This window comes from Phoenix dactylifera, unplaced genomic scaffold, assembly GCF_009389715.1.
Source record: "Phoenix dactylifera cultivar Barhee BC4 unplaced genomic scaffold, palm_55x_up_171113_PBpolish2nd_filt_p 000441F, whole genome shotgun sequence".
NCBI lineage: Eukaryota > Viridiplantae > Streptophyta > Magnoliopsida > Arecales > Arecaceae > Phoenix > Phoenix dactylifera.
The window spans coordinates 318,771-390,859 of record NW_024067875.1 but is presented as its reverse complement, the minus strand read 5'-3'; the positions used below and the strand labels follow the sequence as shown (position 1 = coordinate 390,859).

General features: G+C 41.9%; 1 protein-coding gene across 2 annotated transcripts; it reads right to left on the bottom strand.

The window, feature by feature from the left end:
• Positions 1–18,653: 18,653 nt before the first annotated feature.
• On the bottom strand, positions 18,654–53,108 carry LOC103697425 (probable protein phosphatase 2C 33). Of its 2 annotated transcripts, none has more exons than XM_039118905.1 (5): positions 51,807–53,108; positions 27,895–28,284; positions 27,559–27,676; positions 19,645–19,868; positions 18,654–19,488 (listed from the first exon to the last, which is right to left on the bottom strand). In XM_039118905.1, the coding sequence occupies exons 1-5, from the start codon at positions 52,068–52,070 to the stop codon at positions 19,006–19,008; spliced, it is 1,479 nt and encodes a 492-aa protein (XP_038974833.1). In that variant the 5' UTR covers positions 52,071–53,108; the 3' UTR covers positions 18,654–19,005. The 2 variants fall into 2 exon arrangements, with proteins under 2 accessions (XP_038974833.1, XP_038974834.1); XM_039118906.1 differs by lacking the exon at positions 51,807–53,108 and adding an exon at positions 44,939–45,173.
• Positions 53,109–72,089: the final 18,981 nt, after the last annotated feature.

The following is a 72,089-nucleotide window of genomic DNA, read 5'->3' as shown; positions in this document are numbered from 1 at the left end:
AGTTTTAGATAGTAGAATCAAGAGATTTCAAAGTTACTTGGACAAGTCGTCGAATTAATAGGCAAACCATACAGAATGTATTTACAGTCTAGAATGTCAAGGGATTTTCTAATATTGATACTAAAATTAGGAGCTCGTATAATTTAAAATTTTACTGTTATAGCAAGTTAGATATTAGTACTATGATTAATTACAAGTTTCTGTGACAGAAAACACGATATAGGCTGCTTTTGGTTGCACTGTATAATAGAAAATTTAGTATATGTTTCTAACAAAAGCCAAAGCATATAATTAAGACATCAGATCAGCTGGATCTCCCAAGCTGGTCTTTCTTAACATCAAAGGCAAAGCATGGTCCAAGGGTCCCCCTACCCCCCACCTCCCCCAAAGGATGATTCCATGAGCTAGGTGGCATGGCCAGGACATGGGAAGCCTGTCATTCCATTTAACTTGGTCCCATTCACTACATTCCATCACAAAGAGCATCAAGGTACACTCTTACAGCAGAAGTAGGTGAAGTTTGTCATTGCCAGCAATTGGTAGTCTTTGTCTAGGTTTGGCTGAAAAGCTATGCTACCACGAATCTTATTGTTAACTTGTGCAACAAGCTCATCAAAAACTATAGGGGGTCATATGGTTTCTTCATCAAAGAATATGTAGCATTCTTGATTGATCAAAGTTATGTATCAAATGTTTTGGTTTACTTTGAATTCATATAACTAATTCAATCATTTCACTTTGTTTCAGATAATCAAGGTTTGATTTTAGGTCAAAGCAAGAGAAGACACTAGTGAACTATTGGTATTCTCTAAAACCAATACATCACTTTCTCTATGTTATGATTTTACAACATAAGGCATACATTGCTGAAAGTCCTGAAATGTTGCGTCTTTAAGATTTATATGGACATTGATACAAGAAGTAGCATTCCCAGTTAGATATATAAATTTGCAAGGCAAAATATCTTTTGAAATTTATATGTAGGCCATCCTTCTAATTTTGTTTATCTTTTTTTTAAAAAACTGCAGTTCAATCGGTATTCTAATAGAATGGACAAAAGTTGGATAAATAAGTTAAGATCTAGTGCTGCATATTTGGATGGAGTTCAGAATTCATTAAGTTTGCTTTTGAGAAATCTAATATGAACGAAAAGATTTTATGTCCATGTCAAAAATGTGTAAACGGTTCTGCTCTTGATCCCAAAATTTGTTGAAGAACATTTGGTATGGAATGGTTTTCTAAAGGGTTATACTGAATGGGTACTCCATGGAGAGTTCATACCTTCATGTAACCAACCCCTCCGATCTAGAAGACACCTTCACTTTTGGATGTAGTGACACGGAACAAAATTCTGTAGAATAAGATGATATAAGGGGCCTACTTAGAGATGCTCTTGGACATAGTATCAGAACTGTAGGAGAAGATCAGCGTGCAGTTATTGATCAGTCCATGCATGTTGAGGAATCTATACATTCTGATGACACAGCCCATTATGATAACTTGGTGAAAGATTGTGATCAAGAACTGTATCAGGATTGTAAGAATTTTACGAAGATTTCTTTTCTTCTGCATTTATTACATTTGAAATATTTGAATGGGTGGTCCAGCAAGTCTTTTATCATGCTTCTTCAATTATTAAAGGATGCATTTCCGGAAGGTGTTACTTTGCCATCATCTTCATATGAAGCCAAAAAACTGATAAAAGAGTTGGACCTTGGATATGAGAAGATACACAGTTGTCCGAATGACTGCATTTTATATCGTGGTGAAAATAGAAACCAAGAGTCGTGCCGAATATGTGGAACTTCACGATGGGAAAAACATAAAGATGACGAGAATGATTCGTTGACTGAAGTGGATGCTGCACCGACTAAGAAAAAATCGGCTAAATTTTGAGGTATTTTCCTCTTATACCAAGATTGAAAAGGATGTTTGCATCACCGAAGACGGCTTTCTCGATGAGATGGCATGACGAAGGCCGTACAAAGGATGGAATGTTACGACATCCAGCGGATAGTCCCGCATGGAAAGCATTTGATGATAGGCATCCCGAATTTGCTTCTGATGTTCGCAGTGTTAGGCTAGGTTTAGCTACTGATGGGTTTAATCCATTCCGAACGATGAGCTCAAACATACAGCACTTGGCCGGTTGTTTTGATTCCATATAATTTGCCACCATGGATGTGTATGAAACAGTCTTCAGTAATTCTATCAATGGTTATTCCAGGTGACAAGGCCCAGGTAATGATATTGATATTTTTCTACAGCCTCTAATAGAGGAATTGAAACAAATATGGAAGGGTATTGATGCATTTGATGCTTTTGCTGGACAAAATTTCAAATTGCGTGCAGCTCTTATTGGACTATCAATGATTTTCCTGCATATGCTAATTTATCTGGTTGGAGCACTAAGGGGCGTATTGCATGTCCTTCTTGTGGAGATTCAACCCTTCGTATTGGTTAAAACATGGAGGAAAGTTCTGTTATATGGGCCATCGTCGGTGGTTAGAAGCAAACCATCCATTTCGATTTCAGAAAGACTTGTTTGATTGTACCATAGAGTTGCGATCTGCCCCTGTTCCACCAACTGGAACTGAAGTCTTCAGACAAATGCATGACACCAATTATATACCGGGTAAGGTCGCCAAATGTTCAAAGAAGAGGGGAGGGAGCATGTTGGCAGCACAATGAATGAAGGATTAATAGCAGAGGTTGCTGAGGATGTTGACAACTTTTTTGAGAATGAAGACAACATATATGGTCAGGGAAATGATGATGACTCAATGGCAGCATCTACACAGAAACAACTATGGAAAAAAAAGAGCATTTTCTTTGATTTACCTTATTGGGAGTATAATCTTCTTCGACATAACCTTGATGTGATGCATATAGAGAAGAACGTTTATGATAACCTGATTGGAACATTGTTAAATCTTGATGGGAAGACCAAAGATAACTTGAAAGCGCGTCTTGATTGAAAGAATATAGGCATAAGACAAGAGCTTCATCCGACAGAGGCTTGCCAATGATAAATTTTATACACCTCCTGCATGTTATACAATGTCTACTCAAGAGAAAGATCTTTTTCTAACAGTTCTGAAAAATTTGAAAGTTCCTGATGGGTACTCATCGAATATTTCATGATGCGTAAATCTCAAAGAGCGAAAACTTTCAAATCTTAAAAGTCACGATTGTCACATTTTGATGCAAGATATCTTTCCATTGGCTTTAAGATCGTCAACACCGAAACAAGTTTTTGCAATTGTTTCTCAATTGTCATCATTCTTTAAGGCATTATGTTCCAAAGTTCTTGATCCTAAGGAGCTTGATCAATTGGAGTCTAATATTGCACTTACACTATGCAATATGGAAAAGATCTTTCCTCCTGGATTTTTTACTATTATGGTTCATCTACTCATTCACTTAGCGGCAAAAGCTAAACTTGGTGGCCCGGTTCACTACCGATGGATGTATCCTATTGAGAGGTAATTTTTCTAAATTCTAATATAATTATTTAATAATCAGTTTGATTTTGATATTTATTTTAAAAATTTATTGTTGAAGGTTTCTTATGCGTTTAAAAGATTATGTACGCAATCGAGCCTATCCCGAGGGCTCGATTGCTGACGGATATATTGCTGAGAGTGTTTGACATTTTGTTCGAGATATCTTGAAGGTGTTGAAATGGTTTTCAATCGACCTCAAAGGAATTGTGATATCATAGAGAATGCAGATGTTTACAAGTTCTCATCTGGTGGAAGAGTTTTGGGAAAAGTTGAAAGTGTTGTTCTTGACCAGAAATCGTTGGCACAGGCACATCGCTATGTCTTACTTCATAGTGATATAATATCCGAATCTCGCAGGTTAGTACGGTTAATTGAAATCTAAATTTACTGTCATGTCAGGAGAATGTAATATTGGTATTTAATTAAAGATAACCTTGATCGTGCAGAGAATTTTTAATAGCTCAGCGAAGTCTCAACCATAACATTCGTCCTACACCAAGGATTGAGCAACGATGGTTGGTTGAATTATTTCCAGAATTGCTTTCCAAACAGGTTAGATGTGTAATATATTAAGCTTTTTTTTTAATTTTATAGAGAGAAATTAATCATTACTTCCATAATTTTTTTTAGATACCAGTGATGATGGAGAAGCATTGTTCTGATGAGTTAATAGTCATTGCTCGAGGTCCGAATAATATTATCAACAGATATGTTGGGTTCATTATAAATGGTTTTAAATTTCATACTAAAGAGCGTGAGAAATTTAGAAAAACACAAAATAGTAGAGTTATAGTTGAGGCGGACGGAAAAAATTATTATGATGCTCTAACAGATATTTATGAGCTGAATTATTATGAAATTTTAAGGTAGTATTATTTCGATGTGATTGGGTGGATATAAACTCACCTAGAGGTTTGAGGCAAGACATAAATGGTTTCACACTTGTAAATTTTTCAAGGTTGATACATACTGGTGTGTTATTGAAAGATGATCCATTTGTTTTTTCATCTCAAGCTCGACAAGTATTTTTTGTGCAAGACTCAAAAGATAAAAATTGGTCTCTTGTTATTAAAACGAAACCTAGGACTTGTATGATATGGGAAAAAAATTGGAAGAGGAGGACGATGATACTTATACTCAGTGTATGCCCTTATAATGTTGTGCCAACTGATGAAGTAAATGCGCCAACGAGTTTGATGCAATGAAGGAATCCCGTGTACAAGATCTTCTGATCTCAGTATGTGTTTGATTGTTAGAAGTTTTTGTTTTTTCCTTTATATTGCTCAGCTTACTATTTTTGTTTGATGAGTTCTGTGCGGCTACATTAAGTGTCCATCAGCTTGAAGGTCTGGATAGATGGGAGCAACATGCTCGATGCGCTTATGAGCTTTTTGAGAAGGATGGAAACCGACTTTAAGCTCGATGCTCGATGCTCGATGCGCTTATGAGCAACTTGAAAGGACAAGTTGGCTCCATTCCTGAATCCGTCCTTGCAGTTGGAGTTTCAAATGTTGCTGGTACTTTAAGAACATTCTATTGTCTTGTCTCTTAAAACTTCTAATTTCTGATTTAGTAGTCTTTGAAAGATGTAATCTCTACCTTCTTCCAGTCCTCAGTCGATGGTGCTTCATTATAGTTATCGTCGCATGTTTCCAATACAGTAAATGCTTGTTTATATTCCAAGGCGGCCGCCCAGCATCAAGAGACAATGTCTTTGTGCTAGGAATTTCAAGTTGCAAGGCAATCTCAGCAAAATTTTCTTCACGGGCTGGAGAAGCTTTGATAAATTTCACCACTTTCACGGATGTTGTATATAATACCATGGATTGAAGCAATCACATCTTGAGCAACTACATTCAAAATATGGCATAACAACGGACAACAAACAGCTGACCCTTGAGCATGAGCGTGTTCTTGTTGGACAGGTGGTCTCTGAGATTTGCACTGTAGATGTCATGAGATGAGCAATTATTGTCTAAAGTGATGGTGAATAACTTGGACTTCATGCTCCAATCTGAAAGGCTAACCCGATAGCTTCACTATGAGCATTTTCTGAATGAGGAGATGATACCATCATGAAGTTAAGCATTCTTCTGTGCAGCCTCCAGTCGCTGTCGATGAATTGCCCAGTAAGGCAAACATAGTTCCAAAGACTTGCATGAGGCTTTGCTTTTCTTTCTGATAAATGGATATACGCAGCTGACGTCCTGGTCAAATGCAGCGCCATTTGCAAAGCCAGACATTCTGTAGCGTCTTTTTGCGAGGGGGTTCACCGCAAGTTTCATCGGCTTTTGAACTGAAGTAAGCGCAAGCATTTTCTTTTCCTGAAGCAATATGCCTCTTGAGGTGGCTAGTGCCTGCAATCTTCGACCACTACTGTAAGCAAATGTTTGCTTGCACAACTTGCAACAAGCCCGTGTACATCCTCCAGCCACAGCTTCAATAGTGAAGTGTTCCATCTTTTTCAAATTTGCACCACTTTTTCAAATTGAATTTAGTATTACATCTTTCAAAGACTTCAGGTCAAGAAAACTTTGAAGTTTGAACATATAGACTGATATGAATATACTTTGAAGTTTGAACATGTAGACTGATATGCATATACTTTGAAGTTTGAACATGTAGACTATATGCATATGAAGTTTGAAGATGATATAGTTGTATGATGATCCATGTTCTAAATGCCTTAAAAATCAGAATGATTGTGATGATCAGCTTGATATGGCTGGTTGGTGTCATATTGTCCTAAGAAAGATATCTCTGGTGATCTTCTAGAGTAAAATTTGATCTTCTCTTTTATTAGCCCTTTATTTAGTATAAATTTATCATTTAACCAAATATTGATTCTTTTTTGTGCATACCAGGTAAAATATGCCCCGAGAAAGACGATTTAGAGATGTGGAGTTCCAGCATTCTCAGGTGGGATCTACTTCTGAGCAGTCCCTGCAGTCCCAGCAGCCATGTGATCACCAGCAGCACGAGTCAGGATCTCAGCGCGAGCCTCCTGCTGATTGTCCGGAGGATGAGCTCCGGATCCAGGGTAATTCGATTTAAAGTTCATATTTTATGTTCATATTTGTCTTCAACTTTTTAAGACATTTTATTTAATTTGAATAGATGGACAAGGACAGCGAGGACGAGACGGGGACCCACTCAAGCAAAGGATGTGTGGAAGCTTCCTCCGGTGAGAAGAACATCATCCGATGCAACGAATTGAGGCAGCCCATCAATAGAGCTGGAAGTCTACTATCAAGCTTTTTAGGATCGGTTGCACGCAGGGTCAGCTGTGTCCACTCAACTATACGAAGTGGAATGACATGCTTCTTTCGGTATAAGGTTGAGCTTCTTAGACTTATACAGATAATGAATTGAATTTATTCTTTTTAATTCGACACCTCCTGTATGTTAATTTGCTTAGTATCATAATTTTATTTTAGATGTTTAATATTATTATAACATTCTGTATCTTGTTGTAGGGTAAGTTTGTACTCCCTCCAGAGAGCCATGATTGGGTGCTAAAGTCCCTCAATCGCAAATGGAAAGAATATAAAGCAAAATTGAAGACGGACTTCAAGCGCGAGGGTATGACAGAGGAGGAGGTTGCTCGTGTGACTCCTCCTGATGTATACCCTCAACAGTGGAGGGAGCTTGTTCACTACTGGTTTTCTAAAGAGGACAGGTCACGTATATTGTTTCATATCTCTATTATCTTTATTATTAATATAGATTGCAAATATATACTTTGAATCATATTATACTGTGTGCTTTTATTTTGGCAGACATATTCTAATATTGGTAGAGCTGCACGAGCATCTCAAGCATTCCTCATACTTCAGGCTCGAAGAGTTATGCGAGACGTAGAAATGGAATTCGTAAGTTTTTTGAAACTATTTGAAACTCTACTAACATATAGCACATATCATGATATATAGTTGCCCATATACTTTCCGTATGTGTAAATAGTAGAGCATGGAAGGGAGCCTAGTAAGGTAGAGTTTTATAAGATGACCCACACTCACCGAGATGGCAGCTTTGTCTGGGACGAGTCGAGAGATATAGTTGTATGTATTCATTTTTATTTGATCATAATTTTTTAATTAGTTTTACTTCTTTTAAATTATTAATGTGACTGTTTATTTTTTTGAGAGAGATATAGGAAAGAGCTACAAATCTTATTCAGAGCGCGTCGGGGAGTCATCATCATCCAACGCGGCAAGTCGCGTCGAGGCTCAGGTCTATGCCGAATGATGGGCCCAGAACGTTATGGTCGCGTAAGGGGTTACGGTATTGGAGTTACCCCCACTCAGCTGTCTGCAGTGAGCCGATATACCCAAGATGCCAAACAAGGTACTAGCACTGCAGAGGTTTATCGTTTGAAGACAGAGATGGCACAGATAAAGCAGTCATATGAGACAAGGATAGAGGAGATGAGGCAGAGTCATATGACTGATATGGCGGAGTTGAAGCAGAGCCAAGAGTTGAAGATACAATCTTTGCAAGATCAGCTTGACCATATTTCATCTTTTTTGCAGAGATTTGCTCCTCCGGTACATAACTAAATATATTTGAATATTTTATATAATTATAATGTATTCTTGTATTAGCGTGATGACTTTCGTATTTTTAGTTTCTAAAGTATTTTTTTTCTTGTAGGTTGCTGATACTTCATCTATTCGTAGAGATGATGCCGTCGACTCTTGATACATCGTAGATTGTATACTTAGAAATTTGAGATGGATGTTTTTAGAATGTTTTTGAAGTACAATGTAATCAAATATGATAATATTGAGATTTTGAATGAAAAGTTCTTGTCTGTGTGTGTATTTTCTTATCTATGTGATTTAGTGTATGTGTTTTGTTAGAAATTAATGTATACAGAGTATTAAAAATTGCATATACAATTTTTTTTAAAAAAAAATGTCCATTTGCCGACGCTATTTAGCGTCGGAAATACCAAGCCGGCACGACATTTTTTAAAAAATGTGAAATGCCTTTCACGATGATTTATTGCGTCGGTAAAGTCGCATAGGCCGACGCTTTTAAGCGTCGGCATAGTCCAACGGAGACTACGGTGGGGAAGCGTCGGTTGAGGTACGCCGACGCCTTTAAGCGTCGGCTTGCTATAACAGGAACGATGCTTAAAAGCGTCGGCATAGACCGACGACGCTTTTTTGACGCGTCGGGTTAAACCCGACCCCACGCCCACCTGCCCGACGTCTGACCCACGCTTTGCGATGCGTGGGCTGGAAATTCGCCGACGCTTAAAAGCATCGGTAGAGATAAAAAAAACCGCCGGGGGATATTCTTTCTTTTGTAGTGTAAGTTCACATACTCGTCAAACTACAACAATCTCATAGTGAATAGCTGAGGCATCGCAGGTCAAAGGACCAGTCATACAACTACATCATAAGTAGTCATTGACGAGTGGATAGACATCCATGTGACTATTATCTTTGGTCACGCTCAGTACCTTGTTCTCTAATAAGTACTCGCATAATCACTCCAGTGTCTCTACACCATGGACTGAGACTCGTCCATCTGACTAAGTGATATGTGCACTAATCTCATTGGATCGATCACCGTCCTCGTGATGGATCCATCGATCAGGAGCATTTAGAAATTAATCCCTAATGACACATGCCTCAAATTCTCAACTCCTTGAGAATATGTGTCATCATCTATTAATTTCTTGGACGATTCATGGACACATACAAACATGAATGAAAAATAAATTCCAATCTTATTTATTAATAAGTCAAATTACAAATTTATGCCCCAGATTACAAATATGCGTCACCACGTTGGCTTCTAGGGCATACTTCTAACAATCTCCCACTTGCACTAAAGCCAATCAGACATGTATTTAAGTCCCATTTTTTCAAGATGGACTTCTAATTTCTTCTGACTCAGCTGCTTAGTGAATGGGTCCGCCACGTTATCAGTGGAGTCTACTCTCTGCACCTCTACATATTTCTTTTCGAGGTAGTCGCGAATTAGATGAAATCGCCGCTCTATGTGCTTGGACTTCTGGTGAGACCTCGGCTCCTTAGCCAGTGCTATGGGCCATTGTTGTCGCAGAAAAGGATTATGGCATCTGAACATGACTCCTAGCTCTTCGACAAACTTCTTGTACCAGAATACTTCCTTCGCAGCATCCGATGCAGCAATATACTCTGCTTCCATGGTAGAATCTGCAATAATCGGTTGCTTGAACTCTTCCAATTTACCGATCCTCCATTGCATAAGAATACATATCCTGATGTAGACTTTCTATCATCAGGGTCAGTCATGAAGTCTGAATCAGTATATCCTTCTACCTTTAACTCTGTGCCTCCCCAAAGACCAAAAACATATCCTTAGTCCTTCTCAAGTACTTAAGGATATTTTTCACAGCTATCCAGTGCTCCTCGCCTGGATTTGACTGATATCTGCTCGTGACACTCACAGCATGTGCTATATCAGGTCGAGTACATAGCATGGCATACATGAGGCTCCCTATTGCCGATGCATAAGGGATCCTACTCATGCGCTGAATCTCTTCAGATGTTTTGGGCACATCTTTTTGGAGAGATTTATCCATGCCTTAGGGGTAACAATCCCCTCTTAGAGTTTTCCATGCTGAACCTCTTCAGCACTTCCTCTATGTACATTTTCTGTGATAGGCCAAGCATCCTCTTAGATCTATCTCTATAGACCTTAATCCCAAAATATAAGATGCTTCACCTAGTCTTTCATGGAGAACTTCTTAGACAACCATAACTTGACCGATGTGAGCATGGAATATCATTCCCAATCAGGAGTATATCATCCACGTACAATACGAGGAATTATAGCCCTCCACTGACCTTTTTGTACACACATGGTTCCTCTTTTCTTGATGAAATCAAACGATTTGATCACATCATCGAAACGAGTGTTCCAACTCCGAGATGCTTGCTTTAGTCCATAAATGGATCTTTGCAGCTTGCAGACCTTGTGATCACCATCACTGAAAGTGAAACCCTGAGGCTGTTTCATATAGATATCTTCCTCAAGATATCCATTAAGAAGCAGTTTTCACATCCATCTGCCATATCTCATAATCATGATAAGCTGCAATGGCAAGCAACGTTCGAATGGACTTCAGCATGGCTACCGGTGAAAAGGTATCTGATAGTCAATGCCTTCGCGCTGACTATAACCTTTTGCCACCAACCTTGCCTTATAGGTCTCTACCTTGCCATCCGAACCCATTTTTCTTTTGTAGATCCATTTACACCCAATAGGTACTATACCTTCAGGCGGATCTACTAAGGTCCATACTTGGTTGGAATGCATGGAGTCTATTTCTGACTTCATCGCATCCATCCATTTTTCGGAGTCGATGTCTAACATCGCTTCGTTGTAGGTCTTGGGATCATTACTATGATCTCTTTCTCCATGAGGAACTCTTCCTCTATTCCTCTGTAAGCATACCTAAGTATCTTTCAGGAGGATGGGAGATCCTACTGGATCTACGAAGTGGACGAGGTTCTTCATGTATTGGCTCCACGTGAATAGGTTCACTAGGCCTTAATTGCTCGTTGCTCTTGAGAGACTTTTTCTTCGAGCTCAATTTTCCTCCCACTGCCTCTATCAAGGATAAACTATTTTTCCAAGAAGATGGCATGTCAGCTCACAAACACATTGTGGTCTTCTAGGATGTAAAAATTATATCCTAATGATTCTTTAGGATATCCAATGAAGCGCGCACCAATTGTCCTAGCCTCTAACTTGTCTGCCTGTTATCGTTTGACTTGGGCCGGACATTCCGAAATCTTGAGATAACCAAGACTTGGTTTCTTACCATGCCATATCTCATACGGGTGTGGTAGGAACGGACTTAGAGGGGAACTCTATTCAATATGTAGATAGCTGTAAGTAGGGGCATCTCCCCACAAGAATAAGGGTAAGTCAGTGAACCTCATCATGGACCTGACATATCCAATAGGGTCTGATTCCTCCTTTCTGACACTTCTGTGAGTTGAGGTGTTCCAGGAGGTGTCCATTGTGAAACTATACTATTTTGTTTGAGATAATCGCGAAACTCTCCACTAAGGTATTCTCCTCCTCGATCTAATCGAAGAACCTTAATGAGTTTTTCTTGTCTGTTTTTATACTTCAAATCTGAATTCTTTGAAACTTTCAAATGCTTCAATTTATGTCTCATAAGATAGACATAACCATACCATGAGAAATCATCGATAAAAGTAATAAAGTAGAAAAATTGACCCCTAGCCATGTACATTGAATGGGCCACACACATCAGTGTGTACTTAGGGCAAGTATTTCAACGGACCTCTCCCCATGTCCTACAAGGGTAATTTGGCCATATTTTCTTGAAGGCAGAATTCAACAAGATCGGATATGATACAGAAGTCAATTAACTCAAAGCCCATGTTTCTCCAATTTATTAATTTTGTCTTCTCCTATATGACCAAGTCTGAGGTGCCCACAAATACTTTTGATTTATCTCATCTCTAGATCTTTTAGATCCTATGGTACTCACTGTATGCTCAATACGTTCACAGATACATCCATATGTAAGTGATAGAGACCGTCAATCATAAAACTACGTACCAAACAGTTTATTTCGCAAATAAATGGAAACGTAGTCTTTATTGAAATTGAATTCATAATGTTCCTGTGCTAGACAAGATACAGAAATCAGATTTCTGCTATCACTAGGTACAAAATAACAATCTCTAAGTATTAAACTAAATTCCTGACGGTAAATGCAAAGGGAATGTGCCCACAGCAACAGCAGCAACTCTTGCTCTATTGCCAACCCGTAGGGTTATCGCACCTTCCGTGAGCCTTCTACTTTTCTTTAGACCCTGCATGCATGGTAGTGCACAAGTGGAACTCTAGACCAGAGTCTATAACCCAACTGGAAATAGAAGAAACCGTTAGATTAGTTTCAATAATGAGCATATTAAATATACCTTCAGAAGGCGTGTCACCCTTTTGCTCTTTATGTTTCCCATGTAGGATCGGACAGTTCCTCTTCCAATGGCCGTCTCATTGCAATGGAAACATTTTCCTTTGGATTCGGCCTTCTTCTTAGGAACTTCCTTCTTCGGCTTTTTCTCGATCTTCTGCTTCTTCACAGGCTTCTTCTTCTTCCCAGTAAACTTTATCTTGGAAGTAGAAGCTAGCCTCAGCAGTGAGAACTGTGCCCCTTGAACCTTTCAAGGCTCCTTCAGTTGTTACCAACATATTCAACAATTCAAGCTTGGTGCATTCAATTTGATTCATATGGTAGTTTTACAATAAACTGCCCATATGAACATGGCAACGATTGTAGGATCAAATCCGTTTTCAGATTCTTGTGCATGGGTCATGCCAAGCTTCTCAAGCTCCTCAAGGATCCTTGATCATGGTTAAACCATGTTCATGGACGGGACTGTCTATCGTGCATCTTGGCTTTGAAGAGCCGCTTGGACACTTCAATACCTCGCTGCACGACTCTGGTTCACCATACAACTCTTGTAGGTGATCAAGTATGTCGCTTAGCAGTTTTCATGCTCTCATGCTGGCATTGCAATTCGTTGGACATGGATGCCAAAATGTAGCACCTAACTTTATTATCGTCATCCAACCATTTTGCATGCATCTCACGCTGCTCATTGGTTGCACAGGTTGGTAACACCGGGAGTTCATGGTTAAGAACGTAAGCTATCTTTTCGCAACTCAAGACAATCTTCAAGTTGCGGAGCCCAATCTTTATAGTTTGGTCCGGTTCAACCTATTGTTATCTAAGAATTCGAACTATCGGGTTGGAAGCCATTGACATCTGCAGAGAGTAAAGATTCTAATTAGAAATTTGTATTTGACATAATTTGTTTTAGGGACTTTTAAAACAAAATTGGATCAAATCCTTCCACTATTTTTCGGATCTCTCACACTCCCCTAGTAAAGATACAGAAACCTGCGACTTAGGATTTCGAGTGGGTGCTGCGGTCCTACCAATCTACATGTCACCTCACCTAACAGTTATTGGAGGACACATAGACGATGAGTGTACAACTCTTGTACAATGCTTCGTAAGCATATTAAGCTAACCTAGTCTCCAAGTCATAAGGGACCTCACCTAACAGTTATTGGGACCCGTTCCTTGGTTAAGTCAGACCCATCGTATATCCTACAAAAATAAAGCTGTGATTGGGTCCTCACCTAACAGTTATTGGAGCCCAACCCCACCTTTACCCCACAACATCTCATATTAATAGAGACGTCTAATCCTCCGATGCAACTAGCCCACTGTATCCAGCCGAGACCAATCAATGCCGGAAAGATCTTAGCAACTCTACTACGGTGGAAGACCAATCGACTTAATATTGGGTAATCAGATCCTGGTGATTCCAACTTTGAGTTTTTCATAGGAGGTAAACAATCAATTGGTCAGGTAAGCAGGTGGGAGGCTCTCCTTACTCGGAGAGTAAGGTCCTATTTAAGTAACCACCTTTGAGCTTTCCTAGAAACCAATTAGATCAATTAATCAAATATGGCTAGCTCAATGTATCGTTCACTCTCGCTTGATTTAGAAAGCTTTTAGGTCTCTTGGATTTACATCTAATGTAACCATCTACCACATACCATATGTCATTCGATTTACATCTTATGTAAATGTCATATTGTTCAAGTTTACATCCTATGTAATTATAAAAACCCTTTCATATATTATGTGATTACATCTTATGTAATTCAGTTTTCATCTTATGTAAATGATTTATTATTTAAGAATTTTCTTTACATCTCATGCAAATAAATTTTGTTTAACTAATACATACATCTCATGCATACATTGTTTTAAACATAACCTTAAACAAGTATGAACATTATGGATTACATGCATCTTATGTATATTTTCAGATCTAAAACTTTAAACCTATTATGCTATTCTCTGGATTTCAGATCATGCATTACTTGATTTAAAATATTGTAATCTAATTGCAATTCTAAAACAACTTGCAAGATCATAGCAAATAAAAATCTGCATGCTGAAAATTCAGTAACCTGAAATTTCAGCACGCAGAAAATCCAGCAAGCATAATTCCTTTATTAAATCAGATTAAAAATATGGTAATCAATCCTTAAGTCCTAATCATGCTCCTAGAACCATGGCTCTGATACCACTGCTGAGTTACGCTCTGTTCGATGCGACATTTGCAGCGGAATTCAAACGGAATATCGTTCATCGTATGAACGTGCCTCGGATCATAGAATTCAAAAAAATTTCTGGATCCAAATCCAGAAGATCTTTGAACTCATTAGGAAGAGGAGATTAGGATCTGAGAAGGGTTGATTAAGATTTATAAAACTGAAACAAAAATCATAAGTTATAAATTTGAAGATCTCATCTTCAAAAATTCTGCAGGTGTAGAACACCACAGCCTGATGATCTTTCTAGGTTCCTGGTTAAGCCGCACATATGTCCGGCCTCTACAAGTATCCACACGAGGATCTAATCATCTGAGATAGGGTCTTACCGGAGTGCTAGCTTCTTGCAAAGACCTCTCATGACTATCATAATATTGGAAGATAAAAATCTGCAGCATACCTCTTTGACGAAGAACGCTTTCTTCTTCAACCTTGCTCGCAATGAAGGAAGATGAGGATGAAGCTTTAAGCGTGGATCTTCCTTGCCTTGCTTCTGTGGATGAAGAGGAAGACGAGGTCCCCTTGCTGCCGTGGCGAAGGAACGAAGAAGAGAGGGAGAGAGGAGGCGTGGGGATCTAGGATTATAAATTCAATGCACATGCCTCCCCTTTTATAGATTGGGTTTAAGGGCTTCTCCTAATCTTATTAGGAATATGGGACTAAAACCCACCCTTGGATTAATGCCAAGTGTCCAATCCTTGTGCTCATAGATGCATGACATGTGTCTACTTAATCAATTGATTAATTTCCTAATCACATTAGGATTCTTAATCTTATTAGGAGAATTAATTGATTTGGGAGCATGCATCCTACGACGCCATGTGGACTTTAAAGTCCGCATAGTGTGAACATGACTTAAGTCATCTTCATCCTACGACGACATGTGGTCTTTAAAATCCGCACAAACCTTGGTTTAATCAAATTGACCCAATCATGAACCCAAATCAATTTGGGTCGAACCCAATTTGATTTGGCTCATTAAATCAGCCCAATTGCAATCCACTTACAATCAATTCCACTTAATTCTTCTTCCATTAACTCACTAACACTTAGTGGGTTAATTCAATCACCAATCATATTGATGATTGATCTCTATTGTGATTCACAGTCACAATTATGATAATTTGACTAATTAAATCCTCTATGTGTGTGACCCCGTAGGTTCTATTCTAACTGATAGTAAGACATATTGAGATCTCCATCTCAATACACTGAAACTCCTTTTAGTGGACTGAAATGATTTCAATTCTACTCTCAAGGTTCACTGATCACCAAGTGAATGCTTTCGAGTCTCACAATCCACTAGTGACACCTAGCAGTATTTGGTGGCAACCTAGCAGAATGGAATGTTTGAACCTCTAGGTGCAGTTAGTGTATGATACAGTCCCTCTATCATGGATTTCGACGTGACGAAGGTTATGGATATCTCGTCAAACCCCATCGTCCGTCATATGTCAAATTTATACGACTTCCAGTTCGAGATATGGAAAACTCTTTTTCCAAAATGCGTGGCCAAGAATTTATCGAACTCAGTCTCATAATCACATAGGATCACTCCTAATCTATCAAGGTCGATAGATCCCATCTAGATGCAACTTTATTTCAAAATGAACCTACTGTAACCAATCCGCACTACAAGGATCCGAATGGCTAGGGCCTAAGTTCACATGCTCGTCAAACTACAACAATCTCATAGTAAATAACTGAGGCATCGCAGGTCAAAGGACCAGTCATACAACTGCAGCATAAGTAGTCACTGACATGTGGATAGACATCCATGTGACTACTATCTTTGGTCACGCTCAGTACCTTGTTCTCTAACAAGTACTCGCATAATCACTCCAGTGTCTCTACACCATGGATTCGAGACTCGTCCATCTGACTAAGTGATCTGTGCACTAATGTCAGCGGATTGATCACCGTCCCTCGTGATGGATCCATCGATCACGAGCATTTAGAAATTAATCCCTAATGACACATGCCTCAAATTCTCAACTCCTTGAGAATATGTGTCATCATCTATTAATTTCTTGGACGATTCATGGACACATACAAATATGAATAAAAAATAAATTGCCCAATTTTATTTATTAATAAGTATCAAATTACAAATTTATGCTCCAGATTACAAATATGCATCAGCCACGTTGGCTTCTAGGGCATACTTCTAACAGTTTTGTACTTAGTTAAACGAGTCAGGCATGTTAATAATTATTTTAAAATTTTGTTATATGTTATGAAATCTGAAAAATATGACTGGGCAAATTATGAAAAATCTATTTTGTGTATATGTATGCATTCTCAGCATGGCTATGATCCGTTCTGGCCCCGCCAATGAAGATTATTCGTTGGCCCTGTCGACTTGTATTTATGAAAAACTGGTTTCAACACCATGCCACGAGTGATTAGAATAGTGGATTTGGACACCGTTGCCACCAATGGTTAATAATAGTGGATTTAGCACTTTGTGCAACCCATGTCACTAAGTTACGTAACCATAGCCTATTTATGTTGGAATTCTGGTATCAGAGTTTTTATGAAAATGCTTAGTAAATTTCCAAAAAAAAAATATTATTTCTGATTTATTTTTTAGTTATTATTTTATATTTTGATTAAATATTTGACATTCTTTGATCCCACTCTGGGCTATTTTGTTACTTACCAGGCTAGTGTAGCTCATTATCTTATTTTCTCTATTTTTAGATCTAGAGGCATAATCACATGGAATTGGAGAGTGCATTAGATTTTCTGATGTTTCTTTCAGTTATTGGCATTTTAGATAGACTAGTTAGAATATTTGATTTATGTTGACATATGGTATTTTGAGACTTTGGAAGATTGCTTTGAATAAATTATTGATTAAAAAAATTTAAGGATTTGTTATTACCTTGGATATGATCCATTGCCTTGCATGCTTGCATGGCCCGCCGTACAAGCATGCAGCGTCTGCCACGCTCTGGACAACTTAAAAGGTTTCACTCATTCAACTCCCTTATTTGCATGAAATCAGTACTTTCCAAGTACATAAATATGGGAAAAGAAGTATTATAAGTAGTGGAAAACGTAGGCAAAGTCAAGAAAGAAAAGAGAAAGTAGCATATAACTATCGCAGGGATTGAGCTTTCTGATCTGTAGTACGAGAGCTTGGATCATGGCCTTTATATAGGGAACCTAGACCATGGTATTGAGAACCTAGACCATGGCCCTTATAGAGAGAACAAAAGATAGCTTTCTGATCTACACCGAGAGCCTGAACCATAGCCTTTATTTACAGAGCAAAAGGCAGGCTTCCACATATCCAGCCTGGCCGACATTGCTGAGCCCAGCTCACATTTTGACTAGCCCAAAAGCCCACTTATCCTATTAAAGACCATTTGTTGGACAAGTATTAAATATCTGTATTCGCATTAATTTTTCCACCGTAGGACTAAAGTTTAGTGAACTAGTTAAGACATAAATGCTTTAATGATGAAACTTTTCCAACCAAAAATCAGGAAAAAATGAATAATTAATTATTATCTAACACCAACTCTCAAACATCCAAAATACAAATCTTCTTGAGCCAACTATTCAACTATTCATATTGAGCTTAGCTTTAATGTTACCCCAATCTCTTGCCAATTGTTGCTATTTGCATCCATGCTGGCTTTAAATTTCCCCTCCTAGACTCTCTTATTAAAAGCCTATGCAATCAGACTACAAGAGTAAATACCATAATTTGCAAAGGAGTTTCCTTGGTCAAAAACTACAGTTATCAAAACAAAATATTGTTCGTGATTTAATGTTGCAAATATATAAATTTTTCCTTGGACTATTTTTTAACATGGACTTATAGGAAAATGTGAATCATTGCTTACAATTGGAAAAAGAACTCAGCAAATGAGACTTTTCAACGAGCAGATTTCTTAGTAGGTGTAACATATAAATACTTTAATAGATAAAATGAAATTTAAATAACACTTGTTGTTTGCGTTGCTTATGTCTACCACAAGCAATAAAATAATTTAATAAATAAATAAACCATTAAGGAACAGTATTTTTGACATGAAAAGATCAAAGAATACGGACGTCTAGGTGATGCATAGACCTCCTTAATGACAATTATTATGAACACTAATTACAACAAATCACAGTAACCGAGTTGGGATTTTACAAAAACAGCAATCCTACTCAAGTTGGCATGTGGAATTCGTGGAGAGAACCGGACACGCTAATAAAGCCAGCGCCTGCCCTCCTTTCAAAACAATGGATAATAGGAGTCTCCGCGGCAGACAGCTTCAGTTAGCCCGCAGCGAGTAGCTCAGCTCATCAGTCAAGCTCATTTTCGAGTCTGGGTGCTTGCAGGCTGCTGCTCCACTGCAACAAACCTTGGCAGGGTTATCAGGGTGTTCACTCGAGATACACCGTCTAGGGCAGACCATTCATCACTGTTCATTACTGTGGCATTGCCATCAGAGGGTAGTTGCTTCCTTGGGCTTTCTATATCACGAAGGATCAAAGAGCCTGAACGGGTGGTGCCAGATCGGTCCGTGCTAATCCGAGTAGATAGCTCTTCTTTGCCACTGCCAGCTCCTGGAGCATATGGTGATCCCCTTACTTTCGTCTTGAGGTTGGAGGAATTATTGGATGCATCTGTATCGAGGAATAGGCAGACTACCGCACAATCATCAATTTTGGAGGTTGGATATTTGAGCCTCCAGACTCCAACTGCTGACTCAACAAGGGAATGAGCTGCAGAGGACCGAGCAGGTGCAGAGGAGACAATGTCTACCACTTCTTTGTTAGACAAGACATCCCACACCTGTGAGAACAAGGGAGCATAAGTGGCATGTAAGAATTGCAGTTGGGAAAAGACAGCACTATTCAATGTAGCTCTTCAGTTTCACCTAAGGGTCAGTATAAAGACCATATAAGCAAAAACAAAATGGCAGTAACAAATTTATGCTTCAAGCCTCACCCCATCAGTGGCCAACACAATGAACTCATCCCTTTTAGTGATGTGTCTATAAGAAATTTCCGGAACAGAAATTAAACCAAAATCCTTCAGACAAAAATCTCCAAAAGCCCGTGCCATAGCCAAGCCCGGGGAGTCATTGTTTGGCAGCCAAACCCGAGCCACCTCTGGCTCATTCTGAAGAGCAAAAACGCGGCCCCTGCACTTCCTGATTCTCTCGGCTTCCCCTGCAAAACAACTCTTCAGATTCTTAAGACATGCTGCATTTGAAGGTTTCCTCTTAAATCTATTGAGACATAACATTTTGCTTTCCAGAAACAGAACATTCAGATTAATAAGCATTCGCAATCGTTGAGTTACGAGAAATCCACTCTCACTCAAAGATAAGTACTTCTAATTAGAAAATTGGAAAAGTTGAAGTACATCCTTTTTGTCTACAAGAATATATCCTGCATCTACATATCCATCAGCATAAATATACTATTGACAAACAAAAATTTAATTCTGCATGAGTTAAAGAGTTATGAACCACCAAGACACTGGGATTCCGTCAACAGAATTTCTATACTATATTGTGATTTTACTTGAAATATATAATACAAGTTTTACAGATTATTAAAGCTGCCATCTCGTTCTCCTTACCAGGGTATGATAGAATTTTGAAGCAGATAGTGGAATGGGGTGTTAATGGACTATTAATGGACTATAGTTTACTCAGAATAAATACATATTCCTATACAGAAACATACACATACACGTACACATATACATATACATATATACATCCAGACATATAAAGAATCTTGTTAGTAAAATAGGAATACCTGTTAGCCAGAAATATGAGGGCTCAACAATTTACATGACGAGCGGTAGAACTGAAGTTCACCATAGCAAATGCACGCTAAGCAAACTTCCCATGTATTTGGTACGGGCCTAACAGATCACAGATCTCCGTTGGTTTCAATTCAAAGCCAAATCTACCAAATGCGAAATTTCCATACTCCTATATGCTACCAAAAGGCAAGTATTCTTTTGTCTACCTTCACGTTTTGGCCTCATTACAAGTTACATAAAATTTTCAAAAACTCCTTTCCTTAAAACAGTTGGAATGCAGGCTGAACTCCGCTTTAAAACACAAGCTTTTGTGTAGAAGATCACAATTCAAAGAAAAACCATCAAACTAGACTAACAGAGTACCAACATGAAGTTACTTGGGTTGTATGGAGGTTGACTCTATGCATCATACATAGCCTTCCCAAAGATAACATAGAAAGTAAATTCCTGACTGTGATTGCTAACATGATCTTTGCCTTCCTCCAGTGCTGAATCTAATTAAATTCTTGAAGATCACATTGCATGATATATGGTGGGAGATCTATAAGAAACTAAGGAATCTTCAAACCAGTATCAAGATTAAACAATTGTTCCTAAGATGAATTGCCACGTTATCAGTATCCTTACCATGAAAAGGGATTTCATTATTGGATGTGAAAACAGGTGATTTTCTCCTTGATGAAGACCTACCCTGCTTTAGGCCATTGAAACTCATCATCTCATGAAGTGACTTCTGTCTTATTTTTCTACTCATACCCTATTCTTTTGATCCCTGAAAGTAATCCTAGCCAAAGATGTATTAAGCTTATGAAAATCATCTAGACAAAAGGTAGCTATAACAAGATGTATTTAGCTATAATAGCAAGCACAACCAAAATATAACCTTAACAAAATTACAGCAACTGAGCAGAACATTCATATGTTTCATTGATTCAGACACTTCATGACATGAAGTAATGAAGGAAAAGCTAATGATCTAGATTATTTTAATAATCTGGAAACCTTTGCAAACAAAATCGACAAGGCTAAGCCATCAATTTTGTGCTAGAATTAGATAATTTTATCAGCAATCATTGATAAAGTGATATTCTGAAAATCCTAGCTTCATCTTACCTATTGCTATTGTGTCCAATCCTATCAATCATGAGTCTATGAGTCTGCCCTCCATTCAGAACCAATTAAACCATGCCCACCTCACAAAAACTATCTTTGGACCCTCCCCAGAACCAGCCACCCTCTATTCTATTTTGAGAATTGGTGCAGTGGAGACAAATGAAATCAAATGGAAAAAGGAGAGGGAAAAGTAAAGAAAGAATGTCAAAATAGGCTAATTCCAAATCTGTTTTCTCCTTATCCAGATGAATCATCACAAGTGAAGAGGCATTATTTAGCAAATGAAGTGATCTATGTGACTACCAATTCCAAAGCATATCTAAGATGTGCACTAGTATACTACAATGATGTTGACCTGTGTGTCATATGTGTCAATCCATATCAATGTGTATCAGCTCATATCAATGCATATCCCTTTAATACTCATTAATACAGCTATATGAGCATGTATGCTCGATATAAACTTGTATGCAATCATCCTAATTAGCCTCCATTAATACTCAACACGGTACAAATCCCTTCTATTGATTTTCTAATTATTGGCAATATAATAAGCTTTCTATAGACTGAATATCGTAATGATAAAATACCATATATCAGAGAGTTTAAAACACAAAAATAGTTTTCACGTCTATTGTTTGTTTGCTAACACAAAAGATAGTTTTGACGTCTATTCTCTAAGAAATATTCTTGAATCTATGAAAAGTGCATACTAAATTGCAAGAATTCAAAACATCTAAGATGAATTATAATCCTAAATTTCTATGAATTAGTCGAAAACCATGACTATTTAAGTTGAAATATGACTATAAATTAATATGAACAATCAAAGTTTTTTTTTTAATGAATAACTTGGCAGATTTTGGTGCGTTAATTGCAAATATTTCATCACACTTGGCTCTTTGGCATGGGTTCATCATCATCGCCATCATCATCATTATCATCATCATCCATCAAATACAGGGTCAGTTATAAAGCTAGCTTCATTGAGGGATTGAGCAAATTTCACAACCACCAATATGTTAGCCTTACATGACTCCGAAATTTGTAGCTAATTCCTAATTAAGGCAAATCTAGACAAAAGTGGGCCACCATGACCTATGGTCTATTTACATATACAAAGTACCATACTATTTGCAGTTTAAGATTATGCAATCAACAGGTAACTCTCCAAATTCACTTGGACTAGTAAAAAGCTATAAAAAGTCAAGGAATGCAATCCCATTAAGATTATAAAAACAAATCTTATAGATGATTAGTATCCTAAACTCAAAGCTATCATGAAGGAAAAAGAAGAGAAAAGTTAATGTTTTCATTTCAGTTATGAGATAGGGAGGGTTAGCCTTGGGACAATGTTTAAGGTTGCTCCATTATGACCTAAGGTTCATGGGTTCGAAACATGAAAACAGCTTGTCTGCACCAAGTGTAACCACGCTATCCGCTAAAATTTGTCCCTTTTTTATGTATTTACCCTGTTGAACTTGAGGTTTTTAATTATAGTGATTTATTCCAATCCAAGACATAAACAAAGACAGGTAATCTTTCTTAAAAAACTTTCTTTTCTAAAAGGAGGACCCATGTAAGAATAAAAGATCTATTTTAACATGACATGGATCTCTCCATATCTCTTCTTTCTGTATATTTCTGACTCATGTTTACGAGATGATAAAATAAAATAACAATTAAAAAAAGTTCAAACGATTAAATTAACAAGTTTTTGGCTCCCAAATATCCAATTGATCCATTAATTTCTTGTAATGGACTCTAATTATTCTTTGACATATAAGCTAGGAGTTGTTGATGTTTTTCCAAAATTATTCGTAAACCTCTTTGGGATAAAAAACTCTTTAATGCAATTTCTCGGAGGGAGAAATTCACTTTTTTATTTTGTTGATAGAGGGTTCATGATTATGAATCATGAATAGAAGTAGGATAAAAAACTAGATTTGGAGAAAAAAATAAAATGTAATTACCCAAAACTTCTAACTCTTATTACAGGTAGAACTTATGTCATCAAAGAAAACACAATTCTTTTTAGTCTTTTCTTTTTTGATTATGATGAACTAAATAATTGTTCACTACAAATAGCTGAATTTAGTACTCTACTTTATTAATGTTTTGAATTTTGACATCTTACTATAAATTTCATTGTTGTCAGCATTGACACGTAGAACAAGACTCTCTTTTTATCCGATTAATCAATTTTTCAAAAGATCTATCAAATCTGGAATGAATTATTTATCGCAGAATATTCGATTTTTCCTTCAAGTTCAATTGGAACGGATTCACAGTAAGATAGTTCCTCTTCATATGTTTTGCATTGCTAATCAAATCTTGAATAGATTTGACACAAGGAACTCCATAAATTTGACATACACTTTTTCATGTGCTATGTACCAAAAACCATCAATTTTATTGCCCTTCTCGCAACAACCACCTTCAATTGATGCTTTTTGAAAAGCCTCGGCATTTCTCTCTCTCCACTTAAACCATATTTCTATTGATCTGTCTGCATTTGATTTCTTTCCTCTTCATCCATTTAAGCTGTAACCTTCTCTGACAAACCATTCTTGCTTTAATCTCATAAGTTTCATTTAAATAATATCATATATATTAGTCTAGATGTGTGTGAGAAAATCTACTACCACTAATATTCTATATCATATTTGTTTTAATATCAAAATAATTTTATACACAATATTGTCCACAATAGATGTACCTCCCACTATTCTTTCACATATAGAATCAAAAAGGGAATCGCTCTAGATAGATCACCCCCCCCCCCCCGGGGAACAAAACAAAGGAAAACTAATAATTCAACCCTCAAATAAAAAACCTATTAATTCAGGCCACCCTAAGTCTTTCCATCAAAATTTGACCAAGTAGATAAACTCCATCTAACACGTTTATATCCCACCCTCATTTCCAAACTCCAGTAAATCTAATGTATTCTGCGCCTACTACTTAACACATGTGAAATACAGATAAGAAAAAAATCAGATGCCTGCATATGAAGATCTAAGATGCATAAGATACATGTCCACAAGGATGCAAGCGTGCAGCAATTGTGGACCTGCCGGAATCCACGATAATCTTGACATGAACCATGATACTGATGATTTGATTGATAACACACTTCAGTGGGAATGTAAGTGCGTGAAGCAATCAAATAAAAAATTAAAAAAATGCTGAATCCAACATACACAAACTCAGAATTCTAGCATCATCAGATTCAGACTGAATATGGATCTGAAGCAAATTTACAGAGACAGGTTCAGATTTATTCTCTGTCAAAATTGGTAAGTACTGAATAACATTGCGCTTAGTACATGACAAGACATTAGATATTTAAGCAATATTTACAAATGTGTAAAACAAACACAAAGGTTGATATTTACAGCATTACATACATTAATATTCATATTTCTAGAATCTCATTATCGCAATGTGTGAAGCAATTGGCAAATTCAATAAAATATCTAATTCATCACATAGCTACAAAATCAACTCCCTCGATAAGAATAAAGGCGAAAAAATAACCAACAAAATTACTTTGAATGTCAATAATAAATAAGTTACTGAAGTGAGAGGGTAAGAGTCTTGGCAAGATGTCGAAATTCATTCTAAAATATGCATGTTTTCATTTCTGCAATTAACTAATGAGAATTGTCGTCTAACAGTGAAAGACTCTTACTCCTTGCCACACATATTAACCAGAAAATCATCACTCAAGCAGCTTTCTTCAATGATATGTAGTAGTTACTCTATAGCTTAATAACGGTCAACGGCAACTTGGAAGGCTGATCTTCTTTGTTATCCCAAAATTCTATAAAAGCTACAGGTACCTCAACTAACTTAACTGATAACTTCAAGTACATCAAATTACGAACAAATGATTATCTTTATAAAGACAGTGATAACACAAGCCCAATATGATGTCACAATATGCACATGAAGATAAGGACAAAATCTCCTACTGTACATAAAGATAACATTCTATTCATTAGCACTATGATAACCATAACCATTAAGCATTATCCTAAGTATTCGGGTTTCTGGATCCACATTTGCCAAAAATTCCTAGACCATCTCTGATGTAATTTCAAGCTTTTCCATATTTTTTGTCAAAACCTCCATCTATGTCACCCTAGACCTTCCCCTTCTCCTACATCCTTCAACAGAAACTAAAGTACCTTTTCTTACAGGAGCCCTTTCAGATCTTCAATGCACATACCCAAACTATCTCAATCAGTTCTCTAACATTTCATCAGCACTAACACCCATTTATGATTGTTATCTTGTTTGTGCTCTAGTAACAGAGATTTTGCTGGTAAATCCTTTTCCTTGTTATCCCCTTAACCTAAGCAAACATTGGTCACTTTAAATACAGACTAAACTTTGCTTCAGAATGTGGAGCAATAATACCATAATCCGCATGCTAAGTCACAAGGCTGAAGAAGAATTAGATTAAGTTTCCTTCTGTACCCATAACGAACACACTTTCCTTTAGCATCCCACCTCTTTGTCAAATATTATACAAAAATACTGGTCCAAAACTATTCAAGTTGTGTTTGGTGCAGTTGGCTTCAATATCACATGCTTCAAAACCCATACAAGTCCATGCAATAAGGTCATACATGGACTTTATCAACTTTCCAAGCAGCATCACATGCAAATTATATGATCTCATATTGTGTGACATATCAAACTAACCACTTCAAGAGAGGTGCTAGAAACAAGTTGCTTATAACTCTACTATGTATAAGATTCTCAAGAAGTATGTTCGCTGCAACCCCCTTCATCCATCTATCAATAACCCTCAACAAGTAACAAAACCCAAACAACCCGGAAAGCACTGGAGGGCTCACATTTTTCACAGACATGTATCTAAAAGGAACACAACCTGCTTACTCGTCCAACATTAACTCTAGTAAATAGGCCCAGTTTGGATGATAAGAGCAATCTGTGGATGACGTCAGAGAGTGATCTCCTCCACAGAGGAGATAGAAGGGACAAAATTGGGGGAGCTTGGTGGTGGCCTGCAATCCTAGTTTTTAAGGGAAATGCGTCACCTTGGAAATGAAATATATTATTTCTGAAATTCAGGAATGAGAAAAACAATGAGCCAGCTGGATCCTCATCTAACTATTACTTCTTTTATATTGAAAAAGGAAGCCTCCACAGATCACAACTTATCCATGGACAACTCCTTTCATTGTCCAAAGGGGGTCTTATCCACATCCTATTCCAGAATAGATGGCACTGAATCTAGCATTCCAATACACACTCTGTCCATCGGTTATGCCTCTAACCTCATGTCTTCTCATCAACTTCCACTCAATTTCTGATCTCCAATATGCCATATCTTTCATTTCCTTCCCATGCCAATATCCCTCACTTTACTACAAAGAAACTCAACCCAATTCATAAGATTCAAGCCTTCCTGCATAACCCCTATCTCCACAGAGGTATTGTTATTGTTACCATTAAGGTTCTCATTCTAGGAAGTGCTATTGCATTGGAACTCAGATACGAGCATATAAAAACAGAGCTGGTTAGAAAAAAATTACAAATGTTCTTTTTCCACGAATAAGGGCAGTTCGCTTTCATACCCTGAAAAGATTTTAATACATACGGTTTAGAAATTGTTAGTTCCAGATTGGCATCAGGGACATAAAAACAACATAAAACCTAAACTGGTAAGAAGAAACAAAGCTCCTAGTGTCCAATACACAAATTAAATTATCACTAATAAAAAAAACTTTTCCCATTGTGTTCCTACAGACAGTAGTCCTGAAATAGAAGAAAAAATTGAGCATGTCAACAGTGATGTAGTCATATAGAGAGAAACAGCAGCATGGTTTAGCACCACATAAAAGCAGATGCAGATAAAGCTCTCAACAGAAACCAAAATATTGAAAATCTTAGATAGAAACATATATGATAAAAAAAAGTGAGGGAGAAACCTACTAGGTAGATTAGGTTTAAGGTCCACAGTCAATTGAACAGCAATCAAGCAGTCATTTTGATCTCTGGTACCCAGTACAGCTCTTGAGTCCCCCACATTCCCAATTACAAGATCTTGGCCCTACATAATAAGCAGCAACACATCTCCATTAAAGTCAGAGAACTCAATTTATTTATTTTTCAGAAAAGTGGCTTTTTCATTTCTTTTTTATATGAAATACCTTGATAAGGAACATTCGTTCGAATCCAACAACATTTGCTTCCATGCAATAATTCTTAGATTTCTTCCATGCAATATTTGCTTCAATGCACACTATTTTATTCGGAAACTATTCTTACCTGTTTGACAAGGGTGACTGCTGTTGTACCACTGCAAAAGCAATCAATGTTTGTATGCAGTTTCAGTTCTTTATCCATAACTTTGAAAGCCTTCAGGAATGACTCCTTCAGTGTTGTAAAGATCTCTGGATGCTTATCTTTCTCTTCAATGACTGTGGAAACCCCAGGCTCGTCATCTAGGCATATAGATGAAGTTTCTTCTGAACTCATGCTTCCTGAATGGCTAATAATAGTGCTCTCTCTACAATCATCACTTCCTACGTTTACTTCCCAATGAGCACTCAGCTTCAGAGGTAGAGAATCTCTTACTCTCCTTGCAACCATATGGCCATATGGTCCATGACCATCAAAAACCCCGCAAAAGACTGTGTCTGTTCTTGAACCAAAATTCTGCAAACAGAAGATTCAAAGTTAATTAAACAATGTGAGCATCATCTATTCCCGAAAAACATCATGCAAAACAGTCAAAAAGACAACAAAGTGACCAGGTCATTCATTTGTACGGCATGTGCAAATAAATTGTTGACAAGTGGTGGAACAGAAGAAAATGCAACATCCATAGATGGGGAACCCTATGTTGAGGAAGATCTAAATCAAAACCTTCGAGACAACGAGTATATCACAAAGCAAGAAAGGAAAAAACGGATCACACACAATATTTATGTGGTTCGGCAAGATTTGCCTACGTCCACGGTGAAGGCAGCAAACTAGAAATTCAGTATGTAACAGGAGATTACAAAGTTTTGTTTTTTCTTTTGCTCACAAACCCAAATCCCCATACACCCTGTTTTCTTTCCTCTGTTTGTTTTTTGTGCCGCCTCTTATCTCCTTAACCCGTCCTACTCTAACCCTACAACATATATATATATATATATATATATATATATATATATATATATGACCCGGGTTAAAACTGGGTAAAGAAACCAACCCAAATAAACTGGGTTTACATGGGTTTGAAACAAAAGAAACCAAATAAAATAAGGAATCTGCAGTTGCTGCTGCATCTGGGTTGAAATCAAGACATGCTCAACAAATCTCCACCTTGGCTTAAATTTTGACCAGCCATAGAACACATCTGAAACTCCTCTAGCTGTCTTCACTTCAGCCCTTCCGGGCTCTCAGGTACTAACAACACCAATCAAGTCCAAGCAATGCTTGAACTTGACTATTGGAAGGGGCTTAGTCATCATATCTGCTGGATTCTCTGCTGTAGCAATCTTCGTCACTGCAATAGTACCCAGAGAAATAACATTCCGAATAAAGTGAAGTCTAACATCAATGTGTTTGGTCCTCTCATGGTACATCTGATTTTTGGTTAGATGTATAGCACTCTAGCTGCCACAGTATACAGTAGTCAACTCCTGTTGTAAGCCCAAATCACCAACCAAACCTCTCAGCCAAATAGCTTCCTTCACTGCCTCTGTAACTGCCATATACTCTGCTTTAGTAGTAGACAAGGCAACTGTAGACTGTAATGTTGCCTTCCAACTAATGGCACAACCAGAAAGTGTGAAGACATAACCTGTCAAAGACCTCCTCCTATCCAAATCCCCAGCATAATCTGAATCAACATAGCCAATAACACTACCAAAAGTGTCACTGCCTCTCTCATATACTAAGCTAACATCTGTAGTACCCCTCAAATAACTAAGTATCCATTTCACGGCCTCCCAGTGAACTTTTCCAGGTTGATCCATATATCTACTCACCATACTCATTGCATGTGAAATATCTGGCCTAGTGCATACCATAGCATACATAATGCTACCCACTACACTAGCATATGGAACACGTGACATGTGTTCCTTCTCTTCCTCAGTTTGTGGTGACATAGTAGCTGAAAGCCTAAAATGAGATGCAAGTGGAGTGCTCACATGTTTGCAATCTTGCATGCCAAAGCGTTTAAGTACCTTTTCAAGATATCTTTTCTGTGACAAATACAATCTGCCCGCTTTTCGATCCCTGTGTATTTCCATACCAAGTATCTTCTTTGCAACACCCAAATCTTTCATTTCAAACTCACCACTAAGCTGAGCCTTCAACTGACGGATCTTAGACATACTTTTAGCGGCAATCAACATGTCATCTACATACAGCAATAAGTAAACAAAAGAGCTATCTGTAAGTTTTCTATGATAGACACAGTTGTCATACTCACTTCTAGAATATCCAGTGTTAATCATAAATGTATCAAACTTTTATACCACTGTCTAGGAGACTGTTTCAGGCCATACAATAATTTCTTCAGCAAACACACATGGTCTTCCTTACCTTGAATAACAAATCCCTCAGGTTGATGCATGCAAATCTGTTCCTCTAACTGGCCATGTAAAAAAGCAGTTTCAACATCAACTGCTCAAGCTCCAAGTCAAATATGGCAGTTATGGCAAGTAACATCCGAATTGAGCTATGTTTCACAACAGGAGAGAACACTTCATTGAAGTCAACACCCTCCATCTGAGTATAGCCCTTAGCCACTAATCGTGCTTTAAACCTAGCATCTTCCACTCCTGGAGTTCCTTCCTTTTGAAGACCCATTTGCATCCCACAATCTTCTGGCCCTTAGGCGGTTTCACAAGCTCCCAAGTACGGTTACTGTGAAGAGATTCAATCTCCTCACACATGGCAACTGTCCATTGTGATGAATCTTCACTAGTAATGGCCTCCTGATAAGTACATGGTTCTTGAATCTCAATACTCTCAGCCGCACTAAGAGCATATGCAACCAAATCTGCATAACCATACTTCTGTGGTGGCTTCACCTGCCTTCTTTGTCTATCCTTAGCAATACTATACTTTTGTGTCGGATCCCTGTCATCTGAAACTTCCACCTCTTCCTCATGCTGCGGAAGTGGATCACTACCTTCCTCAAACTCTGAAGCTTCTGCATCAAACTCCACCTGCTTGTCAACACCATGATCTACCATAGTATCCAAACACTCCTTTACAGGCTTCAGCATAGCTGACTCATTAAAAGTCACATCCCTACTAACAATTAACTTGAAGCATTTTGAATCAGAACACCATAATCTGTAACCTTTCACTCCATCTGCATATCCTAGAAATATGCACTCCACTCCTTTGCTCTTGGCTCAAGTTTACCATCATTTACATGAGCATATGCAGAACAACCAAATATCCTCAAATCAGCATAACTAGCAGGAGACCCAGACCATACCTCTTCAGGAGTTTTACAATCAATAGCCGTCGATGGAGACCTATTGATCAAGTAGCAGGCAGTATTCACAGCTTCAGCCCAGAACCTTTTGGATAGGCCAGCATTAGACAGCATACACGAGCCTTCTCCAAAATAGTTCTATTCATTCGTTCTGCAACCCTGTTTTATTGTGGTGTTTTCCTAACTGTGTGATGTCTCACAATACCTTCATCCTCGCAGAACTCATTGAAAGCATCTCCATAGAATTCCATGCCATTGTCAGTTCTCAAGCGCTTGACAAGCTTACTAGTCTGCTTCTCAATCATCACTTTCCACTTTCCACTGCTTGAACTTTACAAAGACATCATTCTTATGCTTCAAAATAAACACCCATACCTTCCGAGAGTAATTATCAATAAAAGTTAGCATATACCGAGCACCACTCAATGAGGGAACTCGAGAGGGACCCCAAAGATCTGAATGGATATAATCCAAGGTACTTTTAGTTCTATGAATAGCAGTGCTAAACTTTACCCTGCATTGTTTTCCAAACATGCAATGCTCGCAGAAGTCTAATTTTCCAATTTTTATGACCACCTAGCAAGCCCTGTTTGCTCAGCACAGCCATACCCCTCTCACTCATATGCCCCAGTCGCATATGCCATAACTATGTAGTAACTGAATCTGAAGTCGATGATAATACTGCAGCAGCTCCACCTGTAACTGTACTGCCCTGCAGTAAATAGAGGCCATTCTTCATCATTCCCTTCATCACCACAAGTGCACCCTTTGAGATCTTCATAACTCCACCTACACCCTTATAACTACAGCCATTGGAGTCAAGCGTACCCAAGGAAATTAGGTTCTTTTTCAGCTCTGGAACATGTCTGACATTAGCCAGAGTTCTCACCATACCATCATACATCTTGATTTTCACTGACCCTATCCCAACAACCTTACAGGCCACATCGTTTCCCATAAGAACTTTGCCTCCATTAATTATTTCTTAGGTGGCAAACCAATTCCTATTGGGACACATATGATAGGAGCATCCCGAATCAAGAATCCATTCACTGCTCACGATATCAGTAGTAACAGAGAGAACATCAGCACTATCAAACTCTTCCTCTGCATAACTGGCAGCATTACTAGAATCAGATTTTTCTTTTCCTTTTTCCTTTCCTCTACGCTTTGGACAATCTCTTCTCATGTGTCCTTCCTTGTGACAGTGGAAACATTTAAATTTTCTAGTCTTAGACCTAGACTTTGATCGACCCCTATTACCTGGACCATTTTCTTTTTGCTCTTCCCCTTACAAACAAACCCTCACCTGAACTTCCTTCTCTACTCTCAAACACCCTTCTCTTCAACTCCTTAGAGTTTAGGGCTGCCTTAACATCCTCCATGGAGAGGCTATCTCTACCATATATAATGGTACCAACAAAGTGCTCATATGAGGGCGGCAAAGAACACATCAAAATAATAGCTTGGTCCTCATCATCAATTTTCACATCAATATTTTTCAGTTCAAGAATAGTTCTATTAAACTCATCAAGGTAATCTTTCATAGACATACCTTCTAGCATCTGGAGCGTGAAAAATCGTTTCTTCAGATACAAACGATTCGTAAGGGATTTCATCAAATAGAGGCTCTCCAATCTTTTACATACTTCAGCAGCAGTCTCCAGATCTGCAACTTCGCGCAACACCTCATTGCTCAGACACAAAATAATCGCGCTATGTGCCTTACCAAGCAGATCTTGTTTTTTATCTTCGCTCATGGTCGCGGGTAATGCAGTTCTTGTTAGATGTATGCCCTAGAAGCCAATTTTGGCTGACACATTATTAATTCTAGGACATAATTTGTACTTGACTCTATTATTATTGAATAAATGAAAGGCATCTTTTTCATTCATATTATTATTGTGTCTATGAATCGTCCAAGGAATTAATAAAATGATGCATATTCTCAAGAGTTGAGAATTTGAGCCATGTATCATTAGTGATTAATTTCTGAACGCTCCTGATCGATGGATCATCACGAGGACGGTGATCGATCCGATGAGATCAGTGCACAGATTACTTTCCTTATGGATGGACGAGACTCGAGTCCACAGTGTGGCGACACTGAAGTAATAGTGCAGGTGCTTGTTAAGAACAAGGGTACTGAGCGTGACCAATACAAGAAGTCACTTGAATGTCTATCCACTCGTCAGTGACTTGCTTGATGTTGCAGTAGTGTGACTGGTCCTTTGACCTGCGGTGCTTCAGCTACTCACAGTGAGGTTATTGTAGTTTGATTGCACACATACATGGTCTCTAGCCATATGGGTCCATGCAGTGTAGATTGGTTGCAGTAAGTTCACTGTAGGAGTAGGATATGCACCTATAAGGAATCTATCGACCTTGATAGATAAGGAGAGATCCTATGTGATTTATAAGACTGAGTTCGTAAGACCTCGGCCGGGGCAGTATGCACAGTGGAGAAAGAGTTTTCCACTCTCGAACTTAAGTCGAATAAATCTTCACATATGACAGACGATGGGGTTTGACGAGTTATCCATGACCTCCGTCCTGTAGGGATCCACGATAGTAGGACTGTATCACATGATAACTGCACCTAGAGGTTCACCATTCTATTCTGCTGGGTAGCCACTATATGCTGCTAGGTGTCACTGGTGGATGGTGGGACTCATAGAAATTATCTTGATGATCGATAAACCCTAATGAGTTGAGTTGGAATCGTTCCAATCCATTGAAAGAAGTTTTCAATGATATTATAATAGAAATCATAATATATCTCACTACCAGTCAGAGTAGAACCTATGGGGTCACACACACTAGAAATATTGACCGATTCGATGGTTGAATCGTGATTAGGAATCACAAGTAATCAATTCGATTGATATTCAGTTGAAGAAGGAACAAAGGGAATTAATTAATTGGACTTGAAACAAGAGTCCTACTTCGAGTAGGATTCCTAGAGTCCTAATTGGATTAGGACTGGGAATCCTAGTTGGAGTAGGACTGGGATTCCTACTTGGAATAGGATTCCTACAATCCTAATGAGATTAGGAGTTTTGAATTAAAATCGGATTCCTACTTGGAGTAGGATTCCTAGAGTCCTAATCAGATTAGGACTTCGAATTCAAATAGAGTCCTAATTGGATTAGGACTAAAATTAAATATATCCTAATTTGGATTAGGGTTTCTTAAGTCACAATTAATTATTAATCTAATGAATCAATAAGACTCCTAATTGGATTAGGATTGAAGAGTTCAATTGAGTCAAAATTGATTTAAGTTCTAATTGGATTAGGACTTACCTAGATTGGATCCAAATTGGTTCACCCTTGGGCTAAGCCTAATTGGATTAGGGCTAAACCACATTAGGGCCTCCCAATCCTCATTAGATGAGGATTAGGGCAACATGAGAGGGAGGGGCTCACGCCCCTCCTCCTTTGATCCCTTGGTGCGGCAACAAGAGGGGCCGGCGCCCCTCTTGGTAATACATCAAGGGCTCCTAACTTGTAGGAGCCCTAGATGTTATAAAAAGAGGAGGCTTTGGGGCTGACCTAATAGATGAGAAGCTCCTCCTCTTGCTGCCGTACGCCCTCCCCTCCTCTCCTTGTTTCATCCGCAAGCAAGAAGAAAAGAAGAAGCCTTGGCGGCCTCCTCCCCTTCCCTTCCTTCATCCAACGCAGGGAAAAGAAAGGCTGCAGTAAGGGCTTTGGTTCTTCTTCAAGATCCCTCCTTCTTCTTCCTCCTCTCAAACACAATCAAGGGTTGATTGAAAGAGAGGAAATCAGCCATCAAAAGAAGTCTTTGCAAGGGAGCTAGCACCCCGGGAAGACAAGAGAGCTTTGATCGGATCACTGCTTCGTGTGGATACCCGTAGAGGCCGGACACTTGAACGGCTTCAAGCGAACCCTCTTCCTAAAACCACGAACTCAGATTTGCGGTGATCGTCTACCCGCACAAGGTGAAGATCTGATCTTCTAAAGTTATTAAAAGTTTTTAATCCTTACCTAACTACGAACGGTTATCAAACGATGTTCATGCGATGAACGTCGATCCCGCACATGCTCCTTCCGCTACCATCTGATTTTGTTTTTGAAATATCAGCGGCATGGGCGAGCTCACAACAGTGGTATCAGAGCCTAGGTTTCGTAGATTAAGGTAAGAATTAATTATCTAAAGGCATCTTAGATCTGAAAATTGAAGGATTATGCGTGCTGAAAATTTCTGCATGCAGATTTTTCAAGGTTGCTGAATTTTTGCATGCTGATTTTTATGTGATAAGATGATGATTCTAATTGCATTGTTAATGAGATTACAAAGTTTAGAATCATGATTAGCATGATCAGCAACCTATGTCATAACATAATCAATTAATTCTCAGATCTGAAAATTATAATTGATGCATATGGTGATGATCATAGGATTCAAACCCTTTTGGTATTAAATGTAAAGACCTGCGATGTGATCTGCAATGTCATGTAATTTTTCAGATGCTTGCATGCATCTTATTTGATGTTTTGAGAGGCTTGCGTGCCTCCTAAAAGAAGATGTAATTTATTATTATTTTTATTTTACATCTGGTTGTATTTCTGTGATGTGATGTACGTCAACGATCAAGTTGAAGACAAGGCATGAGATGAACAGGGGTCTAAGCGGTTGATGGCGATTGGATCAAGAGTTGGTCAAGGATCGAATCAAGGAGGCTTGGAACCAATTCAAGAGTTGAAGACCAATTGATCGATTGACGTGCATGTGCTTGTAATACGACCTAATTAGAATCCATGATCATCACCCATTTAAAGTTTAGCTTTAATTATTGCTGCGATTATAACTGCCTGCAATGTGCCGTTTGCATGTGATGTGAATGAGAGTTGGGTAGATAGGGTTACATGTGATGTAGCAAACCCAATTGAGACCTAAATTAAAACCTCCTCAATCAAGTCGAGAGTGAACCGACATGAGCAAGTCATATTAGATTAATTGATCTAATTGGTGTCTAGGAAAGCATGAAAGGTGGTTACTTAATTAGGACCTTACTCTCTGAGTAAGGGGAGCCTCCCACCTGCTTACCTGGCCAATTGTTCGATTACCTCTTATGAAAAGCTCAAGTTGCAAACACTAAGACCTGATTAACCAATATTAAGTCAATAGGTCTTCCACTGTAGTAGAGCTGCTAAGGTCTTTCTAATGTTGATTTGTCTCGGCTGGACACAGTGGTCAAGTTGCATCGGGGGGCTGGACCTCTCTATAAACATGAGATGTTGTAGGGTAAAGGTGGGGTTGGGCACCAATAACTGTTAGGTGAGGGCCCAATGACGACTTTATTCCTACGGTTATACGGTGGGTCTGACTTAACTAAGAAATGGGACCAATAACTGTTAGGTGAGGTTTTCATGGCTTAGAGACCAAGTTACACTGCAACATGCTTGAGAAGCATTGTACAAGAGTTGTACATTCATCAATCTATGTGTCACCAATAACTGTTAGGTGAGGTGGCATGTAAATCGGTGGGACCGCAGTACCCACTAGAAATCCTAGTCGTGTGGGATTTCCGTTTTCCTACCAGGGGAGTGTGAGGGATTCGAGAAAATAGTGGGAGTTACATTTGTTCTAAAAGACCTTAGAACAGATTAGGATCAAGTACAAAAGTCTAACTAGAATCTTTACTCTCTGCAGATCATAATGTCAGCCTCAAACCCTTTGACCCGTATTCTTGAGACCAACCGATTGACCGGTACCAATTACAGAGACTGGCTTAGGAATCTCAAAATTGTTCTGAGTTGCGAGAAAATAGGCTATGTGCTCGACAATGACATCCCCGCATTACCAGCACGTCCGACCGCTGATCAGCGTACGACGCATGAGAAGTGGACAGACGATGACACTAAGGTCAAGTGCTATATCATGGCATCCATGTCCAATGAACTACAATGCCAGCATGAAAATATGAAGACTGCTAGGGACATACTGGCACACCTGCAAAAGTTGTATGGTGAGCAGAGTCGCACAGCTCGTTTTGAAGTATCCAAGAGGCTCTTCAAAGCAAAGATGCGCGAGGGGCAGTCCGTCCATGATCACGGTCTGACTATGATCAAGGACCTAGAGGAGCTTGAGAAGCTCGGTATGAACATGCACAAGGAATTGCAAGTTGATCTGATCCTTCAATCCCTTTCTAATTCATTTGGTCAGTTTATAGTAAACTACCATATGAATAAGATTGAATGCACTAAGACTGAACTAATAAATATGTTGGTAACTGCTGAGGGAGCCTTGAAAGGTTCAAGGGGCGATGTCCTTGCTGCTGAGTTGACTTCTGGTTCCAAGAGAAAGTCTACTTAGAAGAAAAAGAAGCCTGCTAAGAAGCAGAAGAAAGACAAGAAGCCAAAGAAGGAAGTTCAAAAGAAAAGGGCCAATGACAAAGGAAAATGTTTCCACTGCAATGTCGACGGCCACCGGAAGAGGAATTGTCCTTCATATCTCGAGAGCCTGAAGAACAAGAAAGGTGACATACCTTCAGAAGGTATGGACTTGCTCATAATTGAAACTAATCTAACGGTTTTTTCTACTTCTAGTTGGGTTATAGATTCTGGTTCTAGTGCTCATCTATGCACTACCATGCAGGGTCTAAAGAAAAGTAGAAGGCTGACGGAAGGTGCAGTAACCCTTCAGGTTGGCAACGGGGCAAAAGTTGCTGCTGTGGCTGTGGGCACCTACCATCTGCGACTACCGTCTGGTTTTAGTTTATTACTTAGAGACTGCTATTATGTACCTGTTGCTAGCAGAAATTTGATTTCTGTTTCATGTCTAGCACAGGAAGGTCATGTTTTTACATTTGACAAAGACTGCTGTTCTATTTATTTAAGAAATAAAATAGTCGCACGTGGTTTTATGATTGACAGTCTCTATCATTTGCATATGGATGTATCTATAAATGTGTCTGAGCAAGAAGTGAGTGCCAAAGGATCCAAAAGATCCAGAGATGAGATAAACCAAAAATATTTGTGGCACCTCAGGCTTGGCCATATTGGAGAGGACAGAATGAACAAAATGGATAAAGATGGGCTTCTCGGCTCATTGACTTCCGAGTCATATCCAGTTTGCGAATCCTGTCTTCAAGGAAAAATGGCTAGATTGCCCTTTGTAGGACATGGGGAGAGGACCACTGAAATACTTACCCTAGTACATACAGATGTATGTGGCCCATTCGATGTGCTAGCCAAGGGACGTTATTCATACTTCATTACCTTTACCGATGATTATTCACGGTATGGGTATGTGTATCTTATGAGACACAAATCTGAATCTTTTGAAAAGTTCAAAGAATTCAGAAATGAAGTAGAAAAACAAACTGGAAAACCCCTTAAGGCTCTTCGATCAGATCGAGGAGGAGAATACCTTAGTGGAGAATTCCGGGACTATCACAAGGACAATGGCATAGTCTCACAATGGACACCTCCTGGTACACCTCCACTCAACGGGGTGTCAGAGAGGAGGAATCGGACCCTATTGGATATGGTCAGGTCCATGATGAGCTTCACTGATCTACCGATGTTTCTTTAGGGAGATGCCTTACTTACTGCAGTATATCTACTTAATAGAGTTCCCTCTAAATCCGTTCCTACCACACCGTATGAGATATGGCATGGTAAGAAACCAAGTCTTGGTCATCTCAAGATTTGGGGATGTCCGGCCCACGTCAAGAGACTACAGGCAGACAAACTAGAGGCTAGGACCATAAGTGCTCGTTTTATAGGATATCCTAAAGAGTCATTAGGATACAATTTTTACGTCTCAGAGGATCACAATGTGTTTGTGAGCCGTCATGCCATCTTCTTGGAAAACCAGTTTATCCTTGATAGAGGCAGTGGAAGGAAAATTGAGCTTGAAGAGAAAGTCTCTGAAAAGCAACGAGTCATGGATCTATCGAACCCATTAATACAGAGCCAGTACACGATGTCCCTCAACCACCTCGCAGATCAAGTAGGGTCTCCCATCCTCCCGATAGATACTTAGGTATACTAGAAGAGGATACCGAGGAAATGTTCCTAGTGGGAGATAGGGATCACATACAGGATCCCAAAACCTACAACGAGGCGATATCTGATGTCGATTCTGAGAAATGGTTGGAAGCTATGAAGTCAGAATTAGACTCCATGCATTCTAACCAAGTTTGGACCTTAGTAGATCCACCAGAAGGTATTGTACCTATTGGATGCAAATGGATCTACAAAAGGAAGATAGGTTCAGATGGTGAGGTAGAGACCTATAAGGCAAGGCTTGTGGCGAAAGGGTATAATCAACGCGAAGGCATTGACTATCAGGAGACCTTTTCACCTGTAGCCATGCTGAAATCATCCGAACATTGCTTGCCATTGCAGCATTTCATGATTATGAAATCTGGCAGATGGATGTGAAAACTGCTTTCCTAAATGGATATCTTGAAGAAGATATCTATATGGAACAGCCTTTGGGTTTCACTTCCAGTGATAGAGATCACAAAGTCTGCAAGCTGCAAAGGTCCATTTATGGACTAAAGCAAGCATCTCGGAGTTGGAACGCTCGTTTCGATGACGCAATCCAAACGTTTGATTTCATCAAAAACGAGGAGAAATCGTGTGTTTACAAAAAGGTTAGTGGGAGTGCTGTCGTATTTCTCGTACTGTACGTGGACGACATCCTCCTGATAGGGAATGATATTCCCATGCTAACCTCGGTCCAGGTATGGTTGTCAAAAAGAGTTCTCTATGAAAGACCTTAGAGAAGCATCCTATATTTTGGGAATAAAGGTCTATAGAGATAGATCTAAAAGGATGCTTGGCCTATCACAGAAAATGTATATAAAGGAAGTGCTGAAAAGGTTCAGCATGGAAAACTCCAAAAGGGGTCTTTTACCCCTTAGGCATGGAATTCATCTCTCCAAGAAGATGTGCCCCAACACATCTGAAGAGATTCAACGCATGAGCAAGATTCCCTATGCATCAGCAATAGGGAGCCTCATATATGCCATGCTATGTACACGACCTGATATAACTCTTGCTGTGAGTGTCACAAGCAGATATCAGTCAAATCCAGGTGAAGAACACTGGACAGCTGTGAAGAATATTCTTAAGTACTTGAGAAGAACTAAAGATTTATTCTTGGTTCTTGGAGGATCATCAGAGTTGAAGGTAGAAGGATACACAGATTCAGACTTCATGACTGATGTCGATGATAGGAAGTCAACATCTAGATATGTGTTCTTGTGCAATGGTGGTACGGTGAATTGGAAGAGTTCTAAACAACCGATCATTGCTGATTCTACTATGGAAGCTGAATACATCGCCGCCTCTGAAGCTGCTAAGGAAGGCTTCTGGTTCAAGAAATTCATTGCGGAATTGGATGTAATGTCATCAGATGCCATAACACTCTACTGCGATAATAATGGCGCCATAGCTCTTGCTAAGGAGCCAAGGTCTCATCAGAAGTCCAAGCATATAAAGCGGCGCTTCCATCTCATACGCGACTATGTTGAGAAGAAGTATGTCGAAGTGCAGAGAGTAGACTCTACGGACAACGTGGCAGACCCGTTCACTAAACAGCTAAGTCAGCAAAAGACTGAAGTCCGCCTTGAGAAGATGGGACTAAAATATATGACTGATTGGCTTTAGTGCAAGTGGGAGATTGTTAGATGTATGCCCTAGAAGCCAATTTTGGCTGACACATTATTAATTCTAGGACATAATTTGTACTTGACTCTATTATTATTGAATAAATAAAAGGCATCTTTTTCATTCATATTATTATTGTGTCTATGAATCGTCCAAGGAATTAATAAGATGATGATGCATATTCTCAAGAGTTGAGAATTTGAGCCATGTATCATTAGTGATTAATTTCTGAACGCTCCTGATCGATGGATCATCACGAGGACGGTGATCGATCCGATGAGATCAGTGCACAGATTACTTTCCTTATGGATGGACGAGACTCGAGTCCACAGTGTGGCGACACTGAAGTAATAGTGCAGGTGCTTGTTAAGAACAAGGGTACTGAGCGTGACCAATACAATAAGTCACTTGGATGTCTATCCACTCGTCAGTGACTTGCTTGATGTTGCAGTAGTGTGACTGGTCCTTTGACCTGCGGTGCTTCAGCTACTCACAGTGAGGTTATTGTAGTTTGACTGCACACATACATGGTCTCTAGCCATATGGGTCCATGCAGTGTAGATTGGTTGCAGTAAGTTCACTGTAGGAGTAGGGTATGCACCTATAAGGAATCTATCGACCTTGATAGATAAGGAGAGATCCTATGTGATTTATAAGACTGAGTTCGTAAGACCTCGGCCGGGGCAGTATGCACAGTGGAGAAAGAGTTTTCCACTCTCGAACTTAAGTCGAATAAATCTTCACATATGACAGACGATGGGGTTTGACGAGTTATCCATGACCTCCGTCCTGTAGGGATCCACGATAGTAGGACTGTATCACATGATAACTGCACCTAGAGGTTCACCATTCTATTCTGCTGGGTAGCCACTATATGCTGCTAGGTGTCACTGGTGGATGGTGGGACTCATAGGAATTATCTTGATGATCGATAAACCCTAATGAGTTGAGTTGGAATCGTTCCAATCCATTGAAAGAAGTTTTCAATGATATTATGATAGAAATCATAATATATCTCACTACCAGTCAGAGTAGAACCTATGGGGTCACACACACTAGAAATATTGACCGATCCGATGGTTGAATCGTGATTAGGAATCACAAGTAATCAATTCGATTGATATTCAGTTGAAGAAGGAACAAAGGGAATTAATTAATTGGACTTGAAACAAGAGTCCTACTTCGAGTTGGATTCCTAGAGTCCTAATTGGATTAGGACTGGGAATCCTAGTTGGAGTAGGACTGGGATTCCTACTTAGAATAGGATTCCTACAATCCTAATGAGATTAGGAGTTTTGAATTAAAATCGGATTCCTACTTGGAGTAGGATTCATAGAGTCCTAATCAGATTAGGACTTCGAATTCAAATAGAGTCCTAATTGGATTAGGACTAAAATTAAATATATCCTAATTTGGATTAGGATTTCTTAAGTCACAATTAATTATTAATCTAATGAATCAATAAGACTCCTAATTGGATTAGGATTGAAGAGTTCAATTGAGTCAAAATTGATTTAAGTTCTAATTGGATTAGGACTTACCTAGATTGGATCCAAATTGGTTCACCCTTGGGCTAAGCCTAATTGGATTAGGGCTAAACCACATTAGGGCCTCCCAATCCTCATTAGATGAGGATTAGGGCAACATGAGAGGGAGGGGCTCACGCCCCTCCTCCTTTGATCCCTTGGTGCGGCAACAAGAGGGGCCGGCGCCCCTCTTGGTAATACATCAAGGGCTCCTAACTTGTAGGAGCCCTAGATGTTATAAAAAGAGGAGGCTTTGGGGCAGACCTAATAGATGAGAAGCTCCTCCTCTTGCTGCCGTACGCCCTCCCCTCCTCCTCTCCTTGTTTCATCCGCAAGCAAGAAGAAAAGAAGAAGCCTTGGCGGCCTCCTCCCCTTCCCTTCCCTCATCCAACGCAGGGAAAAGAAAGGCTGCAGTAAGGGCTTTGGTTCTTCTTCAAGATCCCTCCTTCTTCTTCCTCCTCTCAAACACAATCAAGGGTTGATTGAAAGAGAGGAAATCAGCCATCAAAAGAAGTCTTTGCAAGGGAGCTAGCACCCCGGGAAGACAAGAGGGCTTTGATCGGATCACTGCTTCGTGTGGATACCCGTAGAGGCCGGACACTTGAACGGCTTCAAGCGAACCCTCTTCCTAAAACCACGAACTCAGATTTGCGGTGATCATCTACCCGCACAAGGTGAAGATCTGATCTTCTAAAGTTATTAAAAGTTTTTAATCCTTACCTAACTACGAACGATTATCAAACGATGTTCATGCGATGAACGTCGATCCCGCACATGCCCCTTCCGCTGCCATCTGATTTTGTTTTTGAAATATCAGCGGCATGGGCGGGCTCACAACAGTTCTACCCTCCAGTGCCTTCACAAGACCCTATTGAACCAGCAGTGCCCGCATCTTCACACGCCACATGCTGAAATCGTTTCTCCCATCAAACTTCTCTACTTCGTATTTCGTCGCCATCGCAAAACAGTCTTCAATCAAGGATAATCCGGCTCTGATACCAATTTGTTAAGGAAGATCTAAATCAAAACCTTCAAGACAACGAGTATATCACAAAGCAAGAAAGGGAAAAACAGATCACACACAATATTTACGTGGTTCGGCAAGATTTGCCTACGTCCACGGTGAAGACAGCAAACTAGAAATTCAGTATATAACAGGAGATTACAAAGTTTTGTTTTTTCTTTTGCTCACAAACCCAAATCCCCATACACCCTGTTTTCTTTCCTCTGTTTGTTTTTTGTGCCGCCTCTTATCTCCTCAACCCGTTCTACTCTAACCCTACAGCATATATATATATATATGTATATATATATATGTATGTATGTATATATATGTATATATATATATATGTATGTATGTATATATATGTATATATATATATGTATGTATGTATATATATATATATGTATGTATGTATATATATATATATGTATGTATGTATATATATGTATGAACCGGGTTAAAACTAGGTAAAGAAACCAACCCAAATAAACCGGGTTTACATGGGTTTGAAACATAAGAAACCAAATAAAATAAGGAATTTGCAGTTGCTGCTGCATCTCGGTTGAAATCAAGACACGCTCAACACCATCATCATCACAAAATAAAACAAATTACCAATCCACACTCTGAAAATATGTTTATATTTCAAACCGCCACTACGGTGAAGACAGCAAACTAGAAATTCAGTATATAACAGGAGATTACAAAGTTTTGTTTTTTCTTTTGCTCACAAACCCAAATCCCCATACACCCTATTTTCTTTCCTCTATTTGTTTTTTGTGCCGTCTCTTATCTCCTCAACCCGTTCTACTCTAACCCTACAGCATATATATATATATATGTATATGTATATGTATATGTATATGTATATGTATATGTATATGTATATGTATATATGTATATGAACCGGGTTAAAACTGGGTAAAAAAACCAACCCAAATAAACCGGGTTTACATGGGTTTGAAACAGAAGAAACCAAATAAAATAAGGAATCTGCAGTTGCTGCTGCATCTGGGTTGAAATCAAGACACGCTCAACACCATCTTCATCACAAAATAAATCAAATTACCAATCCACACTCTGAAAATATGATTATATTTCAAACCGCCACTACTTAGAAAGTTCAAGATGGTCATGTAGATTTTATAGCCATAAAGCAAAGAAATTGCTTTCCTAAAACAGCAGCCTGATCTGATTCAAATAACTAAACAAGTCATATTCGGAAAACATGTAGAGATCAGAAAGTAGATTAGATACAAAGAGCTAGCATGATATGTGTGAGAACCTGGAACTGGGCCCGGTCCACTTGACCGGCCCAGCCACTAGATTCGGCCTCACGTGCATCGCACGTGAGGGTGCACTGTGAGGAGGGAGATCCATCCCGAAGTAGATGGGAACTTCCGTTTTAGGGCATCTTTCTCCTCTCCTTTGAGACCACCCGAAGAGGAGCTGCCAGACCCCAAGTCCCCTCCTTCCTTGGGCAATCTTCTTCCTCATGCAGCCACCCGAGAGCGGGAGAGGCCGTTGAAGCCCGCTCCTCTTTGGTTCGGGAGGTTCTTTTCCTCTGTTTGCCGCCCTGGATCTTCGCCGGGGCTGAGGTAAGGTTCCTAGCTTCACCTCCTTGTTATACCATTTGAAAAAAAAAAGAGAGAGAAAGAAAGAAGAAGAGAGGGAAGAGGGGACTTACTTGTGTGCGGCCGCAAGTGTCGCCAACGCTGCTGGTCCCCGCCGCGGGCTCTTCCTCTCTTGAGCTCTCTCTCTCCTCCATGGAAAGAAGAGAGGGTCAGTCGCCGCCCTCCCGAGCCCTCTCTCCTCCATGGGATGGAGAGAGGGCTGGCCACCGCGAGCCGTGGGCACCGCCGGCCGGCCGACCGTTGGCCTCAGGCCGCCCCCACTCCCGAGCCTCTACATAGGGTCGCGCCTCTCCCTCCATGGTCACGGGAGAAGAGGGGAAGGGGAGAAGAAAAAAAAAAGAGAGGAGAGGAAGCTTCTGGAGAAGAAGAGAAGAAAAGAAAAGAAAAAGAAAAGAAAAGAAAAAGAAAAAGGAAAGAAAAGAAACAAAAAGAAAAAAAAGAAAGAAAGAAAAACAAATGATAATAATAAAATAAAGGGAGGATGGTTTATGGGCATGAACCCGAACCCGGGGTGCTAGACACTTCTGCAGAGTCGGCCTTGGGAGAATGTTAAAATTTAAGTTTAATATATATTGTGATAAATTTTAAAATAAAAATATGATTTTTGGATATTAGGTTCTGCGAGGAATTTGTGAGATTAATTGGATTTGTTGTGGATCGTGTTCGATGTAAGTAATGAACTGACTTTTCTAGACTTTTCATTTATATAATATTATTTTTGCATCGAATAAATTGTTAATGAATTTATATGTGATTTATGAATTTTACGAGATGATGATTTAAATGAAAAATAGATATGTGAATTGAAATAATATTTTTCGGACTATTGTTATATTTATTGTTCTTACATCATATATGCATATTTAGATCAAATTATAATATATCTATTATGTTACAAAAAAAATTTGATGTGCATCAGATTTGGATCTCTCAGCCTGACTATATTCTGGACCCCACAATTGGGGGTTATGCATTGGCAATTCTGACCCCACCATAGGGTATAAGTGTGGTATTCTGGCCCACTCCGCAGGGTATAAGTGTGGTATTCTGGCCCACTCCGCAGGGTATAAATGCGGTATTCTAGCCCACTCTACAGGGTATAAGTGTAGCTCTGTCTCTGGCTTAGCCACAGGATATAAGTGTGGTCATAGTTAAACGCTGTTGAGTTGAATGTGATTTATCTCGAGTCGGATTTATAATTATATATACGGATATTTGAAAGATACGGAATTCAATGGATTTCTGTTCGAAAAGGAATTGATTATGTCATTATGCTGATTCGTTGTAATTTGTATTTATATTTTATGTTATTATATAAATTATCTAGTTAAGTTATTTATTATTTACTGGGCTGTTTAGCTCATTATACAATTTCTTGTTGTTTTCCATATTCCAAGAACTAATCTATCGAGGTTTCAAAATGGAAGAGCAACTAGAAAGATTGTAGCACAAGCTATTTTTGAATTGAACTGTCATCTTGGACAATTATTATGATTGTTAGACATTGCAATGTTTTGTTATTTAAAGAACTAAGTTTTGCATGTTGGTAAATTTATTGTTCCGCTGCATATTTAGAACTGTGAGACTTTATGATTTGAATTAGTCCATGGAATAAGATTGCATTTATTTAGATGAATTATTTTAGATTTATATAATTGATATATTTGGTTAAGATGCCTTGCATGCTCGTAGGAAGATTTTCCTACGGGTGTGCGGCAGTTGGCGCGGACCTCCGGCTCGTGATCTCGGGTCGGGGGCATGACAACTTAAGTGGTATCAGAGCATGAATGGATAAATTGTAAGATAAGAAAATCTAACATGACATGAGTGTAGGTGGGTAGACACTAGGGATATTGGGACGTTAGTTTATGATGATTGTAACAACCATCCTATATACTTGTAATTAACTGGTAAGCTTATTATTGGCATGCTGCTATCTGATAGATATAGATCAGGATGCCTCCACATCGGATGAAAAAGATTACTTGCGGAGCTACTGATATGGCACCAAACCCGCAAAATGGCAGCACACCCCAACAAGTTGGTAACTGTTGGCGGAGGCCTGAGGGGCCGAGTCAACGTTGGCGGAGGCCTGAAGGGCCGAGTCAGTCCTGCCGCCTGCCAACATGGATGCGCTGGAGGAGTAGGGCGGGTTATACCACTAGGGGGTCCCTGAACCCACTGGCGAGGCCCTGTCGGAGTCTGGAGTCGGGCGAGGCTTAGTCGGAATCGACTCGTGGCGCTATGGGCCCCTGCGCTAGTTTAAGAAAATAAAGTTGCGCCTTCACTAACACCTGCGGGTTTTGGTGTAATGGTAGCGCTTGATCCTGACAATTGGTATCAGAGCCATAGGTCTCGAGTTCGAAACCCAAGCATCACGTTGGGGGGGATTGTTGGCGGAGGCCTGAGGGGCCGAGTCAACGTTGGCGGAGGCCTGAAGGGCCGAGTCAGTCCTGCCGCCTGCCAACGTGGATGCGCTGGAGGAGTAGGATGAGTTATACCACTAGGGGGTCCCTGAACCCACTGGCGAGGCCCTGTCGGAGTCCGGAGTCGGGCGAGGCTTGGTCGAAGTCGACTCGTGCCGCTATGGGCCCCAGCGCTACTTTAAGAAAATAAAGTTGCGTCTTCACTAACACCTACGGGTTTTGGTGTAATGGTAGCGCTTGATTCGGACAGTAACATCCCTCAACAGGAGAGAGTTGTCAATCCTGCTAGTAATACTCAGAGAAGACAACAAGAACCAGGCTTAGGCCAGGTTATGCAGACTTTAGTTGGTATGATCCAGATGCAACAACAGATACAACAGCAACAGGTTCGACAACAACAAACGTCGTTGCACCATGCAAGACGAGGAGAGCAGTACGAGCAGCGTAGTAATATAGTTGAGTTCAAGAAGCTGGCTCCTCCAGCCTTCAAGGGGACTATGGAGCCTTTGGAAGCTAACAATTGGCTTACAGAGATGGAGAAAGCGTTCGCCGTTCAGAGATACCGGGACGACAAAAATATTCTTTAGGTATCATACATGATGTAAGGTGAGGCATTCAACTGGTGGCGGATGTTGAAACATAAATATGAGCAAGACAGGGAGCCACTCACTTGGAAAAGATTTCGAGGAGCATTTTATGATAAGTATTTTCCTCGGAGTGTAAGGATGCAAAAAGAGCAGGAGTTTATTCATCTAAAGCAAAGGAATATGACCGTTGCAGAATACGAAGCTAAATTTACCGAGCTAGCTAAATTTGTTCCAAAGTTAGTCGAGGATGAGCTAGATCGAGCGCATAATTTGAGATGGGACTAAAGACTGAAATTAGAAAACAAGTCGTACCTTATGAATTGACTACCTATACAACTGTGGTAAATAAGGCTTTAATAATTGAAAGGAAAGTTAATGATGAACGATTGGAGAGAGAAAGAAATCAAAAGAAGAGGAACAGGTCAAATGAATTTCAGGGGCAAAGCAATGAAAACACCGAGAGTTCAAACAAGAAATCAACAAGTGACAACCCTAAGCAGATGAATAGCAATAAATGTTCCAGATGCGGTAAGGCTCATGCTGACAAGGATTGCCATTGGAACATCGGTGCCTGCTTTAGATTCGGTAAGATAGGTCATAAAATTACAGACTGCCCACAAAGAAACGAGAATAGATCTACTCAGGCAATGGAAGAAAGCCGGGGCCAAAGACTCGAGAAAGAGTATTTGCACTTACACAGGCTTCTGATGTGTTGACGACAGGTATTAATCTAGTCCCAATATTTATTTCTATTTATTGTCTAGCCATGCCCACTACTTTTTGTTAGACAACTTATTATGCTGCTAGAAAAGATTAAATAGTTACTTAACATTTTTTTTGGATTAATTGTCAAAAGAAGAATATGAACTTTTGAATTTCGAAAGTGTTCACACGAATTAAGACATAATAATGAATGTACCACTAAGCAAGTAATTCTAGAAAAAAAACCTAAACTTGACATGAGTATGTTGAGGTTTAAATTAGAGTGTGCAGAGGAAGTATGGTGAATGAAATTATTTGACATTGGTCAGACGAGACGACTTTGATTTGAAGAGTGTTATGACTTGATTTGGAAGAAGTATTCTCTACTCTTGAACTGCATGTACGAAAATTTCATAGACAAAATTTCTTTTAAGGGGAGAAGGATGTAAGACCTGGAATTGGGCTCGGTCCACTTGACCGACCCAGCCACCAGATTCGGCCTCACATGCGTCGCACGTGAGGGTGCACTGTGAGGAGGGAGATCCATCCCGAAGTAGACGGGATCCTCTGTTTTAGGGCGTCTTTCTCCTCCCTTTTGAGACCACCCGAAGAGCAGCTGCCAGACCCCAAGTCCCCTCCTTCCTTGGGCGATCTTCTTCCTCGTGCAGCACCCGAGAGAGAGAGAGGGAGAGAGCCGTTGAAGCCTGCTCCTTTTTGGTTCGGGAGGTTCTTTTCCTCCGTTTGCCGCCGGAAAGAAGCCGTCGGATCTTCGCCGGGGCTGAGGTAAGGTTCCTAGCTTCACCTCCTTGTTATACCATTTGAAAAAAAAAAGAGAAAGAAAGAAGAAGAGAAGGAAGAGGGGACCTACCCGTGTGCGGCCGTGAGCGTCGCCGATGCTGTTGGTCCCCGCCGCGGGCTCTTCCTCTCTTGAGCTCTCTCTCTCCTCCATGGAAAGAAGAGAGGGTCGGTCGCCCCCATCCCAAGCCCTCTCTTCTCCATGGGACGGAGAGAGGGCTGCCACCGCAAGCCGCGGGCACCGCCGGCCGGCCGCCGGCCTCAGGCTACCCCCACTCCCGAGCCTCTACATGGGGTCGCGCCTCCCCCTCCATGGTCACGGGAAAAGAGGGGAAGGGGAGGAGAAGAAAAAAAAAGAGAGAGGAGAGGAAGCTTCTGGAGAAGAAGAGAAGAAAAGAAAAGAAAAAGAAAAGAGAAGGAAAGGAAAGAAAATAAAAGAAAAGAAAAAGAAAAATAAAAGAAAAGAAACAAAAAGAAAAAAAATAAAGAAAAAAAATGATAATAATAAAATAAAGGGAGGGTGGTTTACGGGTATGAACCCGAACACGAGGTGCTAGACACTTCTACAAGGTCGGTCCTGAGAAAATGAAAAAATTTAAGTTTTAAATATATTGTGATAAAATTTAAAAGAAAAATATGATTTTTGGATATTAGGTTCTGAGAGAAATTTGTGAGATTAATTGGATTTGTTGTAGATCGCGTTCGATGTAAGTAATGAACTGACTTTACTAGACTCTTCATTTATATAATATTATTTTTGTATCGAATAAATTGTTAATGAATTTATATGTGATTTATGAATTTTACAAGATGATGATTTGAATGAAAAATAGATATGTGAATTGGAATAATATTTTTCGGACTATTGTTATATCTACTGTTTTTACATCATATATGCATATTTAGATTGGATTATGATATATCTATTATGTTACAAAAAGAATTTAATGTGCATCAGATTTGGATCTCTCGGCCTAACTATTTTCTGGATCTTACCAATTGGGGGTTATGCATTGGTAATTCTAACCCCACCACAGGGTATAAGTGTGGTATTCTGGTCCACTCCGCAGGGTATAAGTGCAGTATTCTGGCCCACTCCGCAAGGTATAAGTGTGGTATTCTGGCCCACTCCGCAGGGTATAAGTGTGGTTTTGTCTCTAGCTTAGCCACAGGGTATAAGTGTGGTCATAGTTAAAGGCCGTTGAGTTGAATGTGATTTGTCTCGAATCGGATTTATGATTATATATACAGATATTTGAAAGATACGGAATTCAATGGATTTGTGATCGAAAAGGAATTGATTATGTCATTATGCTGATTCGTCGTAATTTGTATTTATATTTTATATTATTATATAAATTGTTTAGTTAAGTTATTTATTACTTACTGGGCTGTTTAGCTCATTATACAATTTTTTATTGTTTTACAGATTCCAAGAACTAACCTATTAAGGTTTCAAAATGGGAGAACGACTAGAAGGATTGTAGCACAAGCTATTTTTAAATTAGGATTTATTTAAGTTGAACTGTCATCTTGGACAATTATTATGATTGTTAGACATTGCAATGTTTTGTTATTTAAATAACAAAGTTTTGCATGTTGGTAAATTTATTGTTCCGCTGCATATTTAGAACTATGAGACTTTATGATTTGAATTAGTTCATGAAATAAAATTGTATTTATTTAGATGAATTATTTTAGATTTATATAATTGAGATGTTTGGTTAAGATGCCTTGCATGCTTGTGGGGAGAGTTCTCTACGGGTGTGCGGCGGTTGGCGCGGACCTCCAGCTCGCAATTTCAGGTCGGGGGCGTGACAATATGAATCTCTCCTAGTCTAAGAAGCTATAAATCAATCTCCATATATTTCAAGAAAGACTAATACGAATTGCGATAGCAGAATCCAGTGGCTCAGCAAAATAAAAGTGCTCCACTGATAGCATTAACGAGAAGAATCTCAAACATTCAACACTAATTATTGTAGAAGAGAGAAGAAAATGAGAGGAAATAAAGAAACCTCCCAAATTTCTCAAATAGTATATGCAAAGGACCCTAATATAATACAATCTTAAAGCAAAGTGTCTCCAAAAATAATTATAACAAAATAAGCATGATGAAAGCAGAAATCAAAAGATATTATAGCAGTGGTATACAAAACCCAAGGAATGATTGGCTGGATAGCCGGAACAAAATCTCTCGCTCTATCTTATCTATGTCCAATGGAAGTAAATCATTCCCTCAAGCCCAAAACAGAAAACAATAAGTGACCACCATAAAACGGAAAAGCTTGTTAGGTGTTGAAAGTTCTTCAAATCATAACTCGGCATCATCAAGTGAATTATGAAAATTCTTAACATGATAAGGATATTGCGCGGAACAACGATACAAATAAGAGCTCAGGAAAACGAACCTCCCACACAATCATAGCATCCTGGTTGAGCCCCTTCTTGCCCTGCTGGGTAAAGAGCGAGGCAACGCTGCTGCCCCCGTTAAGGAACATCCTCCCGGGTATCCTGTGTAGCTGCTCCTCCCTGCGGGTGTCGAAGGAGGATCGCCGGGATCCCTGCCGCTTCCGCGACCCCTTCCGGGGCTGCTTGGCCCCCGACACGGGAGATGACGGGGACAACGGGCTGGACGAGCTGCTACGCCCGTCCGACCACAGGCAGGACCCCATCCGGAGGGCCCTAATTATATCCAATATGCACTCCAGACCAGCCAGGCAGCCGAGCCTCCCGTTTTCTCCCGACGGATCCGTCGATACCCCCCTTTCTTCCCCCGCTGTCAAGCCTTCTACTCTCCGCCCGCCACAGCCGACGGCCGCCCTGTCCGATTCACCCCAATCCGATCGACGCCGGTGGAAGAGCCAGAAATTCTCAAAGGCGAATTGTTTTTCAAGCAAGCAAGAAAAAGCAGATTCCTTGGGCCATCTCCAAGTAATGAGACAAGAGGACTGGATGGAATCTTCTCTCCCTGTTTCTTTTCCCTTTATTTATTTTCCTCCACAGCTGTTTTCTGATATCCTCAAAAAGCTCTAAAAATCTCCACGAAAGATGATCACGCCCACCTCAAAAAACCATTAAAAAAAACCAGCCGACCAAATAAACGTTCAAGAAAGGCAAAAATCAAAATACGAAATAGATCTTGGACCAAATCCAACCACATGGAGCTCTTATTAAAAAAATGGAAAGAAGTATAACAACAAAAAGAGGTATCTATCTACTTCCGCTCCTCCTACAAGTCATCTACCCTTCCTTTATAAATATATACAGCCTTTTGGTGGAAGAATGAATAAATTCTTGAGGATTACGCGACAAGACAACAATGGAGGCCACCGAAAAATGAAAAAAAGGAATCCAAAAGGATTGCTGGAGGATCGAGAACGAAAATTAGGGATCTAACAAGCAGAGGATTTAACGGAGGGGAAGGAGGAGGAGAAGAAAGCGAGTTTCCTGGGCTTTCCAATTCTCGCTCTCTGCGCTGCTGCTTGACCCGATCCACGAGATTCCATTCCGCCTCTCTGATCTCCTTTTCCCGGCTTCTCCAATCCCGTGGCGCCCTTCGCCTCCCCTCCCCTTTTTTCGTTTCTTTCCTTTTCCTTGCCCCTTCTCTCTCACCACCCCCTTTTTTTTGGGGCTAAGACTCACCCCCACTTTCGTCTTCTCGTGCCCCCGGCCTCTTTCTCACACACGGCTTCCCCTCCTGTTTATCCCTCTCTCTCCTCTCTCCTCTTTCCTCTTGCATGCCTATTTTTGACATGCTATGTGTTTATATTGTTTTATTGATTAATTAAGTGATTTTCTTTCTCTCTCTCGTGCACGCAAACCGTGCAAGGCTGGACCCAGAATCCCAATTTTAGATTATTTTCCAACGTGATTACGTAAATACTATTTTTATTTTTTTTATTTTTATTTTTCTCCCACATGCCTCTGTCTATTTGTGACTTTATATTGTGGTTGTTTTTTTCTCCTCACTCATCTATCTGGAAAAGGCGATCCCCATGGGCACCTGGACCCCGTGTCGAAAATTTATCCTCAGATTACTTTTTTTGGAAAAAAAGAAAAGGGCCGGGTTGGCCAACGGATATGGTCACAGTGTAGCGGGATTGGGCTGGGATATTCTTACGCCTAGAATCACGCCGCTAAAATCAGCGTGATTTTAGGCGCGAAGCAAGGTGAGAATATCTATACTGTCTGAAACCGCGAGTTAAGATAAATTGAGTTGATGCGGGCTAAGCTTTGGAGTGCACAAATCCTGCAGAAAATTCAGTCTAAAATAATTATGATTTATTATTTCTTTATGAACGGATATGGTTATATGTTATCTCTATTTTGTGTTTATATATTAGTTATGTTTATCCTTATTATACTATATATATTGATAATTAGTAATGCCTTGCATGTCACGAGGATTCAGGGACCAATTTGACCTTGGACCAGCATTCTAAATTTAAAAAGATGTATCATCTTGGGGCAATCTTAATAATTTAGATCCATTGGAATTTTTTGAACAAAATATTCGAGATTGCTGATCTGCATTGGTACCAACCATAGTCCATACAAAGAGCCAGCCAATCAAAGCCTACCACAAAGCCCGTGAATCGACAACCTGAGTTTGCCACATGGCAAATTTAGAAGCATGCGGATGACTCTTCAAATATCAAAAACCCCTATAGCTAGGGACACTTTGGTTATGATCTTAGTAATTTTCGAAGTCACGCCAATGAGCCAAGCGGAGCATGACATACATGTGAAACGCCGCGCCTGATTATTAGACCATATGGAGGCCTGCCAATCGCAGTTCACCCATATGCTCAAATTTCTAGGCAACAGGCATTCGCCTTCACCAATACAATCCACTCTCCTTGTCCGAATTTCAGGTAAGTGCTATGGTGCCCTGATAGATTATTACACTGTCATCCATTGAGAACCTTCTTTATTTTCTAAATATCGTCCTGACATAGGCATTGGAGGGTCTACCGCCAAATATACTTTGAAAAAAAGACTTCTTCGTCTTTACTATTTTAGTTCGGAGCTTAGTCGCAGAGGAAAACCTTGGACACACTCCAAATTGTAGCCTCATACGACCCGAGTAGCTCACCATCAAGCCCTTCAATATCTATCCTACTCGGCGCTTGAGCCAAGTCGATTCTCAACAACAACAGATTGGTACTAGAGGAAGAGCCAATAATCCTATTGTAAGAGGTCTCACCCTAGGAATCGAATAGTTCGTGGCTATAAAGTCTTGAAGGATGCAACTAGCACCTTCCAATGCATAACCAAATACACCAAAAGAGTCTGATGGCCTTTATAGAGCCCGCAAAAAGCTTCACCCCCACTGGAACCATAGGCAGCACCAGTGGTAACTCTTAAGCAGTTCTAACTACTCATGTGGCAAGTTCAAGATATGATTATTACTGTCTAGAACCTGTAGCAATCAGCCACCAATCAACATCAACAACAATAGGCTTGCAAGCTAAGCTGTCATGAAATCTCGATGCAGTCGGGCCATCTCTCTCCTCGAAGTGACGCAGTCGAGGATGGGTGTTGTTGGATTTTTTGAATAAGGGCTGAAACTCTCTCATCCTTTTTTTTTCTTTTCTTTAGCAATGGCGGGTAGGTGTTGCCCAAGGTGACAAGCCAAGAGGGGGGGGTGAATTGGTTTTTCTTAATTTTTAGCTATCTTACTTTAGTCAATTGATGAGTTAGTGAAATTAGAACAATGCACAATACAAACACACAAGAAATATAGTGGTTCGGTGCTCTCCTAAGCACCTACGTCCACTCCCCAAGCGACCCCTTGGGAATTCACTATAATTCCGCGGATTACAGTTGGATTATTTTCCGGGCTCACAATCCAAAAACCTTTACACTTTGGTTTTCCGGGATCACCAAGAACCTATGTTGGTTTTACGGGCTCACCAACGAACCTTCACAATTAGTTTTACGGGTTCACCAATAAACCTACACCGTTGGTTTTGCGGGCTCACCAACAAACCTTTACAAGGTGATTAATAAAAAGAAAGAAAAAAGTTGAAGCTCCTAGATGAGCAAATATAACATATATAAGCTACAAAGAAGAGTTTAGAGAATAGTTATCGCTTGATGAGACTTCTCTCTTCTTTGTCAAGAATGCTTCACTCTTCAAGGGTGGATGGAGCTCTTAATATCTCTTGGAATCTGCTCAACCACTTCCTTTTGACTCTTGAATGAAGCACTTGGATGAAGAAGATTAGGGCACTTGTCTTTCTTGTGTAAGCTTTGATATTTTGCTAAAGAATATTTCCTCTGATGAATAGTATCACTTTAAATAGTTTCCTTCATCCATTGGACAAGCCCCAAAGGTTAGAATTCAAAAACTAGCCGTTACTCACTGTTGGGAGGTCAAAAAGTACTTCTACAGAACTAGCCGTTATGCTTCTGCCCGTGCTTGGGTCGACTCAACTTTTACTGGGGTCGACCCAACTTTCACTTGGGTCGACTCAACTTTTACTGGGGTCGACCCTCTCAGAACCACAGAACCTTGCATTTCAGCCTTCCTTCACTTGGGTCGACTCAACACCTTTTTGGGTCGACTCAAGGTTCAGTTGGGTCGACTCAACTTCCACTTGGGTCGACCCTCTCAGGGTTTCCAGAGAACCTATTTTTGAATGTCATTGCCTTTGGTTCGACTCATGTTAACTTGGGGTCGACTCAAGTTTCATTTGGGTCGACCCTCTCAGGGTTTCTAGAGAACTGTTTTCTTAAGGCTTGAGGATTGGGTCGACTCATCCTTTTCTTGGGTCGACCCAAGTACTGTTCATCCGTGCCATTTTTGCAGAAGTGTGCCAGATGGTTTCTTGATGTGCCGGGGTCGACTCAATCAATCTTGGGGTCGACTCAATCCACACTTTGCTGCAACTTAAGGTTAGATTCATCCATATAATCAATGAAATAACCTTTAAGCAATTTTGAATATATGTCATGGTAGTGCTACATACTCCAAACAATGAAAATTACTATTGTCCACTTAAGAGTATGTTTCACTTGAAACTTTGCCAAATTAGAATTTAGATTTTACTATCCCTTTTCTATCACAAATTTTATCTCATTAATAATTATTGAAATACATCTTAATCTCATTATACTAATGTATCGAGAGTGACAGACTTATTAATGATGTATCGAATTAACTTGTAATATATTCTTAATTATTGTATTTGTTACGGGGGAACTTAGCCACCATGCCCCACGTGACCAGCACGCGCGCCCGGAAAGACTACGGCTGCCCCTTGATCCAGCAATCCGACCTCGGGTCGGATATCTTCGGCTCCGCAGCCCGACCCCGAGTCGGCCGCCCCTTGATCCAGCAATCCAACCTCGGGTCGGATATCTTCGGCTCCGCAGCCCGACCCCGAGTCGGCCGCCCCTTGATCCAGCAATCCGACCTCGGGTCGGATATCTTCGGCTCCGCAGCCCGACCCCGAGTCGGCTGCCCCTTGATCCAGCAATCCGACCTCGGGTCGGATATCTTCGGCTCCGCAGCCCGACCCCGAGTCGGCTGCCCCTTGATCCAGCAATCCGACCCCGAGCCGGCAATCTCTGACAACAACAGACTGTTCCTCTGAGGCACGCCACGGCCCCCTGCTCCACTACTCCCTGCAACGGCCGTATCCGACGCTGTTTCACGATCCCCTGTAACAGCCGTACAAAGCGGAACTCCACTACGCCCTGCCATAGCCGTACCCAGCGCTGCCCACGACGCCCTGTAACGGCCATGTCAGTGGCAACCCCATCGCGCCACACGATGACCAATCCCCAAAAGAACCCCCCAGCCTGGTATATATGCGGCTGGGGGGGGAAGGGGGAGGGTAAGCAAGATTTTCCAGAGTATCATCTTACCTGCTACCTCTCCTTCTCCTTCGATCTTCCCTAACTTGATCGTCGGAGGGCCCCCACTACCCCGGTGGTGGTGCAAGGCTTGCTTGCAGGTTCCCCGGCGGAAGGTGGAGCGCAACCGAAGCAATTCCAAGGGAACCCCGTTCACACCGCTGTGCCAATCGTTCTCGGTTTGAACCCCAGCAACAGTTGGCGCTAGAAGGAGGGCCCGGATCTCAGAGCGATCGTAATGGCACGGCGAGGTGGTCGTGGAGCTTCCAATGCTTCCGGTCGCGGGGCCTCTCACGCCTCTGGCCGGAAGGCCGCTGCATCTCCAACACACTCTCAGCAACACTCCACCTCCCCACCGCCCGTTCAGACGGTCGAAGCCGCCCAGTTCGACCAACTAACCCAGCAGGTTTGCACCCTCGCGGAGGTGGTGCAGAATCTGCAGGGTGCGATTTTTCGGGCACCGCAGCGGGCTCAGGAGCCGCCGCGGCCTGAGCATTCGCCTGTCCTCCTCAACCCGCGCTCCTTCCTCTCCCATGGGGATGAGCGCCGGCGCGAGGAGGATTCTCGAGCACGCTCCATTCTGCCGGGACCCTCCCACCGGAGCTGCGCGGGGTCCGAGAGGCGGGCCCGGGCACGTTCCCAGACCCCCCAATCCTCGAGGAACCCGCGCTCCAGTCGGTCCCCCTCTCGCCGCTCCTTGTCTCCCACCCACCGGTCGCGCTCCCTGGACCGGCGGGTGGACGATCTCCACCGACAACTCCAGGTCCTGAAGGGCCATTCCAAAGATCCCTTCGCCGACTTAGAGATCTCCTCCCAGCCGGCGCTTGCCTCGAGGATCCTGCGGACCCCGAATCCGCCGGGGTTCAAAATGCCGGCGATCGAGCCCTATGACGGGGCGGCGGACCCGCGGGATCACGTCGAGAGTTTCAGGACCCTTATGCTCCTCCACGGAGCATCAGATCCCCTTCTCTGCAAGGCTTTCCCGGCAACCTCCGTGGCCCGGCGAGGGCATGGTTCGCCGGGCTGGAGGCTGACTCAATCCGGTCCTTCGACCAGTTCACTCGCCTCTTCGTCACTCATTTCGCCGTCAGTAGCCGGCGGCGACTGGTCTCCGACTCCCTCTTTGATGTCCGGCAAAACGAGGGAGAAAGCCTGCGGGATTATCTTACCCGCTTCAACAGGGCTACGCTGGAGGTCCGGAGCCTGAGTCAGGAGGTAGCTCTTTCAGCCCTGAAGCGTGGCTTCCGGAAGGGCAGACTCACCTTCTCCCTGGACAAACGCCTGCCGCGGAGCTTCCCAGAGCTGTTGTCCCGGGCGAACCAGTATGCGGACGCCGAGGAGGCGGCCGCCCACCGGAGCAAGGAGGCCGCCGAGATCCCTCCAAAGCTTGGGAAGAAAAGGCGGAAAGAGGCACGCTAGAGGAGGAGCCCGACGCCCCAGCGTCGGCGCAGAAGCCCGTCGCCGGCGAAGAACCACGGCGCCCCACGCCCTCGTTCTCCGCCCCGACGTTTCAATCGGTACACCCTTCTCCTGACTCCCCGGGCCAAGATCCTTATGGAGATCAAGGGGCGGGAGGACCTCCCGGCCCCGAGATAGATGCGGAAGATTCCTGGGAAGAGGCCCTCTCGGGCGTACTGTGAGTACCACCGAGACCACGGCCACGACACGGAAGACTGCTTCCAGCTTCGGGACGAGATCGAGGCTCTCATCCGCCGGGGGCGTCTCGGTCGATATGTGAGCGACCGACGTCCCCCGGCAGACCCGCGTCCGGCCGACCCGGCTCCTCCGGGGCCTCGGGAGCAGAATCGACCCGTTGCGGGCGTGATCCACACTATCACTGGGGGCTGCCCCCGACCCGTGAGGAACGCAGGGGGCTCGACGGAGGCGTCGGGGGCGGGCGTCGCAAAGAGGCAGAGGGTCGGCAACGTAATCACTTTTTGTGATGAGGATGTAAAGGGGGTTCAGACCCCCCACGATGACGCCATGGTAATCTCCCTCACCATGGCAAACTATGATGTAAGGCGTGTTCTTGTGGATAGTGGAAGCTCAGCTGATATCTTGTTTTACGAGGGCCCTTTTGTGGGACAAAATCGTGAGGGCAATCCCCCCGTCAGCGCTGGACGCGCGGGCCGGAAACGTCTCCCTCCGTCAGCGCTGGATGCGCGGACCGGAGCGCCCAAAGCGGACAATACCTCGTGAGGGACGCGGTCTCTTTCTGCTCGGCTCGGTTGGGACTAAGGCTGTTGCCGGGGTGAAAATCCCGCAACAGATGGTGCGCCAGCCTTGGCCGACCAACGAGCGGAATTCCCCGAGGCTCGGCCCTCGGATGCCAGGCTAACCCGATGATCATCCCGGGAGCAGACTAGCCTGAAGCCCCGACCGGTCGCCTCGGCTTGCGCCAGCCTTGGCCGACCAACGAGCGGAATTCCCCGAGGCTCGGCCCTCGGATGCCAGGCTAACCCGATGATCATCCCGGGAGCAGACTAGCCTGAAGCCCCGACCGGTCGCCTCGGCTTGCGCCAGCCTTGGCCGACCAACGAGCGGAATTCCCCGAGGCTCGGCCCTCGGATGCCAGGCTAACCCGATGATCATCCCGGGAGCAGACTAGCCTGAAGCCCCGACCGGTCGCCTCGGCTTGCGCCAGCCTTGGCCGACCAACGAGCGGAATTTCCCGAGGCTCGGCCCTCGGATGCCAGGCTAACCCGATGATCATCCCGAGAGCAGACTAGCCTGAAGCCCCGACCGGTCGCCTCGGCTTGCGCCAGCCTTGGCCGACCAACGAGCGGAATTCCCCGAGGCTTGGCCCTCGGATGCCAGGCTAACCCGATGATCATCCCGGGAGCAGACTAGCCTGAAGCCCCGACCGGTCGCCTCGGCTTGCGCCAGCCTTGGCCGACCAGTGGAAGAATTTCCTGAGGCCCAACCCTCGGATGCCTGGCCTAGCGCCGGAAGAATTTCCTGAGGCCTAACCCTCGGATGCCTGGCCTAGCACCGGAAGAATTTCCTGAGGCCTAACCCTCGGATGCCCGGCCTAGCGCCGGAAGAATTTCCTGAGGCCGAACCCTCGGATGCCTGGCCTAGCGCCGGAAGAATTTTCTGAGGCCCAACCCTCGGATGCCCGGCCTAGCGCCGGAAGAATTTCCTGAGGCCTAACCCTCGGATGCCTGGCCTAGCGTCGGAAGAATTTCCTGAGGCCCAACCCTCGGATGCCCGGCCTAGCGCCGGAAGAATTTTCTGAGGCCTAACCCTCGGATGCCTGGCCTAGCGCCGGAAGAATTTCCTGAGGCCCAACCCTCGGATGCCCGGCCTAGCGCCGGAAGAATTTCCTGAGGCCGAACCCTCGGATGCCTGGCCTAGCGCCGGAAGAATTTCCTGAGGCCCAACCCTCGGATGCCTGGCCTAGCGCCGGAAGAATTTCCTGAGGCCCAACCCTCGAATGCCTGGCCTAGCGCCGGAAGAATTTCCTGAGGCCCAACCCTCGGATGCCTGGCCTAGCGCCGGAAGAATTTTCTGAGGCCCAACCCTCGGATGCCTGGCCTAGCGCCGGAAGAATTTCCTGAGGCCCAACCCTCGGATGCCTGGCCTAGCGCCGGAAGAATTTCCTGAGGCCTAACCCTCGGATGCCTGGCCTAGCGCCGGAAGAATTTTCTGAGGCCTAACCCTCGGATGCCTGGCCTAGCGCCGGAAGAATTTCCTGAGGCCTAATCCTCGGATGCCTGGCCTAGCGCCGGAAGAACTTCAAGAGTCAGGAGTCGGCGAGACGCTACCAAGAGTTAAGAAGAGGAAGGACGAAAGTGAAATGAGGAAACACTCTGTTTGCATTAACTTTCGTTGCATCAGGGCCGAGACCCATACAACATGGCAAAACGCCAACATACAAAGAAAAGAACAAAGAAAAGTACAGAGAGTCAGTTTGGAGGAACCCCTGAGTCGGGAACGGCGAGCACGTCCACGAAGGGTGGGGAGACGGTTGGAGAATTGGCAGGCAATGGCATCGGAGGGGAGTCGAGGAGGGAGACCCCACTCAGGTCAATTCCGGGGTATTTAGCGGACACTCTTGCCAGGCCTTCATCGAAGCCTAAGGCAAAGGAGTCGGACCCCGCGTCCGACATGTCACGGATGAACTCGGCGGACTGACGATAGGCCTGTACCGCCTGACGCCCGATCTCCACGCTCTTCTCGGCCAGCGCAGCCTCCGCTCGCTCCGTAATCTGAGCTTTCGCTTCCATGACCTTCGCCACAATCCGGTCGTCCGCCTCGGAGGAGACCCTCAGCAGATCGGCCCGAGCCTCCATGTGCCTCGCCTCGGCAGCGACGCGAGCAGCCTCAGCCTCCTCCAGGCGCAAATGAAGCTCCTGGTTGCTCGCACGAGTCCCCTCCAAGGCCGACTCCAATTCGGCCAGCTTGGCTTCAAGAGATCGGGTTCGGTTGCGGGCGTTGTCGGCCGACTGCTGGGCCTTCTCCCACCTCTCCGGAAGTCGGCAGCCTTCCGGGACTGCTTTTCGGCCCGCTCCTCCGCCTTCCTGATCTCGTTTTCGAGACCCGAGGCAACCTTGAGTTGCTCCTGAGCATCCAACAGTTGCCTCTCGAGGACGGCGAAGCCGAGTGCCCGCTCTTCGGCCACCTGGAGCCTCGTTTCGAGGTCCCTGGTCGTCCTCCCCGCCGCAGCCTGGCCTCCCTCCTCTACAGCTTTCAGTCGGCTCTCGGTCCTCGCCAGAAGCCTCGCCTGTTCCTCGTGGCTCTCCTCCAGGCGGATCATGTACTAGGCGAGCTAAGAGATAGGAAAAATGAGAGCGTCAGACGGGGATCAACAGAGCCTATAAATGACGAAAGCGACCAAAAGAACACTCACCGACATGAGACAGACGCAGCTGGCAGCTCCGACTTCAGGGATGCTCATCTGCCGGACCTGCCTACGGTCCCTCTCCAGCAGCACCGTCTCGACGAGGTTTCGGGCGCCGGCGAAAGTGAAGGCCGACTCCGACTTCGCCCCGGAGCCGGACGGTGGTTCTGCAGCCTTACCCTTATCCATCGCTTGGGAGAGAGTCATGCCAACCGTGCGCGGGGCAGGGGCCGCGCCAGAGATCGACAGGGTCCCGCTCGGCCGGGGCCTCGGCGCGCCCTCCCTTCTCGTATCATCCGAAGCCGACCGAGTCGAAGATCGGGCTGGGGACCGACTGCGTCCGACCCGGCCGCCCCGGGCGCGCTCGGATGACACCTCCGGAAAAACGATAGTCTCATCACCGGAGGGCTGATACGGCATCAACTGTCGGTCCGAGCCCGCGGCGTCCCCCTGATCGGTGGGCCCGGACCCGTCTGTCGGCGTCGGAGCCGCCTGCTGGCGGGGCTTCTTCGCCGGTGGGACCCCGCTCGGAGGAGTCCGTTTCTTCCTCCGGACCGCTTCCAGTAGGGACGCCCTACTAACAGCCATTGCCTTGTCCGACTGCATGACGTCGTCGATTTCTGCAAAAAGGACGAGATGGTTAGAAACTAAGAAACCGATGGAAAGAAGAAAGGAAAGAGGAGAAAAGAGCTAAAAAAGAAGAAGTGGTGGCGGGCTCACGGTCGGCGGGGACCGAGCTCAGACCGACGTTCACCAAGGCATCCTCGGAAATGAGGCTAGCCACCGGGGGGAGCCGGCCCTCGGCAACCAACCCCCTCAAGACGGTGACGCCATCGGACTCCTCCCTCGACAACCTCGATAGGCCGATCGGGGACTTCATCGGCGTCTCCCAGGTTGTCCCGATTCCCCAAGAGGGATCTACGTCGATGAAAAAGAAGCGCTCCTTCCAGCCATGAATGGAGGAAGGAGCCTCCTTGACGAGGCCGCACCCTCGCCGCGCCGCAAAGCACCACCACCCTCTGTCCCGGGGGTGGCCGTTCAGGCCATAGCATTCCCAAAAGACGTTCAGGGTGGCGGGAACCTCGTGCATGCGGCAGAGAACCTGGAAGGCCGTCAGGGTACGCCATGAGTTCGGCACCAGTTGCGTCGGCGCCACTCTTAAACCTCGAAGCACCTGCACGACTAAGTCCGAGAGGGGAAGGCGGAACCCAGCCCGAAGGATGTCCTCATTGATGGCGACCTTCCCTGGAGGAGGATGGGACATCCTCTCCTCAGGCCCCGGGAGCGTAACGTTGCAGGTTTCGGGAAGGTGGTACCGGGCCACGAACCTATCTAGGTCTTCGGGGACCAGCTCCGACTGAATGCGGTCTGCTCTTACTTCGTCCATCCCTAACGGCCAGTGAATCTACGGTCAGGACGGGGTCAAGAGGGGAGAAGAGACCGGAACGACTGGGGTACACTAATACGAAAGGAGAAAGTACGGAGGGCCCTAAATTGCAGAGTGGGGCAACTCACCGGAAGGGAAGGAAGAACGGCTCCGAGAGCGCCAAAGGAGGAGCGAACGAACAGTCCGACGGCAACGGCAGCAGCACAAGGGAGAAACTCGAGGATGCCTGTGAAGAGAAAGGCGGACGGGGGAGGGCCCCCGGTTAAATAGGCGGAAAGGCGGGTGACGCCTCGGTGGCGCCAGAGGACGCCTGGCTGCCGAAGGTTCGTTCGCGCCCCAAAGGTGAATCGACGCCATTAAGGAAGGATGTCCGCCGAAATCCGCAGACCGCCAAATCAGCGACAACCGCCATACGCCGTAAAGAAGGCAGGGAGCTCGAAGCGCACGCGCCTTTCCGAGGGATGGCGGCAATCTCGAAGCATCACTCCCTTCACCCGTTCCCCTCCTGGTTCCAGGCTCGGAAGTGGGGGGCTACTGTTACGGGGGAACTTAGCCACCATGCCCCACGTGACCAGCACGCGCGCCCGGGAAGACTACGGCTGCCCCTTGATCCAGCAATCCGACCTCGGGTCGGATATCTTCGGCTCCGCAGCCCGACCCCGAGTCGGCCGCCCCTTGATCCAGCAATCCGACCTCGGGTCGGATATCTTCGGCTCCGCAGCCCGACCCCGAGTCGTCTGCCCCTTGATCCAGCAATCCGACCTCGGGTCGGATATCTTCGGCTCCGCAGCCCGACCCCGAGTCGGCTGCCCCTTGATCCAACAATCCGACCCCGAGTCGGCAATCTCTGACAACAACAGACTGTTCCTCTGAGGCACGCCGCGGCCCCCTGCTCCACTACTCCCTGCAACGGCCGTATCCGACGCTGTTTCACGATCCCCTGTAACAGCCGTACAAAGCGGAACTCCACTACGCCCTGCCATAGCCGTACCCAGCGCTGCCCCACGACGCCCTGTAACGGCCATGTCAGTGGCAACCCCATCGCGCCACACGATGACCAATCCCCAAAAGAACCCCCCAGCCTGGTATATATGCGGCTGGGGGGGAAGGGGGAGGGTATGCAAGATTTTCCAGAGTATCATCTTACTTGCTACCTCTCCTTCTCCTTCGATCTTCCCTAACTTGATCGTCGGAGGGCCCTCACTACCCCGGTGGTGGTGCGAGGCTTGCTTGCAGGTTCCCCGGCGGAAGGTGGAGCGCAACCGAAGCAATTCCAAGGGAACCCCGTTCACCCCGCTGTGCCAATCGTTCTCGGTTTGAACCTCCAGCAACAGTATTAATCATCAAAATACCACTATCATTCTCAATCTTCCCCTTTTTGATGATTACAAAATATTGAGTATGAGCCTATTGATACTTATCTTAAAATTAGTTTTAGAAGTGCTCAAGTTGCTGAATTTCAGCTTTTCAAATTTGAGAGTGAAGTCTCCCCCTATTTCATCCAAATGTTTCCAATTTGACCTTTTGAATTACTCCCCCTTTCTTTTATATTTCATTAAAGATGAAACTTCAAAAATTTGAGATAATGCATGAGTTTCAGATTATGTATCGAGATGTGAAAGGTATGTACCAAATTCTGAAATTCTATGTGCCAAATTCTGAAATTTGATTTAAATCTTAGACTTTAACATTTTCATTGTTACAAATTGCTCCCCCTTAAATGTATATCCATTCCTATTATAATTTTCAACTTGTTTGTCAACTTATTTCTCTTTCCTTGCTTCTCCCCCTTTTTGTTATCATCAAATAGGTGCATGAGAATAGATAAGTAGATACAATAATTAACAAACATTTCAGTTTCATTGATCAAAATGGAACATTGTAGTACAATAATGCCAAAACAAAATAAATACAATGTTTCTCAATCAAAGTACAAAGTACATGATCAACACAAAATATATATGAGAACTAGATACATATCCTAGGCTCTAATCATAATGCTAATATCAGCCTAGGGGGTATCTAATGGCTGTGATCTAGTCCTCATCCTCCCAGCATAAGTGGCGAGGGGAGGTCGAGCCTGATGGGACTGAGTCTGGCATGGAGCTCGGTGAGCTGGATTACTCTGTGCCGAAATCTCTGACTCAGCTGCCTGGGGCACAGATGATCCATGAACCTCTCTCTCTCCGTAGAGCTCCTATCTGCTCTCTAAGATCGCTAATCTCAGCAGTCATAATATCCAATCTGCTCGTCAGTCCATCAGTGATAGTCCTCGCCTGAGCTGACATAAGCTCAGTCATCCTACTCCAAAACTCATCTGTATATCCTGCAGGAACAGATGACGAAGGTCCAGCCTCTGAAGGTGCTGTAGGATGATCCGTAGGCTCCTCATCCTCAGGGATGGGGTCTCCAATCTCTGGTGCATCACCCTCTGGTGCATCACCCTGAATCCCAGCTCCTGCACGTATCCACTACCCGTTCACCTTCTCATAACCCATGCGAATAAGGGATCGTGCAGTGTATGTGTCAGTGAATAGTAGATGCCTGGAGATCTCTCCCTCTACTGATATATCATGCTGTCGGAAGATCAGGGTGAGTATCATACCATAAGGCAGGGAGACTTTGGAATTGCATATGACCTTTCTCATCTGCCTGAGTATCATAGCTGGAAGGTTCAGGGGAATGCCCTGAATAATGTGCTCCATGACGACCAGGTCTCGCTCAGAAATGAGATCAAATCTTCCGCTTTTCGGAAATAAAATCCGACCTATGAAGTTGTGCAACAACCTCATTTCAGCTGAAAGAGAGCTTGCTATTACAGTTTCTGAATAATCAAAGTCTTCATTCTCAAGAATCAACTGCAAGGCTCTCAACTTATTTTCGGGCTTTTCTGGAGTTGCTCCTTCGCAGGGGAGATGAAGCAACTCACTCAAACTCTCTTCTGAAACCCTAACCCTTACCCCTCGGACTTCAGATATGAGCCCTGCCATTCCAGTTTTCAGAAAGGCATAGAACTCACGAACCAATCCTGGGTAGATCACCACATCTAGAGAGCAAAGATACTCCCATCCTTGCCTTCGGATCCATTCCCCCAAACGGAACCCTTCTTGATCCAAAAACTCGGAGTGGATCCTTCTTCCCGTGGTAACTGGTCTCCAAGCAAATTTCGCAAGTTGGACTGAAGGGGAGGGAGGAGGAGGAGGCTTTACATGTGTCTCACCTTGTGGAGACACTGTAGAAGGCTCTGTAGCAACTCTATCCGCACGGGTGGTCCGTGAAACCCTCCCGGAACGCTTGGCTACGGCTCTCTTGGGTCCCATTTCTTCAAGATCTTGATCTAATCTACTGTTTGGAGATGATTGGAAGAGATTTGAGAGTGGGGAATAGGGTTTTCGGAAGAGGATAAAGTGAAAATAGTGCCCTAGATTGCTCACGGGTCTCCCTTTTAACAGTGGGGTCCCGTCGTTGGGTCGACCCTAGAGTTTTCTTGGGTCAACTCAACGTTGGGTCGACCCCATTCTGGGTTGGGTCGACCCTAGTTCAGAAATTTTTCTTTCTCTTCCTTTTTTCTTTTAAAAATTTTTCTTTCTTCCAATCCTTACAAATTCTTACTGGGACAATGATACATGAGTAAGGAATCTATAGATGACTAGTTTGACTAATGTTTCATGGATTTTTAGAAATGGGAGGAGTGTATCATGAGACAGCTTGCTCCTTTTTATATCTCCTCAATAAAAAGGATCACATATGCCTAATTCCCTCCTAAGCGTGCAAAATCTATCTTCACTCAAAGGTTTTGTGAATATGTCAGCTAATTGTTTCTCAGTACATACATGCTCAATACATATGTTTTCATTTTGCACATGATCTCTAATAAAATGATATCTTATTTCAATGTGTTTGGCTTTAGAGTGCTGAACCGGATTTTTAGTAAGGTTGATGGCACTAGTATTATCAAACTTTATAGGAATGTTATCTAGTTTAACTCCATAGTCCTCTAGTTGTTGCTTAAGCCATAGTACTTGAGCACAACAACTGCCGGCAGCTATATATTCAGCTTCAGCCGTTGACAGTGCTACTGAATTCTGCTTTTTGCTAAACCATGATACTAAGTTATTTCCTAAAAATTGACATGTTCCACTAGTGCTCTTCCTATCTAATTTGCATCCAGCAAAATCTGCATCTGAGTAGGCAAGCAAATCTAGACAAGAGTCTCTTGAGTACCATAATCCTATGTTTGTAGTTCCTCTTAAATATCTAAGGATTCTTTTAACAGCACTTAAATGTGACTCCTTAGGATCTGATTGGTATCTAGCACATATTTCCACACTAAACACGATGTCTGGTCTACTAGCAGTAAGGTAGAGCAAGGATCCAATTAATCCTCTATAAAGCTTAATATCAATACTTTTTCCTTTCTCATCTTTGTCTAGCTTACTAGTAGGATTCATTGGGGTACCTACTTCCTTGTGATTTTCATTCCCAAACTTCTTTAATATTTTCTTTGTATACTTAGTTTGATGAATGAAGATACCTTCTTTAGTTTGTTTGATTTGTAACCCGAGAAAGAAATTTAGTTCTCCCATTAAACTCATCTCGAATTCTCCTTGCATTAAATTAGCAAACTCTTTGCAAAGATTGTCATCTGTGGCACCAAAAATTATGTCATCTACATATATTTGTACCACTAGCAGATTTTTGTCTTCTCTTTTAAGAAAAAGTGTTTTGTCTACATTTTCTCTACTGAAATCATTATTCAATAGAAATTTGCTTAGTCGATCATACCAAGCCCTAGGTGCTTGTTTTAGTCCATATAATGCCTTATGTAGTCTAAACACATGATTTGGCAATTCATGATTTTTAAAACCAGGAGGTTGCTCTATATATACTTCTTCCTCTATAAAACCGTTTAAGAAGGCACTTTTTACATCCATTTGATACAATTTGAAATCCATGAAACATGCAAAAGCTAGAAGTAATCTAATAGCCTCTAATCTAGCTATGGGAGCAAATGTTTCCTCAAAATCTATCCCTTCTTCTTGATTGTATCCCTTAGCTACAAGTCTAGCTTTATTTCTTATAACTATCCCATTTTTATCTAATTTATTTCTAAAGATCCATTTTGTTCCAATTACAGAGTTATGCTTTGGTCTCTTAGTTAATGTCCATACATTACTTCTTTTGAATTGATTTAATTCTTCTTGCATAGCATTTATCCAATTAGTATCTTTTTCAGCTTCTTCATAAGTCTTAGGTTCTAACTGTGAAACAAAAGCAAGATAATCATTTAAATTTCTAAGAGAGGATCGAGTTCTTACCCCTTGAGATGGATCACCAATGATTAAGTTTTTAGGGTGTCCATATGCATACCTCCATTCCTTTGGTAAGCCTTGAGATTGTGGTGGCACGCGATCATTTTTCTTATCTTGATTTGGCACGTCATCAAGATTCAATTTTTCAAAGTTAATAATTCCTGCAACATCATCAAGGATATCTTCTTTCGTAGCAGACTCACTATCAGACTCATCAAATATGATATTAACTGACTCTTCGACTACAAGAGTTCTTTTATTAAACACTCTGTATGCCCTGCTAGATGTGGAGTATCCTAAGAAGATACCTTCATCTGACTTGGCATCAAATTTACTTAGATCCTCCTTGCCATTGTTTATTATGAAACATCTACATCCAAATACTCTAAGATATTTAGCGGTTGGTTTCTTATTCTTCCAAAATTCATAAGGAGTTTTCTTGGTTATAGGTCGTATTAAAACCTGATTAAGAATATGGCAAGCAGTGCTTATAGCTTCAGCCCAAAAGTACTTTGGAAGATTTGACTCGCACAACATCGTGCGTGCCATTTCTGCCAAGGTCCTATTTTTCCTTTCAACAACCTTATTTTGTTGAGGCGTTCTAGGTGCTGAAAATTGATGTGAGATACCATTTTCATTACAAAATTCTTCAAAGTGTTGATTTTCAAATTCAGTTCCATGATCACTTCGAATTGCTATTAAGATGAGCTTCTTTTCATTTATGATATTATTATAATATTTCAAGAATGCTGAAAATGCTTCATTCTTATGTGCCAAAAATGAAACCCATGTATAACTTGAGAAATCATCTACTATAACTAGTCCATACTTCTTTCCTCCTAGACTCACAGTTCTAGTGGGTCCAAATAGATCCATATGTATGAGTTCAAAAGGCCTAGTTGTTGATACTATATTCTTTGATTTGAAGGATGATTTTGTTTGTTTTCCTAATGAGCATGGTCCACAAATTTTGTCCTTTTCAAAGATCAATTTTGGCACATCTTTTATTAATTCCTTCTTGACTAGTTTTGATATTAAATCCATACTAGCATGTCCTAGTCTACGATGCCAAAGCCAACTTGTTTCATTTTTCTTTTCTTCATTAGTAATTAAACATAATCCATTTTTCTTGCCTAATTCATGAAGATCTACCATGTAAATATTTCGTTGCCTTTGTCCTATAAGTACAATGCTATTATCTTTAGGATTTGTGATTATGCATACTGATGCTTCAAATGTGACTTTAAACCCTTTATCACAAAATTGACTTATGCTAAGTAGGTTATGTTTCAAACCATTAACTAATAAGACATTTTCTATGAAGGTAGATGGAGTAATGAAAATTTTACCCTTTCCAATGATATACCCTTTTCCATTGTCTCCATAGGTTACTACTCCACCTTTCTTAGACTCCAAGGTGACAAATTGGTCTACGTCACCGGTCATGTGTCTTGAACAGCTGTTATCTAGATACCATCGTTTATCCACCTTATTAGCTGCAAGACACCCCTGCAATCAAGATCAAGAATGAGCTTTAGGTACCCAAACTATGTTGGGTCCTTTAGGGTTAGTACTTGATGTTCCTTTTGGAACCCAAACTTTCTTGGATTTAAGCTTATAATTATTACTCAATTTGTTGTAGCTAGACTTTCTATAGTTACATTCATATGCTTTATGTCCTAATTTATTGCAACAATGACAAGTTATATTTTCATTTTTAGCTTTTACAAATATATTCTTTAAGTATTTTTGTTTTCTATTTGTTTTATATCCTAATCCAGCCTTATCATAGACAGCTTTTTGACTATCAAGAATCATATTTAATTTGGTTGAGCTGAGTGTAAACTTATCTACTAAGGATGTATATTTTTCAGCATCTTCTTTTAACTTGACATTTTCAGCAATTAGATTCTTGGTTTCATTTGTGAGTCTCCTACTTAATATTTCATAGTTATTAAATAGTTTCAGCTTATTTTTGTTAAGAGATTGATTTTCTTCTTTTAGAACTTTATTTTTATTGATCAGTTTTTTGTGTTCTTTCATGAGTTCTAAAAATGCATCATGTAATTCATCAACAGTAAAATCACATTCAAGTTCAGAATCTACCTCATCGTCATTTGCCATATGGCAGATTTGTGCCGACTCTTGTTGATCTTCCTCTTCCGAACTTGACGCCTCACTTTCACTCCATTCAGCCATGAAGTTCTTCTTCTTAAGTTTTCTTGCCATCCACTTCAATTCCGGACAATCTATCTTGAAATACCCGGGCTTGTTACACTCATAACAAATTAGTGTTTCCTTTTCTTTCTCTTTGTCCTTACCCTTTTCTTTGCTTGAGCTACCTTTGAAGAAGGGTTTCTTTTTATGAAGTCTCTTCTTAGGTCAAGAGAAGAAAATTTTCTGAATTTTCTTCCAAGCATAGCCATTCCTTCTTCATCAAATTCATCATCATCATCAGATTCTTCCGATTCAGTTTCTTGTTTTGGAGTGGTAGACTTTAGGGCAATGGTCTTTCTTCTCTTGACCTCATCTTCTGAATTTTGCCTCATGGTCAACTCATGGGTCATGAGTGATCCTAGAAGTTCCTCCAATTGCAGTGTATTGAGGTCCTTTGCTTTCTGAATTGCGGTTACCTTGGCCTCCCAAACTCTTGGTAGAGACCTGAGAATTTTTCACACCAATTCAGAGTTAGTATAAGACTTTCCTAGACTCTTTAACCCATTTATGATTTCCGTGAAATGAGTAAACATTTCAGTTATGGACTCAGTAGATTCCATTTTAAACAACTCATACTTATGTACTAATATGTTTATTTTTGACTCCTTAACTTGATTAGTTCCTTCATGTGTGACCTCAAGTTTATCCCAAATTTCTTTTGCGGAGATGCATGTAGATATTCTATTGAATTCACTTACATCTAGTGAGCAGTAAAGTACATTTATTGCTTTAGCATTTAATTGTGCTAGTCTTCTATCACTTTCATTCCAATCCATTTCTAGTTTGGGTATGATAGTGCCATCTACACTAATTATGGGTGTGTGAGGTCCTCTAGTTATAATATACCACAATTTATAGTCTAGAGCTTGAATGAATATCCTCATCCTAGCTTTCCAGTATGTGCAATTAGTGCCATTAAATAGAGGAGGTCTATTTGTGGATTGCCCCTCACTCATAGAACATCCCACTTGGGTTGTCATGATCTTTGTCTCTTGATTGTGAGATCAACAAATACTATATGAGCACCTCGCTCTGATACCACTTGTTGCCCAAGGTGACAAGCCAAGAG

What these genes read in the sequence shown, in the direction of transcription:
- LOC103697425 (XM_039118905.1), bottom strand. Translation starts at nt 52,070, where the DNA reads ATGGGGTCCTGCCTGTGGTCGGACGGGCGTAGCAGCTCGTCCAGCCCG. An exon ending in CCTTAAACCTAATCTACCTA is followed by an intron (nt 19,869 to 27,558) that starts GTAGGTTTCTCC and finishes GTTGTTTTGCAG; the next exon opens with GGGAAGCCGAGAGAATCAGG. An exon ending in TTGTGTTGGCCACTGATGGG is followed by an intron (nt 19,489 to 19,644) that starts GTGAGGCTTGAA and finishes TTGTTCTCACAG; the next exon opens with GTGTGGGATGTCTTGTCTAA.